The sequence below is a fragment of the Oncorhynchus mykiss genome, unplaced genomic scaffold, assembly GCF_013265735.2.
Source record: "Oncorhynchus mykiss isolate Arlee unplaced genomic scaffold, USDA_OmykA_1.1 un_scaffold_182, whole genome shotgun sequence".
NCBI lineage: Eukaryota > Metazoa > Chordata > Actinopteri > Salmoniformes > Salmonidae > Oncorhynchus > Oncorhynchus mykiss.
The window spans coordinates 630019-702107 of NW_023493672.1; the positions used below are offsets into that span (position 1 = coordinate 630019).

General features: G+C 46.0%; 3 protein-coding genes and 1 long non-coding RNA gene across 4 annotated transcripts in view; 3 read left to right on the forward strand and 1 right to left on the reverse strand.

Moving 5' to 3' along the window:
- The first annotated feature begins 11113 nt into the window (after positions 1-11113).
- Positions 11114-24686, forward strand: LOC118947671 (keratin, type II cytoskeletal 1-like). Its single transcript, XM_036972591.1, has 5 exons — positions 11114-11438; positions 13680-13991; positions 19075-19186; positions 21096-21188; positions 24417-24686. The coding sequence occupies exons 1-5, from the start codon at positions 11246-11248 to the stop codon at positions 24580-24582; spliced, it is 876 nt and encodes a 291-aa protein (XP_036828486.1). The 5' UTR covers positions 11114-11245; the 3' UTR covers positions 24583-24686.
- A 2045-nt stretch (positions 24687-26731) lies between these two features.
- LOC110514819 (5,6-dihydroxyindole-2-carboxylic acid oxidase) lies at positions 26732-44381 on the forward strand. The gene is made up of 9 exons (XM_036972592.1): positions 26732-26859; positions 31228-31586; positions 32341-32449; positions 33915-34128; positions 34745-34949; positions 38701-38868; positions 43182-43361; positions 43493-43639; positions 44122-44381. The coding sequence occupies exons 1-9, from the start codon at positions 26846-26848 to the stop codon at positions 44319-44321; spliced, it is 1596 nt and encodes a 531-aa protein (XP_036828487.1). The 5' UTR covers positions 26732-26845; the 3' UTR covers positions 44322-44381.
- Positions 44382-48418: 4037 nt separating this feature from the next.
- LOC118936626 lies at positions 48419-57009 on the forward strand. The gene is made up of 3 exons (XR_005041871.1): positions 48419-49150; positions 55008-55267; positions 55337-57009. It is a non-coding gene; the product is annotated as an uncharacterized LOC118936626 (long non-coding RNA).
- A 7764-nt stretch (positions 57010-64773) lies between these two features.
- Positions 64774-72089, reverse strand: part of LOC110517917 (multiple PDZ domain protein) — a 124521-nt gene continuing 117205 nt past the window's right edge. Inside the window, exons 38-40 of the mRNA XM_036972588.1 lie at positions 70004-70101; positions 68204-68327; positions 64774-66107 (exon numbers count right to left, since the gene is read on the reverse strand). Of these exons, the coding sequence (XP_036828483.1) occupies positions 65961-66107; positions 68204-68327; positions 70004-70101 (369 nt within the window). The 3' untranslated portion in view covers positions 64774-65960. The remainder of the gene's footprint in view (positions 66108-68203; positions 68328-70003; positions 70102-72089) is intronic.

The window sequence follows — 72089 nt, forward strand, 5'->3', positions numbered from 1 at the left end:
AGCTAAGTATGATGTTAAAGAGTTTATGTATATCCAGTTGGAATTTGTTGTCTGTATATTTGATCATTTCATTGAGGATACCATCAACACCACAGGCCTTTTTGGGTTGGAGGGTTTTTATTTTGTCCTTTAACTCATTCAATGTAATTGGAGAATCCAGATGGTTCTGGTCGTCTTTAATAGTTGATTCTAAGATTTGTATTTGATCGTGTATATGTTTTTGCTGTTTGTTCTGTGTTATAGAGACAAAAAGATGGTTTATCCACACATCTCCGTTTTGAACAGATAACTTGTGTTGTTGTTTGTTTGGTGTGTTCCAATTTTCCCAGAAGTGTTAGATCACACAGATAACAACACACCCAATCGCACACACACACACACACACACACACACACACACACACACACACACACACACACACACACACACACACACACACACACACACACACACACACACACACACACACACACACACACACACACACACACACACACACACACCACACACACACACACACGCACACACACTTATTTGGGCTTAGGAGGCAGGTTTACATGCCAGCAGTTATCTAGTCAAGTAAACAACAAAGATAAATAGAAAGATTCCAATACACTCACTATCACTACAGCTATTATCACATCATAGGCTGAGTCCTATATAGTACACTGCTTTAGACCAGAGCCCTATATAGTACACAACTTTAGACCAGGGCCCTATATAGTGCACTACTTTAGACCAGGGCCCTATATAGTACACTACTTTAGACCAGGGCCCTAAATAGTACACTACTTTAGACCAGGTCTTAGGCTGAGTCTTATAGAGTACACTACTTTAGACCAGGGCCCTAAATAGTACACTACTTTAGACCAGGTCTTAGGCTGAGTCTTATAGAGTACACTACATTAGACCAGTTCCCTATATAGTCACTGTGGGCACGCACGCACACACACACACACACACACACACACACACACACACACACACACACACACACACACACACACACACACGCACACACACACACACACACACACACACACAATTCAAAAGACATCTCCAAATGGATATGATTGTTCTCTCAGTAAAAATAAGAATTGGGAATTGTTCCACTTCTTCATTCTGTCAAGCAGAAACAACATAAAGAGCGATCAACGGAACAGGGTGGTGCTGGGCCGGGAATACACTCTGTGGCGTGTGATATGTGTGTGATGTGTTTAGTGATCTGTGGGGTTTTGCAGGCAGCAGTCACAATACCACTTCGTGAACAGCAGTTGTTTGTGAGTCACAGAGGATGACAGTTTAGAGGTTTAGAATCGGAACGTGTTCAGAGGTTTAGAATCGGAACGTGTTCATAGGTTTAGAATCGGAACGTGTTCAGAATTCTCCCTCGGAACTGACGATCACAGTCATCGAGATTAGAACACACTCACATACACATGAGGATGGGTCAAATATACTGCACTAATACAGTGTACATTGTCAAAGGAAACGTATGGTTTTTCCTACTGAAGTGGGATTGTTGATCAAGTGTGTGTGTGTGTGTGTGTGTGTGTGTGTGTGTGTGTTCAGGCAGTGAGAAAACACTGAATAATTGGACTTTATTTACATCCTTATCAACAGCTTCTCTCCCTCTCCCCCACTCCCCCCTCTCTCTCTCTCTCTCTTTTCCCCCCACCTCTCTCTCCCTCACCCCTTCTCCATCTCTGTCTGTCTGTCTGTCTGTCTGTCTGTCTGTCTGTCTGTCTGTCTGTCTGTCTGTCTGTCTGTCTGTCTGTCTGTCTGTCTGTCTGTCTGTCTGTCTGTCTGTCTGTCTGTCTGTCTGTCTGTCTGTCTGTCTGTCTGTCTGTCTGTCTCTCTCTCTCTCTCTCTCTCTCTCTCTCTCTCTCTCTCTCTCTCTCTCTCTCTCTCTCTCTCTCTCTCTCTCTCTCTCTCTCTCTCTCTCTCTCTCTCTCTCTCTCCCCATCTCACCACGTTCCTTTGATACTAACCCCTCTCTAACTACGCATAAATTACTCTAAATACGAATAATAACGACGCATACATTAGTTCTGTTGTTGGTTGGTTGGTTGTTGTTGTTTGAGTCGGCAGGGAGGCTATGATCATGAGCATATGCAAATGATAAAAGAAGGTAACTCTGTGTAGTATATTTCACAAGTTTTCTTTGCCTATAATTTACCGCGGTGACCCAAAAAAAAGGATGTCCTAGATAGTCTGTTGGGGGCAAAATATTTATTTTAGAAAAAGATGAGAGAGTGCAGTTGGAGCTTCCTGTTGTGTGTGTTTGAGAGAGTTTGACAGAGAAAGGGAGTGAACGGGAGTGTGAGGGTTTTCTGTGTATTACCTTTGGTGTGTTGTTGTCTACGTTTCTCTCTACGTCCTCTGTGACATAAGACAGTCCTGCCACGTTGTACCAACACATAGCAATGCGTTTTATGATACTTGGCACACACACACAATTCAAATTTGAAAAATAAGACCAGTGGATATTTACAGGAGGAACACTGTAGTTGACTAACACACATCAGACAAACACAGGTCAGACATTAAGTACAGTTGATCCAACCGCAACAGATGTTGAAGGTGTTTTTCAGGAGGATGGCGCCATCTACTGGTTAAAAGTAGCAGTACCATCGGAGAGCTCTATCCGTACCATAGAGACACTATTATAGATACACCTCTCATCAGGGACTCTATCAGTACCATAGAGACACTATTATAGATACACCTCTCCTCAGGGACTCTATCAGTACCATAGAGACACTATTATAGATACACCTCTCCTCAGAGACTATCAGTACCATAGAGATACTATTATAGATACACCTCTCCTCAGGTACTCTATCAGTACCATAGAGGCACTATTATAGATACACCTCTCCTCAGGGACTCTATCAGTACCATAGATAAAATATTATAGATAAACCTCTACTTATGGACTCTATCAGTACCATAGAGACACTATTATAGATACACCTCTCCTCAGGGACTCTATCAGTACCATATATATATTATTATAGATAAACCTCTCCTCAGGGACTCTATCAGTACCATATATATATTATTATAGATAAACCTCTCCTCAGGGACTCTATCAGTACCATAGAGATACTATTATAGATAAACCTCTCCTCAGAGAGCTCTATCAGTACCATAGAGACACTATTATAGATACACCTCTCCTCAGGGACTCTATCAGTACCATATATATATTATTATAGATAAACCTCTCCTCAGGGACTCCATCAGTACCATAGATATATTATTATAGATAAACCTCTCCTCAGGGACTCCATCAGTACCATAGATATATTATTATAGATAAACCTCTCCTCAGGGACTCCATCAGTACCATAGATATATTATTATAGATAAACCTCTCCTCAGGGACTCCATCAGTACCATAGATATATTATTATAGATAAACCTCTCCTCAGGGACTCTATCAGTACCATAGAGGCACTATTATAGATACACCTCTCCTCAGGGACTCTATCAGTACCATAGATATATTATTATAGATAAACCTCTCCTCAGGGACTCCATCAGTACCATAGATATATTATTATAGATAAACCTCTCCTCAGGGACTCCATCAGTACCATAGATATATTATTATAGATAAACCTCTCCTCAGGGACTCCATCAGTACCATAGATATATTATTATAGATAAACCTCTCCTCAGGGACTCTATCAGTACCATAGAGGCACTATTATAGATACACCTCTCCTCAGGGACTCTATCAGTACCATAGATATATTATTATAGATAAACCTCTCCTCAGGTACTCTATCAGTACCATAGATATATTACTATAGATAAACCTCTCCTCAGGTACTCTATCAGTACCATAGAGGCACTATTATAGATACAACTCTCCTCAGGGACTCTATCAGTACCATAGATATATTACTATAGATAAACCTCTCCTCAGGTACTCTATCAGTACCATAAAGGCACTATTATAGATACATCTCTCCTCAGGGACTCTATCAGTACCATAGAGGCACTATTATAGATACACCTCTCCTCAGGGACTCTATCAGTACCATAGATAAAATATTATAGATACACCTCTCATCAGGGACTCTATCAGTACCATATAGATACTATTATAGATACATCTCTCCTCATGGACTCTATCAGTACCATAGATATAATATTATAGATAAACCTCTCCCCAGGGACTCCATCAGTACCATAGATATATTATTATAGATAAACCTCTCCTCAGGGACTCCATCAGTACCATAGAGATATTATTATAGATAAACCTCTCCTCAGGGACTCCATCAGTACCATAGAGATATTATTATAGATAAACCTCTCCTCAGAGAGCTCCATCAGTACCATAGATATATTATTATAGATAAACCTCTCCTCAGGGACTCCATCAGTACCATAGAGATATTATTATAGATAAACCTCTCCTCAGGGACTCCATCAGTACCATAGAGATATTATTATAGATAAACCTCTCCTCAGAGAGCTCTATCAGTACCATAGAGATACTATTATAGATACACCTCTCCTCAGGGACTCTATCAGTACCATAGAGATACTATTATAGATACACCTTTCCTCAGAGAGCTATATCAGTACCATAGAGATACTATTATAGATACACCTCTCCTCAGGGACTCTATCAGTACCATAGAGATACTATTATAGATACACCTTTCCTCAGAGAGCTATATCAGTACCATATAGATACTATTATAGATACACCTTTCCTCAGAGAGCTATATCAGTACCATAGAGATACTATTATAGATAAACCTCTCCTCAGGAACTCTATCAGTACCATAGATATATTATTATAGATAAACCTCTCCTCAGGGACTCTATCAGTACCATAGATATATAATTATAGATAAACCTCGCCTCAGGGACTCTATCAGTACCATAGATACAGTGGGGTTAAAAAGTATTTAGTCAGTCACCAATTGTGCAAGTTCTCCCACTTAAAAAGATGAGAGAGGCCTGTAATTTTCATCATAGGTACACTTCAACTATGACATACAAAATGATGGAAAAAAATCCAGAAAATCACATTGTAGGATTTTTAATGAATTTCTTTGCAAACTGTTTTCATTCTAGCAGGCCTATCTCTACGTCTAGGCAACTGTCTATTCTAGCAGCTCTGTCTCTATGTCTAGGCAACTGATTCCATTCTAGCAGCCCCATTTCTATGTCTAGGCAACTGATTCCATTCTAGCAGCCCTATTTCTATGTCTAGGCAACTGAATCCATTCTAGCAAACCTATTTCTATGTCTAGGCAACTGTGTCCATTCTAGCAGCCCTATCTCTACGTCTAGACAACTGTTTTCATTCTAGCAGGCCCATCCCTATGTCTAGGCAACTGTCTATTCTAGCAGCTCTATCTCTATGTCTAGGAAACTGAATCCATTCTAGCAGCCCTATAGCTATGTCAAGGAAACTGTGTCCATTCTAGCAGCCCTATCTCTACATTTAGGCAACTGTTTCCGTTCTAGCAACCCTATATCTACGTCTAGGAAACTGTTTCCATTCTAGCAGCTCTATCTCTATGTCTAGGCAACTGTTTCCATTCTAGCAGCTCTATCTCTACGTCTAGGCGACTGTTTTCATTCTACCAGCCCTATCTCTACGTCTAGGCAACTGATTCCATTCTAGCAGCCCTATCTCTACATTCAGGCCTGCCTTTCTCACCTCCTACCCCACAGCCGGCACACATACCTATAAAGATGAGAGACTATGAATTCTACCAAATCTATCTCTATATTCAGGCCTACCCCCCTACCCCACCTATAAGAGACTGTCCATTCTACCAACTCTATCTCTACATTCAGGCCTACCCCCCTACCCCACCTATAAGAGACTGTCCATTCTACCAACTCTATCTCTACATTCAGGCCTACCCCCCTACCCCACCTATAAGAGACTGTCCATTCTACCAACTCTATCTCTACACCTTTGCTTGCTGTAGCCTCTCGTATGCAGCCATGATGGTTTAAGGGGACTGTGTCCAATCTACCTGCCCTATCTCTACGTTCAGGCCTACTGTAGCCTCTCTAACTCACACCAGTCCTATCTCTACGTTCAGGGCCTACTGTAGCCTCTCTAACTCACAGCAGTCCTATCTCTACTGTAGCCTCTCTAACTCACAGCAGTCCTATCTCTACGTTCAGGGCCTACTGTAGCCTCTCTAACTCACAGCAGTCCTATCTCTACGTTCAGGCCTACTGTAGCCTCTCTAACTCCCAGCAGTCCTATCTCTACTGTAGCCTCTCTAACTCACAGCAGTCCTATCTCTACGTTCAGGGCCTACTGTAGCCTCTCTAACTCACAGCAGTCCTATCTCTACGTTCAGGCCTACTGTAGCCTCTCTAACTCCCAGCAGTCCTATCTCTACTGTAGCCTCTCTAACTCACAGCAGTCCTATCTCTACGTTCAGGGCCTACTGTAGCCTCTCTAACTCACAGCAGTCCTATCTCTACGTTCAGGCCTACTGTAGCCTCTCTAACTCCCAGCAGTCCTATCTCTACTGCAGCCTCTCTAACTCACAGCAGTCCTATCTCTACTGTAGCCTCTCTAACTCACAGCAGTCCTATCTCTACGTTCAGGCCTACTGTAGCCTCTCTAACTCACAGCAGTCCTATCTCTACGTTCAGGGCCTACTGTAGCCTCTCTAACTCACAGCAGTCCTATCTCTACGTTCAGGCCTACTGTAGCCTCTCTAACTCACAGCAGTCCTATCTCTACTGTAGCCTCTCTAACTCACAGCAGTCCTATCTCTACGTTCAGGCCTACTGTAGCCTCTCTAACTCACAGCAGTCCTATCTCTACGTTCAGGGCCTACTGTAGCCTCTCTAACTCACAGCAGTCCTACAGTATCTCTACTGCAGCCTCTCTAACTCACAGCAGTCCTATCTCTACGTTCAGGCCTACTGTAGCCTCTCTAACTCACAGCAGTCCTATCTCTACTGTAGCCTCTCTAACTCACAGCAGTCCTATCTCTACGTTCAGGCCTACTGTAGCCTCTCTAACTCACAGCAGTCCTATCTCTACGTTCAGGCCTACTGTAGCCTCTCTAACTCACAGCAGTCCTATCTCTATGTTCAGGCCTACTGCAGCCTCTCTAACTCACAACAGCAGCCCTATCTCTACGTTCAGGCCTACTGTAGCCTCTCTAACTCACAGCAGTCCTATCTCTACGTTCAGGCCTACTGTAGCCTCCCTAACTCACAGCAGTCCTATCTCTACGTTCAGGGCCTACTGTAGCCTCTCTAACTTCCAGCAGTCCTATCTCTACTGTAGCCTCTCTAACTCCCAGCAGTCCTATCTCTACTGTAGCCTCCCTACCTCACACCAGTCCTATCTCTACTGTAGCCTCCCTACCTCACACCAGTCCTATCTCTACTGTAGCCTCTCTAACTCACAGCAGTCCTATCTCTACGTTCAGGGCCTACTGTAGCCTCTCTAACTCACAGCAGTCCTATCTCTACGTTCAGGGCCTACTGTAGCCTCTCTAACTCACACCAGTCCTATCTCTACGTTCAGGCCTACTGTAGCCTCTCTAACTCACAGCAGTCCTATCTCTACGTTCAGGGCCTACTGTAGCCTCTCTAACTCACAGCAGTCCTATCTCTACGTTCAGGCCTACTGTAGCCTCTCTAACTCAAAGCAGTCCTATCTCTACTGTAGCCTCTCTAACTCACAGCAGTCCTATCTCTACGTTCAGGCCTACTGTAGCCTCTCTAACTCACAGCAGTCCTACAGTATCTCTACTGTAGCCTCCCTAACTCCCAGCAGTCCTATCTCTACTGTAGCCTCCCTACCTCACACCAGTCCTATCTCTACTGTAGCCTCTCTAACTCACACCAGTCCTATCTCTACTGTAGCCTCTCTAACTCCCAGCAGTCCTATCTCTACTGTAGCCTGTCTAACTCACAGCAGTCCTATCTCTACTGTAGCCTCTCTAACTCACAACAGTCCTATCTCTACTGTAGCCTCCCTAACTCCCAGCAGTCCTATCTCTACTGTAGCCTCCCTACCTCACACCAGTCCTATCTCTACTGTAGCCTCTCTAACTCACAACAGTCCTATCTCTACTGTAGCCTCTCTAACTCACAGCAGTCCTATCTCTACTGCAGCCTCTCTAACTCCCAGCAGTCCTATCTCTATGTTCAGGCCTACTGTAGCCTCTCTAACTCACAGCAGTCCTATCTCTACTGTAGCCTCTCTAACTCACAACAGTCCTATCTCTACTGTAGCCTCTCTAACTCACACCAGTCCTATCTCTACTGTATCCTCTCTAACTCACAGCAGTCCTATCTCTACTGTAGCCTCTCTAACTCACAGCAGTCCTATCTCTACTGTAGCCTCTCTAACTCACAGCAGTCCTATCTCTACTGTAGCCTCTCTAACTCACAGCAGTCCTATCTCTACTGTAGCCTCCCTGACCCTCCACAGTGTAACTCACAGTAGTCCTATAATTAGAGTAGGGTTCATGATCTGTGTGCTAAGAACCCCACCAGCATTTCACGCCAGCATGACACTTTTCCCCCTTCCACAGAGAAAGAGCGAGAGAGACGCACAGATGCATACGAGCACACACACACACACGGACACACACAGATACACACACACACACACACAGATGCAGGCACACACACACTCACATGGACGAAAACACACACACACACACACACACACACACACACACACACACACACACACACACACACACACACACACACACAGGTAACGGGACGTCCAGGGGTATAGATGATATGTAACATGGTGTTGTCTGTTCTCTCATCTGTCTGACGTCACATGATGACATCACCCAACCTGGGCCTGCACGTCTTACTATCTGATTGCCCAGGGCTGTCAGCTCAACACGTTCTGTTGGACAAACAGACACACTGACTGGACGAGGAGAAAGAGAGGCAGCGGGGACTGTGATTGGAGTTTAGTTTTGGGGTGTTTCTGTGAGTTTTGTTTTGACAAAATGGCTTCCAGTTTTCTGAAAGGATTGATTGTTGTTGTTGTTGTTGTTGTTGTTTACCTGATACGTCAATGCAAGTCTCAAGGTAAGATGGATTGGGGTCCCCTTGGGAATGTTGTGAGAATTATAGTGAGAATTTTATGAGAATGTTTGTGCTCTTATGTACTGGCCATCCCTCATAGCCTGGTTCCTCTCTAGGTTTCTTCCTAGGTTTTGGCCTTTCTAGGGAGTTTTTCCTAGCCACCGTGCTTCTACACCTGCATTGCTTGCTGTTTGGGGTTTTAGGCTGGGTTTCTGTACAGCACTTTGAGATATCAGCTGATGTAAGAAGGGCTATATAAATAAATTTGATTTGATTTGATTTGACTAGTGGTTGAGCTGGGTTGGACCCTGGGTCTTTGTTGGCTTGGGAGAGAAATGCCAACAGTAAAATATAAATAGTAGTAGTTGACTAGCTAGTACAAAGTATCGTGTTGCCTGACTCTCGCCAGTCTCTCTGCTGGAAAAGGCTGGGTTGGTATAAATCTACTATTTTGGTTTATTGTCTTTCAAACAAGTAAGGAACATTTATAAAATGTTATATTGTTTAGATAAATCACATTGCGTTTATGATGGGGTGTTTCGTTTGGAGAGGACTTAAAAGCAAACAAAATGTGGGTTAATATCACCACATCACAGTCCATGGACCACACACTGATGGGCCACAACTAAGCACCATTAGTTATTACTATGAATAATTAATTACAGTTAGATAACATCACAATAAAGACACAGTAGAAAAACAAGAGGCACAGTAGAGAAACAAGAGACAGTAGAAAACAAGAGATACAATAGAAACACAAGAGACAGTAGAAAACAAGAGAGACAGTAGACAAACAAGGGTGGCTACTTTGAAGAATATAACATATTGTTTGATTTGTTTAACACTTTTTTGGTTACTACATGAATCCATGTGTTATTTCATAGTTTTGATGTCTTCACTATTATTCTACAATGTAGAACATAGTCCAAATAAATAAAAACCTTTGAATGAGTCGGTGTGTCCAAACATTTGACTGGTTCTGTATATTATAAAATACATTTCTACATGTAAAATATGTGTGTATTTCCCCTATGCAGACCTGTCAACGTCCACCTTGCCCTCTATGGAAGTAACCCTCCAAGAGGCACCAGAGATTCCTCCGGAACCAGAGCAGGAGGAGGTGCTCCCGGAGGGTGCTACGCCCAGCCTGAAGGAGGTGGAGGACGCCGTGCAGGAGGCCTCGGAGCTGGCCGAGGAGCCGGGGGTCGAGGAGGTGCTGAAGGAGCTGGTAGAGAGGGTGGTGGAGGCCGCTATGGGAGAAGTGCTGAAGGAGGTACAAGGGGAGGGGAAGGAGGAGCTGGTTGAAGTAGAGGATGGAGTGGAGGAGGAGTTTGGAGGAGGAGGAGGACGGGAGCAGGAGGTGGTGGAGGTAGAGGAGGAAGGAGAGGTGGAGGAGCAAGGAGAACAGGAGGATGCCTTGACTGAAGTGGTGGAAGAGGAGGTGGAGGTTGGAGGAGAAGGGGAGGCCACTGAAGCTGTGTCTGTAGAGGAGGAGGTGGGGAGAGAGGAGGTGCTGGGAGAGACAGCAGCTGAGTCTGAGGAGGAGAGTATAGCAGAGGAGGTGAAAGATCAACTAGTGGAGGCCCCTGTTTTTCCCCTCACTGAGGGAAAGGTTGTGCAGGATACTACCTTCCTAGAAAAGGAGGAGGAGGAAACTACCCTCCCAGAAGAAGAGGAGGAGGAGAAGGGAGGAAGAGAGGTAGACGTAGAGGAGACGGAGGGAGAGGAGGAGGAGGCGGCGGGAGAGGAGGAGGCGATAGAGGAGAAATTAGCAACCGAAATGGTGGAGGAGGACGAGGTGCAGACAGAGCAGGAGACTGTGACTGAGGAGGCTGGAGGAGAGAAGGAGCGAGAGGGGGAGGTGGAGGTGGAAGATGAGGGAGGTGAGGGGTTAGGTGGGGAGGTGGGGGTGGAAGACTATGAGGAAATGAATACTACTCAGTCGGTAGTGGGGGAGCCAGTTGAAGAGGAGGGAGGGAAGGAGGAGGTGGTGGTGGTGGTGGGAGGAGAGGGGGAGGAGGGAAGGATGGAGGAAAGTGTGGTGGTTGTGGAGGAGGAAGAGGCTGGAGCTGAAGTAGTGATTGGGGACGCAGGGGGTGAGGCGATAGGGGGAGAGGAGGAAAGGGATGGAGAGAGTGTGGAAGAGGAAGAGAGAGATGAAGGAGTGATGATAGGAGCTGCAGACCAGCTTGGAGGTGAAGCAGGAGGAGGAGAAGGAGGAGGAGGTGAAACAGGAGGAGAAGAAGGAGGAGGAGGTGCAGCAAGAGGAGGAGAAGGAGGAGGAGGTGCAGCAGGAGGAGGAGAAGGAGGAGAGGCCGTTGAAGAGGAGACACCAGAAACCAGTCAAGCAGAGAACCAAGGTAAACTGAAGTGGAACATGAAAAACAAAAGAAAAATGTATTGATTAGATAAGTGTTCAACCCCCGGAGTCAATACCTGTTAGAATCACCTTGGGCAGCCATTACAGCTGGAAGTCTCTGGAAAAGTTTCTAAGAGATTTACACACCTGGATTGTGCCCATTATTCTTTCCAAACTTCTTCAAGTTCTGTCTTATTGGTTGTTGATCATTGTTAGACAACCATTTTTCAGGTCTTTCCATAGATTTTCATGTAGATTTCAGTCAAAACTGTAACTCGGCCGCTCATGAACATTCACAGTCTTCTTCGTAATCGACTCCAGTGTAGATTTGGCCTTCATCTCCCAGTGCCACGCCCTGACCTTAGTATTCTTTGTTTTCTTTATTGTTTTGGTTAGGTCAGGGTGTGACATGGGTGATGTATGTGTTTTTGTCTAGGGGTTTTGTATGTCTATGGGTGTTTACTAGTCTAGGTGTTTTGTATGTCTATGGTTGCCTAGATTGGTTCTCAATCAGAGGCAGCTGTTTATCGTTGTCTCTGATTGGGAACCATATTTAGGCAGCCATATTCCTTGGGTAATTCGTGGGTCATTGTCTATGTGTTAGTTGCCTGTGTCAGCACTATATTTAGCTTCATGTTTCTTTTTGTAGTTTGTTTAAGTGTTTCTTTGTCTTCATTAAAATAAGATGTGTTCATCTCACGCTGCGCCTTGGTTTCCTCCATTCAACGAACGTGACACCCTGTTGGAAAGCAGACTGATCCAGGTTTTCTTCTAGGATTTTGCCTGTTTAGCTCCATTCCGTTTCTTTTTTTTATCCCAAAAAACTCCCCAGTACTTAACGATTACAAGCATACCCATAACATGATGCAGCCAACACTATTCTTGAAAATATGGAGAGTGGTACTTAGCAATGTATTGGATTTGACCCAAACATAACACTTTGTATTTAGGATAAAAGTGAATTGCTTTGCCACATTCTTTGCAGTATTACTTTAGTGCCTTGTTGCAATGATTGGTATTCTGTTTCAGAATGATTTGTATTCTGTTTTAGAATTATTTGTATTCTGTTTCAGAATTATTTGTATTCTGTTTTAGAATTATTTGTATTCTGTTTTAGAATTATTTGTATTCTGTTTTAGAATTATTTGTATTCTGTTTTAGAATTATTTGTATTCTGTTTTAGAATTATTTGTATTCTGTTTTAGAATTATTTGTATTCTGTTTTAGAATTATTTGTATTCTGTTTTAGAATTATTTGTATTCTGTTTTAGAATTATTTGCATTCTGTTTCAGAATTATTTGTATTCTGTTTTAGAATTATTTGTATTCTGTTTTAGAATTATTTGTATTCTGTTTTAGAATTATTTGTATTCTGTTTTAGAATTATTTGCATTCTGTTTCAGAATTATTTGTATTCTGTTTTAGAATTATTTGTATTCTGTTTTAGAATTATTTGCATTCTGTTTTAGAATTATTTGTATTCTGTTTTAGAATTATTTGCATTCTGTTTTAGAATTATTTGCATTCTGTTTTAGAATTATTTGTATTCTGTTATTATTATTTGCTTCCTTCTTTTCCCTCTGTCATGTATGTTGGTACTGTGGAATAACTACAATGTTGTTGATCCATTCTTAGTTTTCTCCCATCACAGCCATTAAACTCTGTAACTGTAACTAAAATCACCATTGGCCTCATGGTGAAATCCCTGAGCAGTTTCCCTCCTCTCCGGCAACTGAGTTAGGAAGGATGCCTGTATCTTTGTAGTGACTGGGTGTATTGATACACCATTCAAAGTGTAATTAATAACTTCAACATGCTCAAAGGGATGTTCAATGCTTTTGACCAATTTACCAACATGTGCCCTTTGTGAGGCATTGGAAAACCTCCCTGGACTTTGTGTTTGAACCTGTGTTTGAAATTCACTGCTTGACTGAGGGATCGTATGTGTTGGTTACAGAGACAATGTAATCATTCATAAGGCACTGAATTTTCTGACTGAGATTACTCCACACACACACACACACCACACACACACACACACACACACACACACACACACACACACACACACACACACACACACACACACACACACACACACACACACACACACACACACACACACACACACACGTTAGCCCCTACATTCCATAGGTCCACTCTATAGTTCCCCTACCCTAGGCTTTGGGCCCTTCTCACTCTCATTCACACATGTGTGCCAAATATCTGACCCCTCCTCTAGAAGTGCTGCTGGACCCAGTTGAAGGCTCCATGAGATCCATACCAGGGAAGTCTCGGGACCCCGCTAGCCCACTCAGCCCCCACCGTCCTCGGGGAGAGACGGAGAGCAACACCATGGGAGGGGAGGAGATCCTGGAGGGTGTGGATCTGGAGTCGAACGACGCCAACAAGATCATCACGTTTCAGGACAACCTTTTGAACTTTGACCCTGATGAGGTCATTTCTACTCTGGATAACTTTGTGGAGGACATTTCTGCCAGGGCCAATGAGGAGGAGTCAGGAGAGACCAATAAGGTGGTGGAGGTCACTACAGGTACTGACAACTCAGGGAACTGTATCCTGTATTATAACTACAGACAACAGGGAACTGTATCCTGTATTATAACTACTGACAACAGGGAACTGTATCCTGTATTATAACTACAGACAACAGGTAACTAACTGTATTATAGCAATAAGGCAGATCTGTGGTTTCTGGTGTATAGTGCCAATATACCACAGCTAAGGGCTGTATTTATCACGCTGGTTTAAATGTGTCGGGAGACAGGCGCAGGAATGCGTAATAGGGGGTTTAATTTCCCAAATTACAGCGTGCAGTGCGACGGCACGGGACCGAAAACCAAACAAAAACGTAAACAAAACACAGGGTTGAATCCCAAACAAAAGAGCGAGGAGTACCTCGAATAAATAAGACAATGATTAACACCACGGGACGAGACCCGTAATCACCTGCACAAAATACGTGGCACGAAATCCCAAACAACACAGCTACTCACACGAACCAACGGACAATGTAACAATAATCGACATGACAACGGTAAACCAATGGCACACTTTGGTTTACCACACTAGTGTAACAGGAGATAGACTAGTGTCCTGTCCAGGGGGTGTCCCGGTACATCAAGCTGTCTCCCTATAGAAACAGGAGATAGACTAGTGTCCTGTCCAGGGGGTGTCCTGTACATCAAGCTGTCTCACTACTGAAACAGGAGATAGACTAGTGTCCTGTCCAGGGGGTGTCCTGGTAAATCAAGCTGTCTCACTACTGTAACAGGAGATAGACTAGTGTCCTGTCCCGGGGGTGTCCTGGTACATCAAGCTGTCTCCCTACAGAAACAGGAGATATACTAGTGTCCTGTCCAGGGGGTGTCCTGTTACATCAAGCTGTCTCACACTACATAAACAGGAGATAGACTAGTGTCCTGTCCAGGGGGTGTCCTGGTACATCAAGCTGTCTCACACTACACTACAGAAACAGGAGATAGACTAGTGTCCTGTCCAGGGGGTGTCCTGGTACATCAAGCTGTCTCACACTACTGTAACAGGAGATAGACTAGTTTCCTGGTACATCAAGCTGTCTCACACTACTGTAACAGGATATAGACTAGTGTCCTATCCAGGGGGTGTCCTGGTACATCAAGCTGTCTCACACTACTGTAACAGGAGATAGACTAGTGTCCTGTCCAGGGGGTGTCCTGTACATCAAGCTGTCTCACACTACAGAAACAGGAGATAGACTAGTGTCCTGTCCAGGGGGTGTCCTGTACATCAAGCTGTCTCACTACAGAAACAGAAGATAGACTAGTGTCCTGGTACATCAAGCTGTCTCCCTACAGAAACAGGAGATAGACTAGTGTCCTGTCCAGGGGGTGTCCTGGTACATCAAGCTGTCTCACTACTGTAACAGGAGATAGACTAGTGTCCTGTCCAGGGGGTGTCCTGGTACATCAATCTGTCTCCCTACAGAAACAGGAGATAGACTAGTGTCCTGTCCAGGGGGTGTCCTGGTACATCAATCTGTCTCCCTATAGAAACAGGATATAGACTAGTGTCCTGTCCAGGGGGTGTCCTGTTACATCAAGCTGTCTCCCTACAGAAACAGGAGATAGACTAGTGTCCTGTCCAGGGGGTGTCCTGGTACATCAAGCTGCCTCACTACAGAAACAGGAGATAGACTAGTGTCCTGTCCAGGGGGTGTCCTGGTACATCAAGCTGTCTCACTACTGTAACAGGAGATAGACTAGTGTCCTGTCCAGGGGGTGTCCTGGTACATCAAGCTGTCTCACTACTGTAACAGGAGATAGACTAGTGTCCTGTCCCGGGGGTGTCCTGGTACATCAAGCTGTCTCCCCACAGAAACAGGAGATATACTAGTGTCCTGTCCAGGGGGTGTCCTGTTACATCAAGCTGTCTCACACTACAGAAACAGGAGATAGACTAGTGTCCTGTCCAGGGGGTGTCCTGGTACATCAAGCTGTCTCACACTACACTACAGAAACAGGAGATAGACTAGTGTCCTGTCCAGGGGGTGTCCTGGTACATCAAGCTGTCTCCCTACAGAAACAGGATATAGACTAGTTTCCTGGTACATCAAGCTGTCTCACACTACTGTAACAGGAGATAGACTAGTGTCCTGTCCAGGGGGTGTCCTGGTACATCAAGCTGTCTCACACTACTGTAACAGGAGATAGACTAGTGTCCTGTCCAGGGGGTGTCCTGTACATCAAGCTGTCTCACACTACAGAAACAGGAGATAGACTAGTTTCCTGTCCAGGGGGTGTCCTGTACATCAAGCTGTCTCACTACAGAAACAGAAGATAGACTAGTGTCCTGGTACATCAAGCTGTCTCCCTACAGAAACAGGAGATAGACTAGTGTCCTGTCCAGGGGGTGTCCTGGTACATCAATCTGTCTCCCTACAGAAACAGGAGATAGACTAGTGTCCTGTCCAGGGGGTGTCCTGGTACATCAATCTGTCTCCCTATAGAAACAGGATATAGACTAGTGTCCTGTCCAGGGTGTGTCCTGTTACATCAAGCTGTCTCCCTACAGAAACAGGAGATAGACTAGTGTCCTGTCCAGGGGGTGTCCTGGTACATCAAGCTGCCTCACTACAGAAACAGGAGATAGACTAGTGTCCTGTCCAGGGGGTGTCCTGGTACATCAAGCTGTCTCACTACTGTAACAGGAGATAGACTAGTGTCCTGTCCAGGGGGTGTCCTGGTACATCAAGCTGTCTCACTACTGTAACAGGAGATAGACTAGTGTCCTGTCCCGGGGGTGTCCTGGTACATCAAGCTGTCTCCCCACAGAAACAGGAGATATACTAGTGTCCTGTCCAGGGGGTGTCCTGTTACATCAAGCTGTCTCACACTACAGAAACAGGAGATAGACTAGTGTCCTGTCCAGGGGGTGTCCTGGTACATCAAGCTGTCTCACACTACACTACAGAAACAGGAGATAGACTAGTGTCCTGTCCAGGGGGTGTCCTGGTACATCAAGCTGTCTCCCTACAGAAACAGGATATAGACTAGTTTCCTGGTACATCAAGCTGTCTCACACTACTGTAACAGGAGATAGACTAGTGTCCTGTCCAGGGGGTGTCCTGGTACATCAAGCTGTCTCACACTACTGTAACAGGAGATAGACTAGTGTCCTGTCCAGGGGGTGTCCTGTACATCAAGCTGTCTCACACTACAGAAACAGGAGATAGACTAGTTTCCTGTCCAGGGGGTGTCCTGTACATCAAGCTGTCTCACTACAGAAACAGAAGATAGACTAGTGTCCTGGTACATCAAGCTGTCTCCCTACAGAAACAGGAGATAGACTAGTGTCCTGTCCAGGGGGTGTCCTGGTACATCAAGCTGTCTCACTACTGTAACAGGAGATAGACTAGTGTCCTGTCCAGGGGGTGTCCTGGTACATCAATCTGTCTCCCTACAGAAACAGGAGATAGACTAGTGTCCTGTCCAGGGGGTGTCCTGGTACATCAATCTGTCTCCCTATAGAAACAGGATATAGACTAGTGTCCTGTCCAGGGTGTGTCCTGTTACATCAAGCTGTCTCCCTACAGAAACAGGAGATAGACTAGTGTCCTGTCCAGGGGGTGTCCTGGTACATCAAGCTGCCTCACTACAGAAACAGGAGATAGACTAGTGTCCTGTCCAGGGGGTGTCCTGGTACATCAAGCTGTCTCACTACTGTAACAGGAGATAGACTAGTGTCCTGTCCAGGGGGTGTTCTGGTACATCAAGCTGTCTCACTACTGTAACAGGAGATAGACTAGTGTCCTGTCCCGGGGGTGTCCTGGTACATCAAGCTGTCTCCCTACAGAAACAGGAGATATACTAGTGTCCTGTCCAGGGGGTGTCCTGTTACATCAAGCTGTCTCACACTACAGAAACAGGAGATAGACTAGTGTCCTGTCCAGGGGGTGTCCTGGTACATCAAGCTGTCTCACACTACACTACAGAAACAGGAGATAGACTAGTGTCCTGTCCAGGGGGTGTCCTGGTACATCAAGCTGTCTCACACTACTGTAACAAGAGATAGACTAGTGTCCTGTCCAGGGGGTGTCCTGGTACATCAAGCTGTCTCACACTACTGTAACAGGAGATAGACTAGTGTCCTGTCCAGGGGGTGTCCTGGTACATCAAGCTGTCTCCCTACAGAAACAGGATATAGACTAGTTTCCTGGTACATCAAGCTGTCTCACACTACTGTAACAGGAGATAGACTAGTGTCCTGTCCAGGGGGTGTCCTGGTACATCAAGCTGTCTCACACTACTGTAACAGGAGATAGACTAGTGTCCTGTCCAGGGGGTGTCCTGTACATCAAGCTGTCTCACACTACAGAAACAGGAGATAGACTAGTTTCCTGTCCAGGGGGTGTCCTGTACATCAAGCTGTCTCCCTACAGAAACAGGAGATAGACTAGTGTCCTGTCCAGGGGGTGTCCTGGTACATCAAGCTGTCTCACACTACAGAAATAGAAGATAGTAGTAGTCTGTGAAGGACCTCTGCGTTACTCTGGACCCTGATCTCTCTTTTGACAAACATAGCAAAAATATTTCAAGAGCAGCTTTTTCCCATCTACACAACACTGTAAAAATCTGATGCTTGGAAGCTTGTACGATTGGAGCCATGTCTGATGCTGTGTTAATGTACCTCTCTCTCCTCTCTTCTCCTCTCCTCCTCTCATCCCCTGTTCAGAATCAGGCCTGGAAGCTTGTACGATTAGAGCCATGTCTGATGCTGTGTTAACGTACCTCTCTCTCCTCTCTTCTCCTCTCCTCCTCTCATTTCCTGTTCAGAATCAGGTCTGGAAGATTGTACGATTAGAGCCATCTCTGCTGCTGTGTTAACGTACCTCTCTCTCCTCTCTTCTCCTCTCCTCCTCTCATCTCCTTTTCAGAATCAGGTCTGGAAGCCTGGAAGATAAGAGCCATCTCTGCTGCTGTGTTAATGTACCTCTCTCTCCTCTATTCTCCTCTCCTCCTCTCATCTCCTGTTCAGAATCAGGTCTGGAAGCCTGGAAGATAAGAGCCATCTCTGCTGCTGTGTTAATGTACCTCTCTCTCCTCTATTCTCCTCTCCTCCTCTAATCTCCTGTTCAGAATCAGGCCTGGAAGCCTGGAAGATAGGAGCCATCTCTGCTGCTGTGTTTCTGGTGCTGGAGACCATCGTCATCATTGTCTACGTCCTCAAGTGTCGTGACAAAACTAACAGGTGGGTCTGTAGGTAGAAACCAAACTAACAGGTGGGTCTGTAGGTAGAGATGGAACTAACAGGTAGAAACCAAACTAACAGGTGGGTCTGTAGGTAGAAACCAAACTAACAGGTGGGTCTGTAGGTAGAAACCAAACTAACAGGTGGGTCTGTAGGTAGAGATCAATCTAACAGGTGGGTCTGTAGGTAGAAACCAAACTAACAGGTGAGTCTGTAGATAGAGATGAAACTAACAGGTAGGTCTGTAGGTAGAAACCAAACTAAGAGGTGGGTCTGTAGGTAGAAACCAAACTAACAGGTGGGTCTGTAAATAGAAACCAAACTAACAGGTGGGTCTGTAGGTAGAAACCAAACTAACAGGTGGGTATGTAGGTAGAAACCAAACTAACAGGTGGGTCTGTAGGTAGAGATGAAACTAACAGGTGGGTCTGTAGGTAGAAACCAAACTAACAGGTGGGTCTGTAGGTAGAAACCAAACTAAGAGGTGGGTCTGTAGGTAGAAACCAAACTAACAGGTGGGTCTGTAGGTAGAAACCAAACTAACAGGTGGGTCTGTAGGTAGAAACCAAACTAACAGGTGGGTCTGTAGGTAGAAACCAAACTAACAGGTAGGTCTGTAGGTAGAAACCAAACTAACAGGTGGGTCTGTAGGTAGAAACCAAACTAACAGGTGGGTATGTAGGTAGAAACCAAACTAACAGGTGGGTATGTAGGTAGAAACCAAACTAACAGGTGGGTCTGTAGGTAGAAACCAAACTAACAGGTGGGTCTGTAGGTAGAAACCAAACTAACAGGTAGGTCTGTAGGTAGAGATGAAACTAACTGGTCGGTCTGTAGGTAGAAACCAAACTAACAGGTGGGTCTGTAGGTAGAAACCAAACTAACAGGTGGGTATGTAGGTAGAAACCAAACTAACAGGTGGGTCTGTAGGTAGAGATGAAACTAACAGGTGGGTCTGTAGGTAGAAACCAAACTAACAGGTGGGTCTGTAGGTAGAAACCAAACTAACAGGTGGGTCTGTAGGTACAAACCAAACTGACAGGTGGGTCTGTAGGTCGAAACCAAACTAATAGGTTGGTCTGTAGGTAGGAACCAAACTAACAGGTGGGTCCTGTAGGTAGAAACCAAACTAACAGGTGGGTCTGTAGGTAGAAACCAAACTAACAGGTGGGTCTGTAGGTAGAAACCAAACTAACAGGTGGGTCTGTAGGTACTGTACTAAGCCTGGAACAAGAGGTAGAGATGAGGGACTAGTAAAGAATGGGAAATACATTAAACATGCTACCTTAGAACTATGAAATATACCCATTCTGGAACACCTTAACATTCTACCTTAGAACTATGAAATATACCCATTCTGGAACACCTTAACATTCTACCTTAGAACTATGAAATATACCCATTCTGGAACACCTTAACGTTCTACATTAGAACTATGAAATATACCCATTCTGGAACACCTTAACATTCTACCTTAGAACTATGAAATATACCCATTCTGGAACACCTTAACATTCTACCTTAGAACTATGAAATATACCCATTCTGGAACACCTTAACGTTCTACCTTAGAACTATGAAATATACCCATTCTGGAACACCTTAACGTTCTACCTTAGAACTATGAAATATACCCATTCTGGAACACCTTAACATTCTACCTTAGAACTGTGAAATATACCCATTCTGGAACACAATAACATTCTACCTTAGAACTGTGAAATATACACATTCTGGAACACCTTAACGTTCTACATTAGAACTGTGAAATATACCCATTCTGGAACATCTTCTTTAAATGTCTTCTCTTTCTTGGAGATTGAGGTTATAGTTAAAATGAGGGTTGATGTTTCTGTAAAGTGTCTGGTTAGGATGCAGGGTTGATGTGTGAAACTGCGTCTCTGTGTAGCAGCCCAGCCCCAGCCAGGCTGTGTGAGGAGGGGACACGTACAGCACTGTGTAATGAAGAGACTCTACCAGCCGGAGATGGACAATGCCAACAGTGAGTCCTGAAGCTACATTACCTTAACATTATCCAGGCTGTGTCACATCCGGCCGTGATTGGGAGTCCCATATGACGGTACACAATTGGCCCAGCATCGTCCAGGTTTGGCCGGGGTAGGCCGTCATTGTAAATAATAATTTGTTCCTGACTTGCCTAGTTCAATAAAGGTTAAACAAAATAAAAAATAACTCCTGTATTTTAATTACTTACCAATTACTTACCAATTACTTACCAATTACTTACCAATTACTTACCAATTACTTACCAATTACTTACCAATTACTTGGTTACTGAACACAACCCAGGTGTCCATGTCCAAACTGTGATCAACCCCCATTAACCCTTTAACCGTCGAAACAGATATCCCACCTTAAATTCCTATTTGCTAACGACGCAAAATAAATTACTTCCAATACTTCTTCTTCTTCTTCTCTTTTTACAACAATGTTTACTTTGGAAATGACAGAGCTCTACCAGGCGGTGTGAGAACTCTGAAAGAGGCTCCTATCAGCAATGCAGTATAAAGAATGTCGATTTACATAGCATTTTTTTTTTTTTACTCATCTCAAGAATTGTGCATGCAACTACATTACCCATGATTCTTTGCTTAACATTTTGCGGTTTATCAGAGTAAAGAATAAGGTTGTTTTGCTGCCAACAAAAACCTGCAGTCTGTCTTTTACTCAATACAGATATGTTGGTTTCCTAACCTGGTCCTGAAGAGGTACAGGGAGTGCAGGCTTTAGTTCCAACCCTGCACTGAAGACCACCCGATTCAACCAGTCCTCAAGCTAACAATGAGCTGAATCAAGAGTGTTAGTGTTGGGCTGTAACAAAAGCCTGCACAGCCCTGTAGCTCTTCAGAACCAGCGTTTATGACCACCGCCCAACAACAACAACAACAACAACAACAACAACATAGTGAGGTGCAGAATACAACAGGTTTAGACTTCACTGTGAAATACTTACTGACAAGCCCTTAACCAACAAATGCACAGTTTAAAAAAGTAACAACTCAATATTAGGAAGGTGTTCTTAAGGTTTTTGTAAACTCAGTGAATATCAGTGTACATTTTATCTATTACCTGTGTGTCTCAGCATGGTTTCCTGCCTCTGAGTCTGAGTTTGGGCAAAGTCTGTTCTTGGTCTGTTGATCTGTAGTCAGTGCCCAGGAGGGTCACATGACATGAGTTAGTTTGTCCAGCTGAAGCCAGAGTATTATACTGCCTTACTACAGACCTCAGTCCAGCTGAAGCCAGAGTATTATACTGCCTTACTGCAGACCTCAGTCCAGCTGAAGCCAGAGTATTATACTGCCTTACTACATACCTCAGTCCAGCTGAAGCCAGAGTATTATACTGCCTTACTGCAGACCTCAATCCAGCTGAAGCCAGAGTATTATACTGCCTTACTACATACCTCAGTCCAGCTGAAGCCAGAGTATTATACTGCCTTACTACAGACCTCAGTCCAGCTGAAGCCAGAGTATTATACTGCCTTACTACAGACCTCAGTCCAGCTGAAGCCAGAGTATTATACTGCCTTACTGCAGACCTCAATCCAGCTGAAGCCAGAGTATTATACTGCCTTACTGCAGACCTCAGTCCAGCTGAAGCCAGAGTATTATACTGCCTTACTGCAGACCTCAGTCCAGCTGAAGCCAGAGTATTATACTGCCTTACTGCAGACCTCAGTCCAGCTGAAGCCAGAGTATTATACTGCCTTACCTCAGTCCAGCTGAAGCCAGAGTATTATACTGCCTTACCTCAGTCCAGCTGAAACCAGAGTATTATACTGCCTTACCTCAGTCCAGCTGAAGCCAGAGTACCATACTGCCTTACTGCAGACCTCAGTCCAGCTGAAGCCAGAGTATTATACTGCCTTACCTCAGTCCAGCTGAAGCCAGAGTATTATACTGCCTTACTACAGACCTCAGTCCAGCTGAAGCCAGAGTATTATACTGCCTTACTACAGACCTCAGTCCAGCTGAAACCAGAGTATTATACTGCCTTACTACATACCTCAGTCCAGCTGAAGCCAGAGTATTATACTGCCTTACTACATACCTCAGTCCAGCAGAAGCCAGAGTATTATACTGCCTTACTTCAGACCTCAGTCCAGCTGAAGCCAGAGTATTATACTGCCTTACTACAGACCTCAGTCCAGCTGAAGCCAGAGTATTATACTGCCTTCCTACAGACCTCAGTCCAGCTGAAGCCAGAGTATTATACTGCCTTACCACAGACCTCAGTCCAGCTGAAGCCAGAGTATTATACTGCCTTCCTACAGACCTCAGTCCAGCTGAAGCCAGAGTATTATACTGCCTTACTGCAGACCTCAGTCCAGCTGAAACCACAGTATTATACTGCCTTACTACAGACCTCAGTCCAGCTAAAACCATAGTATTATACTGCCTTACTGTTGACCTCAGTCCAGCTGAAGCCAGAGTATTATACTGCCTTACCTCAGTCCAGCTGAAGCCAGAGTATTATACTGCCTTACTGCAGACCTCAATCCAGCTGAAGCCAGAGTATTATACTGCCTTACTGCAGACCTCAGTCCAGCTGAAGCCAGAGTATTATACTGCCTTACTGCAGACCTCAGTCCAGCTGAAACCAGAGTATTATACTGCCTTACTACAGACCTCAGTCCAGCTGAAGTCAGAGTATTATACTGCCTTACTGCAGACCTCAGTCCAGCTGAAGCCAGAGTATTATACTGCCTTACTGCAGACCTCAGTCCAGCTGAAGCCAGAGTATTATACTGCCTTACTACAGACCTCAGTCCAGCTGAAGCCAGAGTAGTATACTGCCTTACTGCAGACCTCAGTCCAGCTGAAGCCAGAGTATTATACTGCCTTACTGCAGACCTAATCCACATCAAGGAAAGTACACTAAGAAAGAAGGTTAGAGATTTGGAAAAAGTAGTCTCTTTCTGTCATTTTCTCTCTCTCCCTCTTTCTATATTTTTCTCTTTCTCCTTCTCCCTCACTTTTTCTCTCTGATCCTCCCCCTTCCTTCCCCTTCCTTGTACCCCCTCTCCTCTCTCTCTCTCTTCTCTCTCCCCTCTCTCCTCCTCTTTACCCCTCTCTCCTCCTCTTTCCCCCTCTCTCCTCCTCTTTCCCCATCTCTCCCCTCTCTCCCAGTCCTTCTCTCTCTGTATTTTCTACCCTGCTTATCTCTCCTATTGTTTCTTTAACCCATTCTACTTCCTTCTCTCCTCTAGAATTGCTGTTCTGGACCCGTGGGACCTGGACCCCTCTCTAACCCAACAGCAGCTGCAGCAGGAGGAGGAGGAGGTAGAAATTACGGATCTACAGCTCACCTCCATGGAGGACCTGACCAACAGACCAGTAGATCTGTCACATGATGTCCAGACTTCAGTTCTATAGATCTACACAGTCAGCTGACACTCCTTCCCCCTGTTCCTCCCTTCTCTCCCTCCCCTGTTCCTGTGTCCCTCTCCCCCCGTTCCTGTGTCCCTCTCCCCCCCTTCTCTCCCTCCCCTGTTCCTGTGTCCCTCTCCCCTTCTCTCCCTCCCCTGTTCCTGTGTCCCTCTTCCCTTCTCTCCCTCCCCTGTTCCTGTGTCCCTCTCCCCTTCTCTCCCTCCCCTGTTCCTGTGTCCCTCTCCCCTTCTCTCCCTCCCCTGTTCCTGTGTCCCTCTCCCCTTCTCTCCCTCCCCTGTTCCTGTGTCCCTCTCCCCCAACCCCCCTGCCCCTGTTCCTGTGTCCCTCTCCCCTTCTCTCCCTCCCCTGTTCCTGTGTCCCTCTCTCCCCCTTCTCTCCCTCCCCTGTTCATGTGTCCCTCTCCCCCCCTTCTCTAATCCAGAACAAATTGAAGAAAGCGTACAGTATTATATAGAGCCCTTATTGCATGGAACTTCCTCCCATCTCATATCGCTGAAATAAACAACAAACCTGGTTTCAGAAAACAGATAAAGCAACATCTCGTGGCACAACGCCTCTCCCATATTTGACCTAGATAGTTTGTGTATCGATATGTAGAGTGTATTGATATGTAGTGTGTATTGTTAAATATATTTATTTAAATGGATGTATTTCTGTCCTTCAGCTGTTCTTGTCTATTGATGTTCTTTATTATGTCATGTTTCCTGTTTTGTGTGGAACGCCAGGAAGAGTATCTGCTGCTTTAGAAACAGCTCATGGGGATCCTAATCAACCCCAGGAAGAGTATCTGCTACTATAGAAACAGATAATGATCCTAATAAACCCCAGGAATAGTAGCTGCTGCTATAGAAACAGATAATGATCCTAATAAACCCCAGGAAGACTATCTGCTGCTATAGAAACAGATAATGATCCTAATAAACCCCAGGAAGAGTAGCTGCTGCTATAGAAACAGATAATGATCCTAATAAACCCCAGGAAGAGTAGCTGCTGCTATAGAAACAGATAATGATCCTAATAAACCCCAGGAAGAGTAGCTGCTACTATAGAAACAGATAATGATCCTAATAAACCCCAGGAATAGTAGCTGCTGCTTTAGAAACAGATAATGATCCTAATAAACCCCAGGAAGACTATCTGCTGCTATAGAAACAGATAATGATCCTAATAAACCCCAGGAAGACTATCTGCTGCTTTAGAAACAGATAATGATCCTAATAAACCCCAGGAATAGTAGCTGCTGCTATAGAAACAGATAATGATCCTAATAAACCCCAGGAAGAGTAGCTGCTGCTATAGAAACAGATAATGATCCTAATAAACCCCAGGAAGACTATCTGCTGCTATAGAAACAGATAATGATCCTAATAAACCCCAGGAAGAGTAGCTGCTGCTATAGAAACAGATAATGATCCTAATAAACCCCAGGAAGAGTAGCTGCTGCTTTAGAAACAGATAATGATCCTAATAAACCCCAGGAAGACTATCTGCTGCTTTAGAAACAGATAATGATCCTAATAAACCCCAGGAAGAGTAGCTGCTGCTTTAGAAACAGATAATGATCCTAATAAACCCCAGGAAGAGTAGCTGCTGCTTTAGAAACAGCTCATGGGGATCCTAATCAAATACCACAATACCAAACTACAACCTTCTGATGGCCATTTTGTTGATTGACGTGTGCACAATAAAATCATCTTCAAAGGTATGGGCCATCCTGTGGTATTTCCTCAGGGTGTGTGTGTGGGTTCCATGGTAGTAGGATCTCAGTATGGGCCATCCTGTGGTATTTCCTCAGGGTGTGTGTGTGGGTTCCATGGTAGTAGGATCTCAGTATGGGCTGTCCTGTGGTATTTCCTCAGGGTGTGTGTGTGTGGGTTCCATGGTAGTAGGATCTCAGTATGGGCCGTCCTGTGGTATTTCCTCAGGGTGTGTGTGTGTGGGTTCCATGGTAGTAGGATCTCAGTATGGGCCGTCCTGTGGTATTTCCTCAGGGTGTGTGTGTGTGGGTTCCATGGTAGTAGGATCTCGGGTTTGTGTGTGAGTGAACTCCCAGATTGGCCTCCAGCTGGGTTGGGTTGAATCACGAGGCGAGGTGTGGTGTGTGTGTGTGTGTGTGGGGGGCTCAGGGAGGAAAGGCCTAGTCATGCGGCAGAGTGTGTGTGTGTGTGAGCAGTAGGCTATATGAGAGAGAAGGGGCCAATGGGCCGTCCCTAGTGGGTGATCAGTTGGACTGAGACAGAGGAACAGCATGCACTACCACAGGTAGGATACAGCAACAAGTAGGAGACAGCAACAGGTAGGAACCAGCAACAGGTTGGAGACAGCAACGGGTAGGAAACAGCAACGGGTAGGAAACAACAACGGGTAGGAACCAGCAACGGGTAGGAACCAGCAACGGGTAGGAAACAGCAACGGGTAGGAAACAGCAACAGGTAGGAGACAACAACAGGTAGGAGACAACAACAGGTAGGAAACAGCAACATGTAGGAACCAGCAACAGGTAGGAAACAGCAACAGGTAGGAGACAGCAACAGGTAGGAAACAGCAACAGGTAGGAAACAGCAACAGGTAGGAAACAGCAACAGGTAGGAAACAGCAACAGGTAGGAAACAGCAACAGGTTAGTTGTTAATTCATTCATCTATTTAACTAATTTATTGACTTACCATCATTAGTTTTGTATGATCTGTATATTTGTATCGTATTGATGTCACTACGATACAGGGGCGGCAGGTAGCCTAGTAGCCTAGTGGTTAGAGGGGTGGCAGGTAGCCTAGTGGTTAGAGGGGTGGCAGGTAGCCTAGTGGTTAGAGGGGTGGCAGGTAGCCTAGTGGTTAGAGGGGCGGCAGGTAGCCTAGTAGCCTAGTGGTTAGAGGGGCGGCAGGTAGCCTAGTAGCCTAGTGGTTAGAGGGGCGGCAGGTAGCCTAGTAGCCTAGTGGTTAGAGTGTTGGACTAGTAACCAGAAGGTTGCTACATCAAATCCCCGAGCTGACTAGGTAAAAACCGGTCGTTCTGCCCCTGAACAAGGCAGTTAACCCACTGTTCCTAGTCCGTGTGTTCTTTACTAACTTGCCTAAATAACTAATGAAACACAGCGACAGGTTTGATAAGGAATTATATATTGATATTTATTTTATGGGTCTATAGATATTTAAATTGTCTGGTATTATATGGGAGAACAACAGATTGCTTGTTTATTTATAGTAAGCTACAAAGACAGTGGATTGAGTTTATGGGTGAAGGAGATTCTCCTTCGTCAGACAGCTGGACATTGTTTCCATTCAGTGAAACATCACTGAGAGAAACTGAGAATCTTATAGGCGGTGGGATTAAAAAAAAAAACTTTATTTAACAAATCAGTTAAGAACAAATTATTATTTACATTGACGGTTTACAACAGCATAACCCGGACGATGCTGGGCCAATTGTGCATCTCACTATGGGACTATTATACAGTCTGGATTTGAACCAGGGTGTCTGTAGTGACGCCTCTACTACTGAGATGCAGTGTCTTAGACCGCTGTGATACAGTCTGGATTTGAACCAGGGTCTGTAGTGACGCCTCTAGTACTGAGACGCAGTGTCTCAGACCGCTGTGATACAGTCTGGATTTGAACCAGGGTGTCTGTAGTGACGCCTCTAGTACTGAAATGCAGTGTCTCAGACCGCTGTGCCACTCGTGATAATCAGTTGCGGAACCAAGCTCACGTATGATTTGTCTCTCTGAGTTGGAGGAGAGATTTGTGTGTCGCACAACCACCCACAGAATCAAGACACAGCCGTCAATCTGTCTAATCCTCTCTGTTATCTAGTTGCTTTTTAACATGTCTATGTGATTGTGTGTTTTTTTTTGGGGGGGGGGGCGTGCGTATAAACAGGGTCCTTGCAAATCCTAGAACACTTTTGATAATTGTTCAGAAAGTAGAAGTTGTTTGTTGTCTTTGGCTCGATAAGTTATTCGGGGGGGGGGGGGGGGGGGGGGGAATTATTGGGAATCATAAAGGTAATTATAACAAAGGGAATGATTCATTTCAGAGATAAAAGAGATGTGCTGGAGCTGGCATACGTCTGGGCAAGAAAACATCTCCAATCCTTTGTGAAAATCTGATATCTGATGAGTGTGGAGTCTAGGCTGAGCTGGGCTTGGCACTCAATAATGCACCAGCCTTTAACTCTCTAACTACATCTCTCTCTCAGTTCAAATCAATTCAAGGGCTTTATTATCATGGGAAACATGTGTTAACATTGCCAAAGCAAGTGAGGTAGATAATATATAAAGTGAAACAAACAATACAAATTAACAGTAAACATTACACATACAGAAGTTTCAAAACAATAAAGACATTTCAAATGTCATATTATATATATATACCGTGTTGTAACGATGTGCAAAAGGTTAAAGTATAAAAGGGAAAATAAATAAACCTAAATATGGGTTGTATTTACAATGGTGTTTGTTCTTCACTGGTTGAACTTTTCTCGTGGCAACAGGTCACAAATCTTGCTGCTGTGATGGAACACTGTGGAATTTCACCCAGTAGATACAGTGGGGCAAAAAAGTATTTAGTCAGCCACCAATTGTGCAAGTTCTCCCACTTAAAAAGATGAGAGAGGCCTGTAATTTTCATCATAGGTACACTTCAACTATGACAGACAAAATGAGAAAAAAATCCAGAAAATCACATTGGGAAGTGCAGCTGAGTTTCCACCTCATTTTGTGGGCAGTGAGCACATAGCCTGTCTTCTCTTGAGAGCCATGTCTGCTTACGGCGGCCTTTCTCAATAGCAAGGCTATGCTCACTGAGTCTGTAAATAGTCAAAGCTTTCCTTAATTTTGGGTCAGTCACAGTGGTCAGGTATTCTGCCGCTGTGTACTCTCTGTGTAGGGCCAAATAGCATTCTAGTTGGCTCTGTTTTTTTGTAAATTCTTTCCAATGTGTCACGTAATTATCTTTTTGTTTTCTCATGATTTGGTTGGGTTTAATTGTGCTGCTGTCCTGGGGCTCTGTGAGGTGTGTTTGTGAACAGCGCCCCAGGACCAGCTTGCTTTGAGTCTCAGTTTCAGGGCGGCAGGTAGCCTAGTGGTTAGAGCGTTGAATTAATAACCGAAAGGTTGCAAGATCAAATCTCTGAGCTGACAATGTAAAAATCTGTTGTCCTGAACAGGCAGTTAACCAACTGTTCCTAGGCCAGTTAACCCACTGTTCCTAGGCCGTCATTGAAAATAAGAATTTGTTCTTAACTGACTTGCCTAGTTAAATAAATATATATATTTGGTGTTTGTCCCATTTTGTGAATTCTTGGTTGGTGAGCGGACCCCAGAACCCACAACCATAAAGGGCAATGGGTTCTATAACTGATTCAAGTATTTTTAGCCAGATCCCCCCCCCCCAAAAAAAAAACACTTGTTTGTGTACATGGATTTTATAATGTCGTATGTTTTACCCCCAACACCACTTTCCATCAATTTGTATAGCAGACCCTCATGCCAGATTGAGTCGAAGGCTTTTTTGAAATCAACAAAGCATGAGAAGACTTTGCCTTTGTTTTGTTTTGTTTGGTTGTCAATTAGGGTGTGCAGGGTGAATACATGGTCTGTTGTACGATAATTTGGTAAAAAGCCAATTTGACATTTGCTCAGTACATTGTTTTCACTGAGGAAATGTACGAGTCTGCTGTTAATGATAATGCAGAGGATTTTCCCAAGGTTGCTGTTGATGCATATCCCTGTTGACGCTCTCCTCTCTCTCTGCTCTCCTCTGTCTCTCACTTCCTCTCTCTCTCTCTCTCTGCTCTCCTCTGTCTCTCACTTCCTCTCTCTCTCTGCTCTGCTCTCCTCTGTCTCTCTCTCTCTCTGCTCTGCTCTCCTCTGTCTCTCACTTCCTCTCTCTCTCTCTCTCTCTCTCTCTGCTCTCCTCTGTCTCTCACTTCCTCTCTCTCTCTGCTCTGCTCTCCTCTGTCTCTCACTTCCTCTCTCTCTCTCTCTGCTCTGCTCTCCTTTGTCTCTCACTTCCTCTCTCTCTCTGCTCTCCTTTGTCTCTCACTTCCTCTCTCTCTCTGCTCTGCTCTCCTTTGTCTCTCACTTCCTCTCTCTCTCTCTCTCTCTCTCTCTGCTCTCCTCTGTCTCTCACTTCCTCTCTCTCTCTGCTCTGCTCTCCTCTGTCTCTCACTTCCTCTCTCTCTCTCTCTCTCTGCTCTCCTCTGTCTCTCACTTCCTCTCTCTCTCTGCTCTGCTCTCCTTTGTCTCTCACTTCCTCTCTCTCTCTCTCTGCTCTGCTCTCCTTTGTCTCTCACTTCCTCTCTCTCTCTGCTCTGCTCTCCTTTGTCTCTCACTTCCTCTCTCTCTCTGCTCTGCTCTCCTTTGTCTCTCACTTCCTCTCTCTCTCTCTCTCTCTGCTCTGCTCTCCTCGGTCTCTCACTTCCTCTCTCTCTCTCTCGCCATCTCTCAATTCAATTCAAGGGCTTGGAAACATATGTTGACATTGCCAAAGAAAGTGAAGAATATAATAAACAAAAGTGAAATAAACAAAACACATTTAGAGTAAACATTACACTAATAGAACAAAGACATTTCAAATGTCATATTACGTATATATACAGAGTTGTAATGATCTCTCTCTCCCTGCTCCAGTATGTGTTGGCTGGGTCTCCTGGTGGTGGTGGCTCTGACCCCGTGGACCCTGGCACAGTTCCCCAGAGAATGTGTCACCTCAGCGGGGCTACGGAACGGCCAGTGCTGCCCCTCTCCCACTGGAGCCCTGGACGACGAGTGTGGTTCTGCCACAGCGAGGGGTCAGTGTGTGTCCGTAGCTGCCGACAGCCACCGCCACGGGCCCCAGTACCCACATGACGGCCGGGACGACCGGGAACGCTGGCCGTTAAGGTTCTTTAACCGGACGTGCCGGTGTAAGGGGAGCTTTGCGGGGTATAACTGTGGCCGGTGCCGGTATGGACTCACTGGACCTAACTGTGATCAGAGGATATCTGTGGGTAAGAGAGAGGGAGGTGGATTTATCTGATTGGATATAGTCTCTTTCTTTACTCTCTTTCCTACTTCCTTTAAAATAAAATAAAATAGATAATAAATATATTTATTCTAGGTTTTCTTCATACATCCATGTATTTCTTTATCAGGGACCATCTACAGTTTCTAACGTACAATATTTGATGCATCTCCCTCCTTTATTTCCCTCCCTCTTCCCTTCCCCCTTTCACTCTCCCTTCCTTTCTCCTCCCTCCCCCCCATGCTTCTCTCCATGCTTCCCTCCCTCCATCCTCCCTGTTTCCCTCCCTCCCTCCCTCCATCCTCCCTCCCTCCCTGTTTCCATCCATCCATCCTCCCTCCCTCCCTCCATCCATCCTCCCTGCTTCCCTCCATCCTCCCTCCGTTCCTCCCTGCTTCCCTCCTTCCCTCCATCCTCCCTCCCTCCATACTCCCTCCCTGCTTCCCTCCATCCTCCCTCCCTGCTTCCCTCCATCCTCCCTCCCTCCATCCTCCCTCCCTCCCTCCCTCCTCCCTCCCTGCTTCCCTCCCTTCCTCCATCCCTCCATCCTCCCTCCCTCCCTCCATCCTCCCTGCCTCCCTCCATCCCTCCCTTCATCCTCCATCCTCCCTCCCTCCATCCTCCATCCGTTCCTCCTTCCCTGCTTCCCTCCCTCCCTCCATCCCTCTCTCCATCCTCCCTGCCTCCCTCCCTCCCTCTCTCCATCCTCCCTGCCTCCATCCCTCCCTTTCTCTCTCCAGTCAGGAGGAATGTGATGCAGATGAGTTCAGCAGAGAAGCAGGCGTTTGTGAACTCTCTGGACCAGGCCAAGAGGACCGTCCACCCTGACCTGGTCATCTGCACACGACGGTAACCAGTGCTGTGATCTTATCTTAATGATCGCAGATCGATTGCTTCGATCTGATTGTGCATCGGAACCAAATAACTGAAACTTCATCACCACTCATCTGTTTAGATCAAATATAATCTCATTCATTGGAGAACTGGAGGCTAGAGATTAGAGTTTTGGAGGCTGTAGGTTAGAGAATTGGAGACTAGAGAATAGAGGTTTGGAGGCTGTAGGTTAGAGAATTGGAGGCTAGAGAATAGAGGTTTGGAGGCTGTAGGTTAGAGAATTGGAGGCTAGAGAAAAGAGGTTTGGAGGCTGTAGGTTAGAGAATTGGAGGCTAGAGAATAGAGGTTTGGAGGCTGTAGGTTAGAGAATTGGAGGCTAGAGAATAGAGGTTTGGAGGCTGTAGGTTAGAGAATTGGAGGCTAGAGAATAGAGGTTTGGAGGCTGTAGGTTAGAGATTTGGAGGCTAGAGAATAGAGGTTTGGAGGCTGTAGGTTAGAGAATTGGAGGCTAGAGAATAGAGGTTTGGAGGCTGTAGGTTAGAGAATTGGAGGCTGTAGGTTAGAGTTTGGAGGCTATAGGTAAGAGAATTGGAGGCTAGAGGTAAGAGAATTGGAGGCTAGAGGTTAGAGAATTGTAGGCTGTAGGTTTGATAATTGGAGGCTATAGGTAAGAGAATTGGAGGCTAGAGGTAAGAGAATTGGAGGCTAGAGGTAAGAGAATTGGAGGCTAGAGGTAAGAGAATTGGAGGCTAGAGGTTAGAGAATTGGAGGCTAGAGGTTAGAGAATTGGAGGCTAGAGGTTAGAGAATTGTAGGCTGTAGGTTAGAGAATTGGAGGCTATAGGTAAGAGAATTGGAGGCTAGAGGTAAGAGAATTGGAGGCTAGAGGTAAGAGAATTGGAGGCTAGAGGTTAGAGAATTGGAGGCTGTAGGTTAGAGACTTGGAGGCTGTAGGTTAGAGAACTGGAGGCTGTAGGTTAGAGAATTGGAGGCTGTAGGTTAGAGACTTGGAGGCTGTAGGTTAGAGAATTGGAGGCTATAGGTAAGATAATTGGAGGCTAGAGTTAAGAGAATTGGAGGCTAGAGGTTAGAGAATTGGAGGCTGTAGCTTAGAGAATTGGAGGCTGGAGATTAGAGAATTGGAGGTTGTAGGTTAGAGATTGGAGGCTGTAGGTTAGATAATTGGAGGCTGTAGGTTAGAGAATTGGAGGCTGTAGGTTAGAGAATTGGAGGCTAGAGAATTGGAGGCAGAATTGGAGGCTGTAGGTTAGAGAATTGGAGGCTGTAGGTTAGAGAATTGGAGGCTAGAGGTTAGAGAATTGGAGACTGTAGGTTAGAGAATTGGAGGCTGTTGGTAAGAGATTGGAGGCTATAGAGGTTATAGATTTAGAGGCTAGAGGTTAGAGAATTGGGTGGGAGCTTGGTTCTGCATTAAACTCCACTTTGCCACATTGTCATTGATAAATCCTCATCCTCTACAGTTACCAGGAAGTGTACGGTCCGGACGGTAACACCCCTCAGTTTGACAACGTCACCATCTATAACTACTTTGTGTGGACCCACTACTACTCTGTCAGCAAGACCTACATGGGGGCGGGGCAGGCTAGCTTTGGGGGTGTGGACTTTTCTCACGAAGGCCCGGGATTCGTCACCTGGCACAGGTTCCACCTGCTGCAGCTGGAGAGAGATATGCAGGTGAGTGAGAGAAGGGGGTACGAAGTGTATGTGTGTGTGTGTGTGTGTGTGTGTGTGTGTGTGTGTGTGTGTGTGTGTGTGTGTGTGTGTGTGTGTGAGAGAGAAAAGAAAGAGAGTGTGTGTGCGTGTGTGTGTGTGTGTTCAATATTGTTGTATATTCAAACATTGTAAAACACTCTCTCGACCAATCAGAATTGAGTATCTCGCCACCCCCTCAATCTCTCCATCTCTCCAATCTCTCCATCTCTCCATTCCCTCAATCTCTCCATCTCTCCACCCCATTCATCCCTCCATCAATCCATTCCTCCATCTCTCCATCCCTCCCATCCTCTCCATCCCCTCAATCTCTCCATCCCTCCATCCTCTCAATCTCTCCATCTCTCCATCTCTCCATCTCACCATCCCCTCAATCTCTCCATCTCTCCCTCTCCATCTCTCCATCTCACCATCTCACCATCTCACCATCCCCTCAATCTCTCCATCTCTCCATCCCCTAAATCTCTCCATCTCTCCATCCCCTCCATCTCTCCATCTCACCATCTCACCATCCCCTCAATCTCTCCATCTCTCCATCCCCTCCATCTCTCCATCCCCTCCATCTCTCCATCCTCTCCAGGACATGTTGGGTGATGCCACCTTTGCCCTCCCCTACTGGAACTTTGCCATCGGCGGCAGTGAGTGTGAGGTGTGTACTGACGACCTCCTAGGAGCCAGGTCTGCCTTCGATATGAACAGCCTCAGCCCCAACTCTGTCTTCTCCCAGTGGAGGGTGATCTGTGAGAGTGTAGAGGACTACGACACTCTGGGAACCATCTGTAACAGTGAGCATGATATGTCCTAACACCTTGTAAACACTATGACACTCTGGGAACCATCTGTAACAGTGAGCATGATATGTCCTAACACCTTGTAAACACTACGACACTCTGGGAACCATCTGTAACAGTGAGCATGAGATGTCCTAACACCTTGTAAACACTATGACACTCTGGGAACCATCTGTAACAGTGAGCATGATATGTCCTAACACCTTGTAAACACTATGACACTCTGGGAACCATCTGTAACAGTGAGCATGATATGTCCCAACACCTTGTAAACACTACGACACTCTGGGAACCATCTGTAACAGTGAGCATGAGATGTCCTAACACCTTGTAAACACTATGACACTCTGGGAACCATCTGTAACAGTGAGCATGATATGCCCTAACACCTTGTAAACACTATGACACTCTGGGAACCATCTGTAACAGTGAGCATGATATGTCCCAACACCTTGTAAACACTACGACACTCTGGGAACCATCTGTAACAGTGAGCATGATATGTCCCAACACCTTGTAAACACTACGACACTCTGGGAACCATCTGTAACAGTGAGCATGATATGTCCCAACACCTTGTAAACACTACGACACTCTGGGAACCATCTGTAACAGTGAGCATGATATGTCCCAACACCTTGTAAACACTACGACACTCTGGGAACCATCTGTAACAGTGAGCATGATATGTCCCAACACCTTGTAAACACTACGACACTCTGGGAACCATCGGGAACAGTGATGACTAACCCTTTTTACTAACCCTGTGCTTGGTGACTGAGCATGCTTTTCTAGTCCAGCACTAGGCTAAATCTGAGGCAGGGAAACTGACAGTAACACACCCCAGACTGATCTAGGGCAGGGAAACTGACAGTAACACACCCCAGACTGATCTGATGCAGGGAAACTGACAGTAACACACCCCAGACTGATCTGGGCCAGGGAAACTGACAGTAACACACCCCAGACTGATCTGGGGTAGGGGAACTGACAGTAACACACCCCAGACTGATCTGGGCCAGGGAAACTGACAGTAACACACCCCAGACTGATCTGATGCAGGGAAACTGACAGTAACACACCCCAGACTGATCTGGGCCAGGGAAACCGACAGAAACACACCCCAGACTGATCTGGCCCAGGGAAACTGACAGAAACACACCCCAGACTGTGCCACTCTGGATAGAGGGAACCATCTGTAACAGTGATTTTGATTGGACCTGTTAGAAGTAGTGCTGACATGTGATTTCTCTGGGCTTTGGAAGGAATTATAACTAAGACACAATGAACAACAGGGTTCTGAAGGTCTGGACTAAGTAATCAGTAGTATAATCTACATTCACATGACTCCAGATTAGGAGATTAGTCTGGTTGGTATGTATAATCTGGGACAGATTACAACACTCACTTTCTCCCTACTTTCATCTCAGTAAATGTCCTACAATTTCCTAGAGATTCAAAATTGCATCGATTGGGGAGATTTTAGTTAGAATTGTGACCTGACAGAACATGAGAGGAGTGAGGGTGTGTGACCTGACAGAACATGAGGAGTGAGGGTGTGTGACCTGACAGAACATCAGAGGAGTGAGGGTGTGTGACCTGACAGAACACGAGGAGTGAAAGTGTGTGACCTGACAGAACATGAGGAGTGAGGGTGTGTGACCTGACAGAACATCAGAGGAGTGAGGGTGTGTGACCTGACAGAACATCAGAGGAGTGAGGGTGTGTGACCTGACAGAACATGAGGAGTGAGGGTGTGTGACCTGACAGAACATGAGAGGAGTGAGGGTGTGTGACCTGACAGAACATGAGAGGAGTGAGGGTGTGTGACCTGGCAGAACATGAGAGGAGTGAGGGTGTGACCTGACAGAACATCAGAGGAGTGAGGGTGTGTGACCTGACAGAACATGAGAGGAGTGAGGGTGTGTGACCTGACAGAACATGAGAGGAGTGAGGGTGTGTGACCTGACAGAACATGAGAGGAGGGAGGGTGTGTGACCTGCTCAGTGATATCTAGTAGCTTTCCAGTCTGTCTCCTAGCTGATCCTCTTTACCTCAGTACACAGGGAACAACACATTGTGGTCATGTGACTTCCTAATATGGGCACTATGAGGCTAAGGAGGAAGAAGTCTGACAGTCTACTGGTTCTCTTTAATCAATAGGAATTACACTCAAATGGACAGATAGACAGCACACAGCTATGCAATATCTCCTCGTGTGTGTGTGTGTGTGTGTGTGTGTGTGTGTGTGTGTGTGTGTGTGTGTGTGTGTGTGTGTGTGTGTGAGATTTTCCTGACCAGTGACCACATGACCTAACCAGTGAGAAAACTCAGAAAACGTCTTTATCTGAAATCATAACTAACCGTTGAATCCTTGATTTGATTCCTAAATTCCTTGCCTCCCTCTCAAAGCTCATTGGAGGAAAGTATCCAATCAAGGTCCTTCCCCTTTGAGCCCCTCCTCCAGTGACCTTTGAGAGGAAGGTGAGGAATAATTAAGGAATCAAGGACAGAAGGAATCAAGGACAGAAGGAATCAAGGACAGACGGAATCAAGGACAGGAGGAATCAAGGACAGGAGGAATCAAGGACAGAAGGAATCAAAGACAGGAGGAATCAAGGACAGAAGGAATCAAGGACAGGAAGAATCAAAGACAGGAGGAATCAAGGACAGAAGAAATCAAAGACAGGAGGAATCAAATACAGGAGGAATCAAGGACAGAAGGAATCAAGGACAGAAGGAATCAAGGACAGGAGGAATCAAAGACAGGCGGAATCAAAGACAGGAGGAATCAAGGACAGAAGGAATCAAAGACAGGAGGAATCAAAGACAGGAGGAATCAAGGACAGAAGGAATCAAGGACAGGAGGAATCAAGGACAGAAGGAATCAAGGACAGAAGGAATCAAGGACAGGAGGAATCAAGGGTTTAATAAAGGCTAGTTAAGCCTACGTTTTCAGACAGAGCCAAGGAGTTCCCTATTCCCACCTCCCTATTCCCTTTATAGTGCACTACTTCTGTCAACAGAAGTGTACTATAGAGGGAATGGTGCCCTTGGGTACCCATAGAGTTCTGTCAACAGAAGTGCACTACACTGTGAATAGTGAACCATTTGAGATTCATACATGTTAAATGTGGACGTTGACCATCTCTAAGTTAAGAGACTAGTCCAATACTTTTTGACATGTCAACCCTCTGTGCCCTATAAATTCAGAGACCTGTGACCCCTAACCCCTAACCCGTATTGATTCAGAGACCTGTGACGCCTAAAGCCTAACCTATGACCCCTATAGATTCAGAGACCTGTGACCCCTAAACCCTAACCTATGACCCTATAGATTCAGAGACCTGTGACCCCTAACCTATGATCCTATAGATTCAGAGACCTGGGACCCCAAACCCCTAAACTATGACTCTATAGATTCAGAAACCTGTGACCCATAACCTCTAACCTATTACTCTATAGATTCAGAGACCTGTGATCCCTAACCTATGACCCTTTAGATTCAGAGACCTGTGACCCCTAACCTATGACTATAGATTCAGACATGTGACCCCTAAACCCTAACCTATGACCCTATAGATTCAGAGACCTGTGACCCCTAACCTGTGACCCTGAAGATTCAGACATGTGACCCCGAAACCCCTAACCTATGACCCTATAGATTCAGAGACCTGTGACCCCTAACCTGTGACCCTATAGATTCAGATATGTGACCCCTAAACCCTTACCTATGACCCTATAGATTCAGAGACCAGTCCCATCAGGAGGAACCCAGCCGGTAACGTGGCGCGACCCATGGTGCAGAGGCTGCCTGAACCCCAGGATGTAGTGGACTGTCTGGACCTGAAAACCTTCGATACCCCACCTTACTACTCCACCTCTTCAGAGAGCTTCAGGAACACCGTAGAGGGTAAGGATTCAGGAACACCGTAGAGGGTGAGGATTCAGGAACACCGTAGAGGGTGAGGATTCAGGAACACCGTAGAGGGTGAGGATTCAGGAACACCGTAGAGGGTGAGGATTCAGGAACACCGTAGAGGGTGAGGATTCAGGAACACCGTAGAGGGTGAGGATTCAGGAACACCGTAGAGGGTGAGGATTCAGGAACACCGTAGAGGGTGAGGATTCAGGAACACCGTAGAGGGTGAGGATTCAGGAACACCGTAGAGGGTGACGATTCAGGAACACCGTAGAGGGTAAGGATTCAGGAACACCGTAGAGGGTGAGGATTCAGGAACACCGTAGAGGGTGACGATTCAGGAACACAGTAGAGGGTGAGGATTCAGGAACACCGTAGAGAGTGAGGATTCAGGAACACAGTAGAGGGTGAAGTTTCAGGAAACCGTAGAGGGTGAGGATTCAGGAACACCGTAGAGGGTGAGGATTCAGGAACACCGTAGAGCAGGGGTGTCAAAGTCAAATGGACGGAGGGCCAAATAAAAAAATCAGCTACAAGACGAGGGCCGGACTGTTCGAATGTTCATTGAAAAATTTTTAAATGACGCATATAGTCTAGTGAACCTAATTGAACCTACTGAAAACCTAACAAATATATTACAATATGATCAGATAAATAAAGCAATATTTTCTTATGGCTCTGTCAGTAATCTTTAATTTTCAACAGACACAAAAGACAAATTTCCTTTATATAAATATCCCCATAACATGAACATTAAATGAAAGAAACCGGTATTCAAGGCACCATCAGTAGACTATATTTTCTATTTTAGCAAAAGTGGGCTAAATTTACTTCAAAGAAAAAACAATAATAGCAATTTTCTATCATCCACTCAACTGAAATATTTTTAAAATATAATTGGATTGAAATACAAAAAAATAAAGTGCAAAAATCTATTAATCAAAAACAACACTTTGTTTAAGGAGAAGTAACATGCAGTGAAAACAAATATTAAATTTTAACTTTTAAACTTGAACTGAGTAAAAACTCTAAATATGTGATTGCACAGTAATGTTCACTTGTTTGAGGTTGAGGGTGATACTTGGTGGTGTCCCATCTTTTCCACAAGTTCATCAATGTTCGGGGTAAGGCTCTGAGCTGAAGAAATCCTCAGAATTGAGTGGAGGTGTTCAGCAGTAAGTCGACTTCTGTGTGATGTTTTGTTCAGGTTCATCAAAGAAAACAGTTGTTCACACAGGTATGTGCTGCCAAACATAGACAACGTTTGAGCAGCCTGGATGCGCAGCTGGGGCATTGTGCCGGGGAGGAAACGGGCGAACTCCGCAGCACCCACTGCCGCATATTTTGCCCTCAGTGCATCATTGCATTGGAGGTCAATCAACTCCATTTGGAGGTTTGGTGGTGAGCTTTCCACGTCAACAGCAAATGGGTTACCGAGCAGTTCCAACCTGCTTTTTTGTGCTTCAAAGTCAGCAAATCGGCGTCGAAAGTCAGCGGCAAGCATACCTATTTTATCAGCCAACTGTGTGCTCGGGAACGCACTGGTAGAGAGCTTCTCTTTCATGGTCTGGCAGCTGGGAAAGTGGCTCAAATTTTCTTTCCGCATCTGCGTCTCCCACAGAGTCAGTTTGGTTTTAAATGCCTTCACTGTACTGTACATATCAGAGATGACACGATCCCGACCCTGCAGCTGCAAGTTTATTGCATTCAGATGACTCGTAATGTCACACAGAAAAGCCATTTCACACAGAAACATTTCGTCTCGGAGTTGTGTTGTGTCTTTCCCTTTGCTGTCCAAGAACAGACAAATCTCCTCACGAAGCTCGAAACATCTTTGAAGCACCTTTCCCTGGCTTAGCCATCGCACCTCTGTGTGATAAGGCAAATCACCATGCTCCGTTTCTAACTCCGTCAGAAATGCCTTGAACTGGCGGTGATTCAAACCTTTGGCTCTGATAAAGTTAACTGTGCGCGTGATGATGCTCATTACATGCTCCATTTTCAAGGCTTTACCGCACAACGCTTCCTGGTGTATGATACAATGATAAGCTGTCAGCTCACCTGTCGCGTTTTCCTCTTGCATCTTTTCCCGTATCTTCGCCACCAGTCCGCTCCTGTGTCCACACATCGCAGGTGCTCCGTCGGTTGTCAAACCCACGAGTTTTTCCCAAGGCAGCTCCATCTCATTTACACATCTTGACACCTCTTCATACAAATCATGCCCCGTAGTTGTGCCATGCATAGGACGTAAAGCCAAAAACTCCTCTGTCACGCTTAGGTTGGAGTCCACTCCGCGGATGAAAATTGACAACTGGGCAATGTCAGAAATGTCGGTGCTCTCATCCACAGCCAAGGAATATGCAATAAAATCTTTTCCCTTTTTCACAAGCTGCTCTTTTAGATTGATGGACAACTGGTCTACTCTCTCGGCAATGGTGTTTCTGCTCAGACTCACATTTAAAAAGAGTTGCCTTTTTTCTGGGCAAACTTCGTCACAAACTTTAATCATGCAGTTTTTGATGAAATCCCCCTCCGTAAATGGCCGGGCTGATTTAGCGATCTCTTCTGCCAAAATAAAACTGGCCTTGACAGCAGCCTGGCCTTGTGATTTGGCTTTTTTGAACAGAGCCTGTCGAGATTTGAGGCCTCGTTTTAATTCCTCTGCCTTTTGTAGCCTTTGTTCCATGTCCATATTCTTGTTTTTGTCCGCGTGTTTCGTTTCATAATGTCGTCTCAGATTATACTCTTTCAGTACCGCCACACTTTCTCCACACAGAAGACACACAGGTTTTCCAGCTACCTTCGTGAACATATACTCCGACTCCCACCTTGTTTGAAACCCCCGGTTCTCAGTATCCACCTTCCGTTTTGCCATTTTTGATGGGTATCTGAAAGTTAATTTTACTGTGATGCTGACGACTGCTGTGCCAATAAATATTGAAATGAAGCAGCCTACTGCTCGGTGCGTCACCTTTGCATTGTGGGAAATGTAGTATTGGTGCGTGTAAAAGATCTGCGGGCTGCCGGCTTGCTGCGGGCCGGTTCTAATAATAAATCAAGATCATCCCAGGGGCCGTAAAAAACCTTCTTGCGGGCCGGATGTGGCCCGCGGGCCTTGACTCTGACATATGTGCCGTAGAGGGTGAGGTTTCAGGAACACCGTAGAGGGTGAGGATTCAGGAACAGTGTAGAGGGTGAGGATTCAGGAGAGGGTGATTCAGGAACACCGTAGAGGGTGAGGATTCAGGAACACCGTAGAGGGTGAGGTTTCAGGAACACCGTAGAGGGTGAGGATTCAGGAACACCGTAGAGGGTGAGGATTCAGGAACACCGTAGATGGTGAGGATTCAGGAACACCGTAGAGGGTGAGGATTCAGGAACACCGTAGAGGGTGAGGATTCAGGAACAGTGTAGAGGGTGAGGATTCAGGAACACCGTAGAGGGTGAGGTTTCAGGAACACCGTAGAGGGTGAGGATTCAGGAACACCGTAGAGGGTGAGGATTCAGGAACACCGTAGAGGGTGAGGATTCAGGAACACCGTAGAGGGTGAGGATTCAGGAACACCGTAGAGGGTGAGGATTCAGGAACAGTGTAGAGGGTGAGGATTCAGGAACACCGTAGAGGGTGAGGATTCAGGAACACCGTAGAGGGTGAGGATTCAGGAACACCATAGAGGGTGAGGATTCAGGAACACTGTAGAGGGTGAGGATTCAGGAACACCGTAGAGGGTGAGGATTCAGGAACACCATAGAGGGTGAGGATTCAGGAACACTGTAGAGGGTGAGGATTCAGGAACACCGTAGAGGGTGAGGATTCAGGAACACCGACTTAAAGTTACACGTGTATACATTTTGCGTATGTTGGCGCTGGGAATTGAACCCACTATCCTGACCCACACGTAACCCTCCTCTACTCTGCCTCCAGAGGACACATACCTCCACCCCAAACCTCCTAACCCTCCTCTCTCTCCTCCCTCTCTCTCTCTCTTCTCTTCTCTCTCTCTCTCTCCTCTCCCTCCTCTCCCTCCTCTCCTCTCCTCTCCTCTCCTCTCTCCTCTCCTCTCCTCTCTTCTCTCCTCTCCTCTCCTCTCCCTCCTCTCTTCCCTCTCTCCTCCCTCTCTCTCTCTTCTCTTCTCTCTCTCTCTCTCTTTCTCTCCTCTCCCTCCTCTCCTCTCCTCTCCTCTCTTCTCTCCTCTCCTCTCCCTCCTCTCTTCTCTCTCTCCTACCTCTCTCTCTCCTCTCCGTCTCCTCTCCTCTCTCCTCTCCTCTCTCTCTCTCCTCCCCCTCTCCTCTCCTCCCTCCAGGCTACAGTGCCCCTCAGGGTGGCTATGACCCAGTGGTGCGCAGCCTCCATAACCTGGCTCACCTGTTCCTCAACGGGACGGGCGGGCAGACACACCTGTCCCCTAACGACCCCATCTTTGTCCTGCTCCACACCTTCACTGACGCCATCTTTGATGAGTGGCTGAGCCGACACGCCCCAGGTATAGTATGTCACAACTGCAGCCAATCACAGAACACAAACAATTCAGTCAAACAGACCAATGGGGAAAGCGTCTGCAGTCCAACACCCAGCCACTGCCAGCTCTCGGCTAAGGTTCATGTCGTCCCCCAGGGGAGGCAGTGTACCCGGAGGAGAATACTCCTATTGGTCACAACAGACAGTTCAACATGGTTCCCTTCTGGCCACCCGTCACCAACGCTGAGATGTTCGTCACAGCCCCCGAGAACCTGGGATACACCTACGAGGTCACATGGCCCAGTGAGTCACACAGACAGACAGACAGACAGACAGACAGACAGACAGACAGACAGACAGACAGAACATAGGTCACACAGCACAGTGAGTCATACACAGAGACTGTATGACCTTTGAACTCTATGATTATATTCCAAATGCCCCCCTATTCCCTATATAGTGAACTACTAGTGACCAGGGCCCTATTCCCTATATAGTGCACTACTAGTGACCAGAGCCCTATTCCCTATATAGTGCACTACTAGTGACCAGAGCCCTATTCCCAATATAGTGCACTACTTTAGACCAGGGCCCTATTCCCTATATAGTGTGGACTACTCACGGAATAGGAAACCATTTGGGACGTAGCTGTAGTCTAATTGTTAACTCTAATATTGATAACCCTAGCGCAGGGATAGAGCAAAAACCTGCACATCCAGCTGTTCTCATATATATGTATTTTATTTAGCCAACTGTTGCTTTCCCTCTCTTACCCCCCCGTACAGCTCGCCCCTACACGCTGTCTGAGATCATCACCATAGCGATCGTCGCCGCGGTGCTGGTGGCTGCGGTGGTGTCGGGGGTCATCGCGTGTGCCATGCGTGCTCGCTACTTCCGCTCGGCTGAGGGACTGGAGCCGTTGCTAGGGGAGACCTTCCGTCGCTACTCAGACAGACGGCCGGACAACAGCCAGTCTGTCGTGTAGAGATCATGTGTCTCCACCGGCACCCTATTCCCTATATAGTGAACTACTAGTGACCAGAGCCCTATATAGTGCACTACTTTAGACCAGAGCCCTATTCCCTATATAGTGCACTACTAGTGACCAGAGCCCTATTCTCTATATATAGTGCACTACTAGTGACCAGAGCCCTATTCCCTATATAGTGCACTACTTTAGACCAGGGCCCTATTCCCTATATAGTGAACTACTAGTGACCAGAGCCCTATTCCCTATATAGTGAACTACTAGTGACCAGAGCCCTATTCCCTATATAGTGCACTACTTTAGACCAGAGCCCTATTCCCTATATAGTGAACTACTAGTGACCAGAGCCCTATTCCCTATATAGTGAACTACTAGTGAACAGAGCCCTATTCCCTATATAGTGCACTACTTTAGACCAGAGCCCTATTCCCTATATAGTGCACTACTTCTGACCAGAGCCCTATTCCCTATGTAGTGCACTACTTTAGACCAGGGACCTATTCCCGATATAGTGCACTACTAGTGACCAGAGCCCTATTCCCTATGTAGTGCACTACTTTAGACCAGAACCCTATTCCCTATGTAGTGCACTACTTCTGACCAGGGCACTATTCCCTATGTAGTGCACTACTTCTGACCAGGGCCCTATTCCCTATGTAGTGCACTACTTTAGACCAGGGACCTATTCCCTATATAGTGCACTACTAGTGACCAGAGCCCTATTCCCTATGTAGTGCACTACTAGTGACCAGGGACCTATTCCCTATATAGTACACTACTTTAGACCAGAACCCTATTCCCTATGTAGTGCACTACTTCTGAGTAGGGCCCTATTCCCTATGTAGTGCACTACTTTAGACCAGGGACCTATTCCCTATGTAGTGCACTACTTCTGACCAGGGACCTATTCCCTATGTAGTGCACTACTTTAGACCAGGGCCCTATTCCCTATGTAGTGCACTACTTTAGACCAGGGCCCTATTCCCTATGTAGTGCACTACTTCTGACCAGGGCCCTATTCCCTATGTAGTGCACTACTTTAGACCAGGGACCATAGCCTATATAATATTTTTTTATTTAACCTTTATTTAACTAGGCAAGTCAGTTAAGAACAAATTATTAATTACAATCACGGCCTACTGGGGAACAGTGGAGTTAACTGACTTGTTCAGGGGCAGAACGACAGATTTTTACCTTGTCAGCTCGGGGATTCGATCTTGGGGTTACTGGCCCAACACTCTAACCACTAGGCTAATGCACTACTTTAGCATACTGGCCCAACACTCTAACCACTAGGCTAATGCACTACTTTAGCATACTGGCCCAACACTCTAACCACTAGGCTAAAGCACTACTTTAGCATACTGGCCCAACACTCTAACCACTAGGCTAAAGCACTACTTTAGCATACTGGCCCAACACTCTAACCACTAAGCTAGTGCACTACTTTAGCATACTGGCCCAACACTCTAACCACTAGGCTAGTGCACTACTTTAGCATACTGGCCCAACACTCTAACCACTAGGCTAAAGCACTACTTTAGCATACTGGCCCAACACTCTAACCACTAGGCTAAAGCACTACTTTAGCATACTGGCCCAACACTCTAACCACTAGGCTAGTGCACTACTTTAGCATACTGGCCCAACACTCTAACCACTAGGCTAGTGCACTACTTTAGCATACTGGCCCAACACTCTAACCACTAGGCTAGTGCACTACTTTAGCATACTGGCCCAACACTCTAACCACTAGGCTAGTGCACTACTTTAGCATACTGGCCCAACACTCTAACCACTAGGCTAAAGCACTACTTTAGCATACTGGCCCAACACTCTAACCACTAGGCTAAAGCACTACTTTAGCATACTGGCCCAACACTCTAACCACTAGGCTAGTGCACTACTTTAGCATACTGGCCCAACACTCTAACCACTAGGCTAGTGCACTACTTTAGCATACTGGCCCAACACTCTAACCACTAGGCTAGTGCACTACTTTAGCATACTGGCCCAACACTCTAACCACTAGGCTAGTGCACTACTTTAGCATACTGGCCCAACACTCTAACCACTAGGCTAATGCACTACTTTAGCATACTGGCCCAACACTAACCACTAGGCTAGTGCACTATTTAGCATACGATCCCTGGTCAACAGTAGTGCACTATAGAGGGAATGGTGCCCTTGGGTACCCATAGAGTTCTGGTTAAAAGTAGTGCACTATATTTAGGTTAGGGTGCTATTAAACCAGAACCCTGTCTATAGTTTATGCTGTTTGTATTCCTTCTCCCATCTCTAATAAAGTTGTACTGGTTTTGAAAATCTGTGTCCCGAGCCGCTTGGTCTGTGTTTTCATAACATTCACTACCAATTGGCCCGTTTCCACGGAGACTGAGACCCTGAGGGGTTTTGTGGATACGGGCCTCTGGTTTAGTAAACCTGGTCCAGCGCCTTTTATCCCAGTACTGTAGTCAGCAGTTCCTTCATAACAGTGTATGGGGCGCCCTCTGGTGGAGAAAATACTGTCCTGCACTTCACTGCACCACCCATCAGACAGACATACTGTCCTACGCTTCACAGCACCACCCATCAGACAGGCATACTGTCCTACGCTTCACAACACCACCCATCAGACAGGCATTGTAGCTGCTAGTGTGAACCCAAGGCACCACCCATCAGACAGACATTGTAGCTGCTAGTCTGAACCCAAGGCACCACCCATCAGACAGGCATTGTAGCTGCTAGTCTGAACCCAAGGCACCAACCATCAGACAGGCATTGTAGCTGCTAGTCTGAACCCAAGGCACCACCAATCAGACAGGCATTGTAGCTGCTAGTCTGAACCCAAGGCACCACCCATCAGACAGACATTGTAGCTGCTAGTCTGAACCCAAGGCACCACCCATCAGACAGACATTGTAGCTGCTAGTGTGAACCCAAGGCACCACCCATCAGACAGACATTGTAGCTGCTAGTGTGAACCCAAGGCACCACCCATCAGACAGGCATTGTAGCTGCTAGTGTGAACCCAAGGCACCACCCATCAGACAGGCATTGTAGCTGCTAGTGTGAACCCAAGGCACCACATTAACATGCTTTAGGTGACAGTAATGGAAGGAAAACAATTCAAATGAAAATAGGTCGCCTGCTAATAAGAAAACTAATATTTTCCGATTGCCAGTGACGATGTGGACCGTAGCCAGTAGGTCTGAAATCACTTACGCATTTAGTTTAGAAAAATGCCAATTCTCCTCTTTTGACAACCTGCTCACGGACTAAAACATTCCCGTCTTAATATAACCTGTCAATTTACAACTTGTAAATGTGTTTTCTTAGGCTACTCTACGTAACATCGCTATTTAGGACTTCCTCGAGCCCAATAGGCTACAATGATTCTATAGTGACAGTCCAACGTGCGTTTAGGTTTTTATAGTTGTTCAGCATTTGTCACCGTTTCCACATCCTACAATTCAGTAGGAAAACACATATACTTGTTATTAACATATATTTATTGGGACCATATGTTTGCAAAACTCGTGTTTTGTTTTTTTTTTTGTTTAGCGCGATCTAACAAACAGTTCAAACTCATGACTATTTCCTGGTTCTGATCAACTGTTTTCCTCCCGCTCAGCCCATAGAGAATGATAGAGGCCTCTAGTAGCCAATAGGCCTGTATTAGCATAGGCAGCGCCATTGAGGGCTTCCACCATTTTAATGTAGACAACTGGGTGGGACTTTCAACTTCATTGGCTGATCCCTCCTCGTGACCCTGTTGGAGTCATGTCCAACCGAGTCATCGGGAAGGATCAGCCAATTGTGAATAATAAAATGGACTACTTTAAAATTAGAGAAAGCCTCAATAGCGTTGCCCATGCTGTCACATATGCCTTAATAGCAGAGATACAAAGACGAGTCCTCTATCTATCTCTATGATTCAGCCAAAGAAGGTCGCATGCCACAAGTGCGCACTGTTATTGATTGGTGTGACGCCATTGGGGAAGTCAACTTTTGCCCAATATTCAATTATGTTTATTATTATAATTATTATTGTGTATATTGATATGATATGAATGCTGAAAGGGTCCTAAATCTTACTATAATGTATGCCGATTGTGTAAAATTGAGCAGCGTGACACCTTGTTTAAGCACAATGGTGTTGAGCAGGGTGACTCACATTACAGTCAAGTCAGTCAAGTGTTCACTCACAGTTGAACACCCACCCCTCGAGCTTTGTGTCAGTCTATGCTTCGTTCCCACAGTTATAGGGCTGGCTGGCTGGCTGAATTACGTAACATGAATTCCTATGGTTGCCACTGGCCGTCTGGAATTCCTCATATGGAAATGCATCTCCTCCTCTCCCACATTTAATGTGTGTTAATGCATTGTCTAAGTTCGACGATAAACGCATTTCAAAAGTACGTTCAAGTCAGCTGGCGTCGAGAGGGAATCGAATGGTATGACTCTTGTCTGTATCTTTCCATTGGTCGCAGCCAGATCTCTGACGCGTTTATTACGCGTGGCCTGGAACGGCACAACTTTGCGTAACAGTAGTCTATGACGTTATATTACCGTGGACTATTATCAGGTGAAGAAGAGTGTGTATTTCCTATGTAATGGATGTTACCATCGGAACGGATCTGAGCGAGATAGAGAGAAAGATGGGTCGGGAGATTCCAGAGAGTCTGTTTCCTTTTGCCCCAGATGGAAGGATGATGAAAGACAATACACATGGTAGAGACGAGTGGGACTGGCCTGGCCATGTCGAAGACATGCCCTCCACCCAGAGTCTGCAGAGCAACATGCGACTCCTAAGACAAGAAATGGTAAGCATTTTATTTCACCTTTATTGTGTCTTAAGTGTCTATCCAAGTCCTGTAGAGTGTTTATCCAAGTCCTGTAGAGTGTCTATCCAAGTCCTGTAGAGTGTCTATCCAAGTCCTGTAGAGTGTCTATCCAAGTCCTGTAGAGTGTTTATCCAAGTCCTGTAGAGTGTTTATCCAAGTCCTGTAGAGTGTCTATCCAAGTCCTGTAGAGTGTTTATCCAAGGCCTGTAGAGTGTTTATCCAAGGCCTGTAGAGTGTCTATCCAAGTCCTGTAGAGTGTTTACTTGTCTATCCAAGTCCTGTAGAGTGTCTATCCAAGTCCTGTAGAGTGTCTATCCAAGTCCTGTAGAGTGTCTATCCAGGTCCTGTAGAGTGTTTATCCAAGTCCTGTAGAGTGTCTATCCAAGTCCTGTAGAGTGTTTATCCAAGTCCTGTAGAGTGTCTATCCAAGTCCTGTAGAGTGTCTATCCAAGTCCTGTAGAGTGTCTATCCAAGTCCTGTAGAGTGTCTATCCAAGTCCTGTAGAGTGTCTATCCAAGTCCTGTAGAGTGTCTATCCAAGTCCTGTAGAGTGTCTATCCAAGTCCTGTAGAGTGTCTATCCAAGTCCTGTAGAGTGTCTATCCAAGTCCTGTAGAGTGTCTATCCAAGTCCTGTAGAGTGTCTATCCAAGTCCTGTAGAGTGTCTATCCAAGTCCTGTAGAGTGTCTATCCAAGTCCTGTAGAGTGTCTATCCAAGTCCTGTAGAGTAGAGTAGTAGAGTGTTTACAGGCTTTATTGTCATAAGAACAAAAACATGTCATGAGGACAGTTGGTTTTAAAGACGTTAATTACTGTCCTCATAATTGTATTATTTTAAATAGTCAAATGTTAGTAAGAAGTTACATTAATGGGCTATAATACCGTTTAGCCTTTACACGTTTAGAGAGAGAAAATAGGCCATTGGAATGGAATAAGTGGGAGGGGAGGAAAATCAGGTGTTAAAATCTGTTCTCGTTCAAGATCACACCTGCCCTAACTCATGTTTGTCCTGTCCTCTCCTAACAACACAGTCACACCTGCCCTAACTCATGTTTGTCCTGTTCTCTCCTAACAACACAGTCACACCTGCCCTAACACCTGTTAGTCCTGTCCTCTCCTAACAACACAGTCACACCTGCCCTAACTCATGTTTGTCCTGTTCTCTCCTAACAACACAGTCACACCTGCCCTAACTCATGTTAGTCCTGTCCTCTCCTAACAACACAGTCACACCTGCCCTAACACCTGTTAGTCCGGTCCTCTCCTAACAACAGTCACACCTGCCCTAACTCATGTTAGTCCTGTCCTCTCCTAACAACACAGTCACACCTGCCCTAACTCATGTTAGTCCTGTCCTCTCCTAACAACACAGTCACACCTGTTAGTCCTGTCCTCTCCTAACAACACAGTCACACCTGCCCTAACTCATGTTAGTCCTGTTCTCTCCTAACAACACAGTCACACCTGCCCTAACTCATGTTAGTCCTGTTCTCTCCTAACAACACAGTCACACCTGCCCTAACTCATGTTAGTCCTGTTCTCTCCTAACAACACAGTCACACCTGCCCTAACACATGTTAGTCCTGTCCTCTCCTAACAACACAGTCACACCTGCCCTAACACCTGTTAGTCCGGTCCTCTCCTAACAACAGTCACACCTGCCCTAACTCATGTTTGTCCTGTTCTCTCCTAACAACACAGTCACACCTGCCCTAACTCATGTTAGTCCTGTCCTCTCCTAACAACAGTCACACCTGCCCTAACTCATGTTAGTCCTGTCCTCTCCTAACAACACAGTCACACCTGCCCTAACTCATGTTAGTCCTGTTCTCTCCTAACAACACAGTCACACCTGCCCTAACTCATGTTTGTCCTGTTCTCTCCTAACAACACAGTCACACCTGCCCTAACTCATGTTAGTCCTGTTCTCTCCTAACAACACAGTCACACCTGCCCTAACTCATGTTAGTCCTGTCCTCTCCTAACAACACAGTCACACCTGCCCTAACTCATGTTAGTCCTGTCCTCTCCTAACAACACAGTCACACCTGCCCTAACTCATGTTAGTCCTGTCCTCTCCTAACAACACAGTCACACCTGCCCTAACTCATGTTAGTCCTGTCCTCTCCTAACAACACAGTCACACCTGCCCTAACTCATGTTAGTCCTGTTCTCTCCTAACAACACAGTCACACCTGCCCTAACTCATGTTAGTCCTGTTCTCTCCTAACAACACAGTCACACCTGCCCTAACTCATGTTAGTCCTGTCCTCTCCTAACAACACAGTCACACCTGCCCTAACTCATGTTAGTCCTGTCCTCTCCTAACAACACAGTCACACCTGCCCTAACTCATGTTAGTCCTGTCCTCTCCTAACAACACAGTCACACCTGCCCTAACTCATGTTAGTCCTGTCCTCTCCTAACAACACAGTCACACCTGTTAGTCCGGTCCTCTCCTAACAACACAGTCACACCTGCCCTAACTCATGTTAGTCCTGTCCTCTCCTAACAACACAGTCACACCTGCCCTAACTCCTGTTAGTCCTGTCCTCTCCTAACAACACAGTCACACCTGTTAGTCCTGTCCTCTCCTAACAACACAGTCACACCTGCCCTAACTCATGTTAGTCCTGTCCTCTCCTAACAACACAGTCACACCTGCCCTAACTCCTGTTAGTCCTGTCCTCTCCTAACAACACAGTCACACCTGTTAGTCCTGTCCTCTCCTAACAACACAGTCACACCTGCCCTAACTCATGTTAGTCCTGTCCTCTCCTAACAACACAGTCACACCTGCCCTAACTCCTGTTAGTCCTGTCCTCTCCTAACAACACAGTCACACCTGTTAGTCCGGTCCTCTCCTAACAACACAGTCACACCTGCCCTAACTCATGTTTGTCCTGTCCTCTCCTAACAACACAGTCACACCTGCCCTAACTCCTGTTAGTCCTGTTCTCTCCTAACAACACAGTCACACCTGTTAGTCCTGTCCTCTCCTAACAACACAGTCACACCTGTTAGTCCTGTCCTCTCCTAACAACACAGTCACACCTGTTAGTCCTGTTCTCTCCTAACAACACAGTCACACCTGCCCTAACTCATGTCATTCCTGTTCTCTCCTAACAACACAGTCACACCTGCCCTAACTCATGTCATTCCTGTTCTCTCCTAACAACACAGTCACACCTGCCCTAACTCATGTCATTCCTGTTCTCTCCTAACAACACAGTCACACCTGCCCTAACTCATGTCATTCCTGTTCTCTCCTAACAACACAGTCACACCTGTTAGTCCTGTTCTCTCCTAACACAGTCACACCTGTTAGTCCTGTCCTCTCCTAACAACACAGTCACACCTGTTAGTCCTGTCCTCTCCTAACAACACAGTCACACCTGCCCTAACTCATGTTTGTCCTGTCCTCTCCTAACAACACAGTCACACCTGCCCTAACTCATGTTTGTCCTGTTCTCTCCTAACAACACAGTCACACCTGTTAGTCCGGTCCTCTCCTAACAACACAGTCACACCTGCCCTAACTCATGTTAGTCCTGTCCTCTCCTAACAACACAGTCACACCTGCCCTAACTCATGTTAGTCCTGTCCTCTCCTAACAACACAGTCACACCTGCCCTAACTCATGTTAGTCCTGTTCTCTCCTAACAACACAGTCACACCTGCCCTAACTCATGTTAGTCCTGTCCTCTCCTAACAACACAGTCACACCTGCCCTAACTCATGTTAGTCCTGTTCTCTCCTAACAACACAGTCACACCTGCCCTAACTCATGTTTGTCCTGTCCTCTCCTAACAACACAGTCACACCTGCCCTAACTCATGTTAGTCCTGTCCTCTCCTAACAACACAGTCACACCTGCCCTAACTCATGTTAGTCCTGTCCTCTCCTAACAACACAGTCACACCTGCCCTAACTCATGTTAGTCCTGTTCTCTCCTAACAACACAGTCACACCTGCCCTAACTCATGTTTGTCCTGTCCTCTCCTAACAACACAGTCACACCTGTTAGTCCGGTCCTCTCCTAACAACACAGTCACACCTGTTAGTCCGGTCCTCTCCTAACAACACAGTCACACCTGCCCTAACTCATGTTAGTCCTGTCCTCTCCTAACAACACAGTCACACCTGTTAGTCCTGTCCTCTCCTAACAACACAGTCACACCTGCCCTAACTCATGTTTGTCCTGTTCTCTCCTAACAACACAGTCACACCTGCCCTAACTCATGTTAGTCCTGTCCTCTCCTAACAACACAGTCACACCTGCCCTAACTCATGTTAGTCCTGTTCTCTCCTAACAACACAGTCACACCTGCCCTAACTCATGTTAGTCCTGTCCTCTCCTAACAACACAGTCACACCTGCCCTAACTCATGTTAGTCCTGTTCTCTCCTAACAACACAGTCACACCTGCCCTAACTCATGTTAGTCCTGTCCTCTCCTAACAACACAGTCACACCTGCCCTAACTCATGTTTGTCCTGTCCTCTCCTAACAACACAGTCACACCTGCCCTAACTCATGTTTGTCCTGTTCTCTCCTAACAACACAGTCACACCTGCCCTAACTCATGTTAGTCCTGTTCTCTCCTAACAACACAGTCACACCTGCCCTAACTCATGTTAGTCCTGTTCTCTCCTAACAACACAGTCACACCTGCCCTAACTCATGTTAGTCCTGTCCTCTCCTAACAACACAGTCACACCTGCCCTAACTCATGTTAGTCCTGTCCTCTCCTAACAACACAGTCACACCTGCCCTAACTCATGTTAGTCCTGTTCTCTCCTAACAACACAGTCACACCTGCCCTAACTCATGTTAGTCCTGTTCTCTCCTAACAACACAGTCACACCTGCCCTAACTCATGTTAGTCCTGTCCTCTCCTAACAACACAGTCACACCTGCCCTAACTCATGTTAGTCCTGTCCTCTCCTAACAACACAGTCACACCTGCCCTAACTCATGTTAGTCCTGTTCTCTCCTAACAACACAGTCACACCTGCCCTAACTCATGTTAGTCCTGTTCTCTCCTAACAACACAGTCACACCTGCCCTAACTCATGTTAGTCCTGTCCTCTCCTAACAACACAGTCACACCTGCCCTAACTCATGTTAGTCCTGTCCTCTCCTAACAACAGTCACACCTGCCCTAACTCATGTTAGTCCTGTTCTCTCCTAACAACACAGTCACACCTGCCCTAACTCATGTTAGTCCTGTTCTCTCCTAACAACACAGTCACACCTGCCCTAACTCATGTTAGTCCTGTTCTCTCCTAACAACACAGTCACACCTGCCCTAACTCATGTTAGTCCTGTCCTCTCCTAACAACACAGTCACACCTGCCCTAACTCATGTTAGTCCTGTTCTCTCCTAACAACACAGTCACACCTGCCCTAACTCATGTTAGTCCTGTTCTCTCCTAACAACACAGTCACACCTGCCCTAACTCATGTTAGTCCTGTTCTCTCCTAACAACACAGTCACACCTGCCCTAACTCATGTTAGTCCTGTTCTCTCCTAACAACACAGTCACACCTGCCCTAACTCATGTTAGTCCTGTTCTCTCCTAACAACACAGTCACACCTGCCCTAACTCATGTTTGTCCTGTCCTCTCCTAACAACACAGTCACACCTGCCCTAACTCATGTTAGTCCTGTTCTCTCCTAACAACACAGTCACACCTGCCCTAACTCATGTTAGTCCTGTTCTCTCCTAACAACACAGTCACACCTGCCCTAACTCATGTTTGTCCTGTTCTCTCCTAACAACACAGTCACACCTGCCCTAACTCATGTTTGTCCTGTCCTCTCCTAACAACGCAGTCACACCTGCGGGGCATGGACGTCCGTCTGATGTGCCAGCTCCTGTCGATCAACGACGGCATCGAGGCGACGCGCTGGGACCTGGAGGTGTAGCTGAGGTTGGGGATGGCAGCGGGTGGCTAGCCAGGAGAGAGCGTCCTGTCTCTCGACCAGGCTACACCCCGACGAAGCAGCGTGTCCAGTCTGCACTAGGGGAGAGATGGGGTTTTGATGTGATGTCTGTGGGGAGTTATCTGGGTAGCTTGGAGGATGACCCAGTGGTGATACCGGTCCTCTCTCGCCCGCTGACCGGGTAGTTGGAGAAGGAGGCTTGGAGGGAAGACCCAGAGGTGATACCGGCCCTCTCTCGCCCGCTGACCGGGTAGTTGGAGAAGGAGGCTTGGAGGGAAAGTTAACCCTGTGTGTGGGTCCTGGAAAACTACTGTGCATATCCAGACTATTATTGCAGACCAGCTCTAACAAACCTGATTCAGCTATACTGGCCTAAAATCAAGGTATGATGATTAGTTAAATCAGGTGTGTTGGGCTGCCTGGAACAAAAGCATGCTCACATTGTAACCTACCTGTACTGTGCCTGTCCAGGAACACTGTATCCTGAGGGTTTGAGAGGACAACGTTAGTGGGAGAGAGTCGAGGAACACTGTATCCTGAGGGTTTGAGGACAACGTTAGTGGGAGAGAGTCCAGGAACACTGTATCCTGAGGGTTTGAGGACAACGTTAGTGGGAGAGAGTCTAGGAACACTGTATCCTGAGGGTTTGAGGACAACGTTAGTGGGTGAGAGTCCAGGAACACTGTATCCTGAGGGTTTGAGAGGACAACGTTAGTGGGAGAGAGTCTAGGAACACTGTATCCTGAGGGTTTGAGAGGACAACGTTAGTGGGAGAGAGTCTAGGAACACTGTATCCTGAGGGTTTGAGGACAACGTTAGTGGGTGAGAGTCCAGGAACACTGTATCCTGAGGGTTTGAGGACAACGGTAGTGGGTGAGAGTCCAGGAACACTGTATCCTGAGGGTTTGAGGACAACGTTAGTGGGTGAGAGTCCAGGAACACTGTATCCTGAGGGTTTGAGAGGACAACGTTAGTGGGAGAGAGTCTAGGAACACTGTATCCTGAGGGTTTGAGAGGACAACGTTAGTGGGAGAGAGTCTAGGAACACTGTATCCTGAGGGTTTGAGGACAACGTTAGTGGGAGAGAGTCCAGGAACACTGTATCCTGAGGGTTTGAGGACAACGTTAGTGGGAGAGAGTCTAGGAACACTGTATCCTGAGGGTTTGAGAGGACAACGTTAGTGGGAGAGAGTCCAGGAACACTGTATCCTGAGGGTTTGAGGACAACGTTAGTGGGAGAGAGTCCAGAAACAGTGTGAGAGCGAAATTACAAGATGATGTTATGATACTGTTGTTGCATCAAATGGTTGTTTTTCTGGAATAGAATAGAGGTTTTTGAACAATCTTATCTGTGGTCTTCTGAGTTGGGTCCTGGGGGAGATAAGGTCTGAGACAGGATGTGTGGGGTAGTGTCTGGAACCTTAGTACGTCCCCTCTGATGTTGCACCTATCCTGGGATACTGTATGACCCAGAGGCTCACTCCCCTCAGTCAGCCCGTCTAGGCGTGTGGTCACGGACATGGGTTTTACTTGAGATGGGGGTATCTGGAGCTGACAATTGATTTATGCCATAGATTGTGTTGCTGTACTATGAGGTACCAGGGACAAGATCTTAGGGGGCTAATTCTGTACAATAAGAACCGTCTTCATAGCAAATGCTATCTGGCTGGGTGATACTCCTTTCTCATGTATCAAGTCTCACCACCTTGTGACCCGTTCCACACATCTGTTGTTTGTCATGTAGACTAAGGGGGTGTATCTTTACTATAAAAAGGTGTCTGTCGGGGCTCTCAACGAGTCATCTAAAGGTGGTTCGTCGACCAGCTTCATTATTGCAATCGTTGTTATTAATACGTTTTGAATAAAGTAAAGATCCTGATTGGTAAATTGACCTTGTCTCTCCTCGTTATTGATTAGAATTTCCACGACAACCACTGTATCAAGAGGGTTTCAGAGGAGAACGTTAGAGGGAGACATTCCACAGTCCTCTGTAGGCATGACACACACACACACAGAAACACACACACATTTAGATTCACATAGATTCACTTCATGAATAACATGGTCTTGTCTACCGGTAGTACCTCTGTCCCCCCCTAGGCATGGGACCTCATAAATTTAACAGAGGGGGAGAGGAATTTGAACCTGGCTCTATCCAATTCCCCTGGATCAGGTTTCTCCCTCTTTCTTAACGAGAGAGAAGAATGAGATCATGTTAACACATCATCCTTTCATCCTCTAGTAACCCACATATGGCCTTTAGATGAATCCATCAACTTTTAAAGGAGAGAGAGGGGGAGAACAGAGAAAGAGGGGGAAGCTAGAAGGGGGAGAAAGTTGGACAGAGAGAGAAAGAGAGTGGGAGAGGGGGGAGAACAGAGAAAGAGGGGGGAGAACAGAGAAAGAGGGGGGAGGAAGTTGGACAGAGAGAGAAAGAGTGGGAGAGGGGAGAACAGAGAAAGAGGGGGGAGAAAGGTGGACAGAGAGAGAAAGAGTGGGAGAGGGGGAGACCAGAGAAAGAGGGGAGAGGAAGTTGGACAGAGAGAGAAAGAGAGTGGGAGAGGGGAGAACAGAGAAAGAGGGGGGAGAAAGGTGGACAGAAAGGGAGAGGGGGAGAACAGAGAAAGCGGGGGAGCTAGAAGGGGGAGAAAGGTGGACAGAGATGGAGAGGGGGTGAGTGAGAGAGAGAGAAATGTATTGTACCATACAATTCCCTCAAGGCATTAAAGATTTAGGGGGTTTACATTTCTAAAATATTTAACAAGAACAAGGTATTCTGTTTCATTTAAAAACTGCATAACATTTTGTAAAAGCTAAATATTTCAGGCCTTCCACCCCCCAAACCTTTAACCATGTGATGTTTAGATCAATGGCAGTGGAGGCTGTTGAGGGGAGGACTGCTCATCATAATGGCTGGAACGGAGTGACATCAAACACATGGTAACCATGGAAACCAATGGGTTTGATTGATTTGATACCATTCCACCATTCTGCCCCAGCCATTACCACGAACCCGTCCTCCCCAATTACGGTAACACCAACCTCCTGTGGTTTAGAGTGTTCCTACTGTACACCAACCTCCTGTGGTTTAGAGTGTTCCTACTGTACACCAACCTCCTGTGGTTTAGAGTGTTCCTACTGTACATAACCTCCTGTGGTTTAGAGTGTTCCTACTGTACACCAACCTCCTGTGGTTTAGAGTGTTCCTACTGTACACCAACCTCCTGTGGTTTAGAGTGTTCCTACTGTACATAACCTCCTGTAGTTTAGAGTGCTCCTACTATACACCAACCTCCTGTGGTTTAGTGTTCCTACTGTACATAACCTCCTGTAGTTTAGAGTGTTCCTACTGTACATAACCTCCTGTGGTTTAGAGTGGTCCTACTGTACATAACCTCCTGTAGTTTAGTGTGTTCCTACTGTACATAACCTCCTGTAGTTTAGTGTTCCTACTGTACATAACCTCATGTGGTTTAGTGTTCCTACTGTACATAACCTCCTGTAGTTTAGAGTGCTCCTACTATACACCAACCTCCTGTGGTTTAGAGTGTTCCTACTGTACACCAACCTCCTGTGGTTTAGAGTGTTCCTACTGTACACCAACCTCCTGTAGTTTAGTGTTCCTACTGTATGTAACCTCCTGTAGTTTAGTGTTCCTACTGTACATAACCTCCTGTAGTTTAGAGTGTTCCTACTGTACATAACCTCCTGTGGTTTAGTGTTCCTACTGTACATAAACTCCTGTGGTTTAGTGTTCCTACTGTACATAACCTCCTGTAGTTTAGTGTTCATACTGTACATAACCTCCTGTAGTTTAGAGTGTTCCTACTGTACATAACCTCCTGTGGTTTAGTGTCCCTACTGTACATAACCTCCTGTAGTTTAGTGTTCATACTGTACATAACCTCCAGTAGTTTAGAGTGTTCCTACTGTACATAACCTCCTGTAGTTTAGTGCTCCTACTGTACATAACCTCCTATAGTTTAGTGTTCATACTGTACATAACCTCCTGTAGTTTAGTGTTCCTACTGTATGTAACCTCCTGTAGTTTAGTGTTCATACTGTACATATATCCACTTGTAGTTTAGAGTGTTCCTACTGTACATAACCTCCTGTGGTTTAGAGTGTTCCTACTGTACACCAACCTCCTGTAGTTTAGTGTTCCTACTGTACATAACCTCCTGTAGTTTAGTGTTCCTCCTGTACATAACCTCCTGTAGTTTAGAGTGGTCCTACTGTACATAACCTCCTGTAGTTTAGTGTTCATACTGTACATAACCTCCTGTGGTTTAGAGTGTTCCTACTGTACATAACCTCCTGTGGTTTAGTGTTCCTACTGTACATAACCTCCTGTAGTTTAGTGTTCATACTGTACATAACCTCCTGTAGTTTAGTGTTCCTACTGTACATAACCTGTGGTTTAGTGTCCCTACTGTACATAACCTCCTGTGGTTTAGTGTCCCTACTGTACATAACCTCCTGTAGTTTAGTGTGTTCCTACTGTACATAACCTCCTGTAGTTTAGTGTTCATACTGTACATAACCTCCTGTAGTTTAGAGTGTTCCTACTGTACATAACCTCCTGTAGTTTAGTGCTCCTACTGTACATAACCTCCTATAGTTTAGTGTTCATACTGTACATAACCTCCTGTAGGTAAGAGTGTTCCTACTGTACATAACCTCCTGTAGTTTAGAGTGTTCCTACTGTACACCAACCTCCTGTGGTTTAGAGTGTTCCTACTGTACACCAACCTCCTGTAGTTTAGTGTTCCTACTGTATGTAACCTCCTGTAGTTTAGTGTTCCTACTGTACATAACCTCCTGTAGTTTAGAGTGTTCCTACTGTACATAACCTCCTGTGGTTTAGTGTTCCTACTGTACATAACCTCCTGTGGTTTAGTGTTCCTACTGTACATAACCTCCTGTAGTTTAGTGTTCATACTGTACATAACCTCCTGTAGTTTAGAGTGTTCCTACTGTACATAACCTCCTGTGGTTTAGTGTCCCTACTGTACATAACCTCCTGTAGTTTAGTGTTCATACTGTACATAACCTCCTGTAGTTTAGAGTGTTCCTACTGTACATAACCTCCTGTAGTTTAGTGCTCCTACTGTACATAACCTCCTATAGTTTAGTGTTCATACTGTACATAACCTCCTGTAGTTTAGTGTTCATACTGTACATATATCCACTTGTAGTTTAGAGTGTTCCTACTGTACATAACCTCCTGTGGTTTAGAGTGTTCCTACTGTACACCAACCTCCTGTAGTTTAGTGTTCCTACTGTACATAACCTCCTGTAGTTTAGTGTTCCTACTGTACATAACCTCCTGTAGTTTAGAGTGTTCCTACTGTACATAACCTCCTGTAGTTTAGTGTTCATACTGTACATAACCTCCTGTGGTTTAGAGTGTTCCTACTGTACATAACCTCCTGTGGTTTAGTGTTCCTACTGTACATAACCTCCTGTAGTTTAGTGTTCATACTGTACATAACCTCCTGTAGTTTAGAGTGTTCCTACTGTACATAACCTGTGGTTTAGTGTCCCTACTGTACATAACCTCCTGTGGTTTAGTGTCCCTACTGTACATAACCTCCTGTAGTTTAGTGTGTTCCTACTGTACATAACCTCCTGTAGTTTAGTGTTCATACTGTACATAACCTCCTGTAGTTTAGAGTGTTCCTACTGTACATAACCTCCTGTAGTTTAGTGCTCCTACTGTACATAACCTCCTATAGTTTAGTGTTCATACTGTACATAACCTCCTGTAGTTTAGAGTGTTCCTACTGTACATAACCTCCTGTAGTTTAGTGTGTTCCTACTGTACATAACCTCCTGTAGTTTAGTGTTCATACTGTACATAACCTCCTGTAGTTTAGTGTTCCTACTGTCCCTCACCTCCTGTGAACATGTTTTCTGTGAGCAGTGTGTTTAATTGGTAATGCAGTCCCTCAAAAGGCCAAGGGTGCGTCCCAAATTAAACCCCATTCCCTACATACAGCTCCTTCAGAAAGGATTCCACCATCAGGACCGTAGTTAACCAGCCCATCCCATTCATTCACACATTATGGGATGTGTCCCAAATGAAACCCTATTCCCTACATCAACCATCAGGACCGTAGTTAACCAGGCCATCCCATTCATTCACACATTATGGGTTGTGCAGTGAGCTGATAGCTCCAGTCTGCTGTGAGATACAGAGCCTTCAGAGAGTATTCATACCTCTTTGATTTATTCCACATTTTGTTGTGTTACAGCCTGAATTCAAAATGGATTATTTTTTTTAAAAAATATCTCACCCATCTACACGCAATACCGCATAATAACAAAAGGAAACATGTTTTTAGAAATTATTGCAAATGTATTGAACGTGAAATTCAGAAATATCTCATTTACATAAGTAGTCACACCCCTTTTGTTTTGACGCTCCAAACGGAGCTCAGCTACTTCCTGTTTCCTTTCATCATCCTTGACATGTCACTACAATTTGATTGGAGTCCACCTGTGGCCAATTCAATTGTTTGGACGTGATTTAGAAAGAAACACACCTGTCTATATAAGGTTCCACAGTTGACAGTGCATGTCAGAAACTATACCATGAAATCCAAGGAACTGTCCATAGATATCTGAGATAGAATTTTGATGAGGCATATATCTGGGGAAGGGTATAAAACCATTGCTAAAGTGTTGAACATTTCCAAGAGCACAATGGTCTCCATCATTGGGATATTGAAAAAAAAATATGGAACTACCCAGACTCTGCCTAGAGCTGACTGTGCTACTAGACTAAGCAACGGGGCAAGAAGGACCTTCAGGGAGGTGACCAAGAACTCAATGACCATTCTGACAGAAATACAGAGTTCCTTGGGTGAGATGGGAGAACCTGCCAGAAGGACAACAGTCTCTACAGCACTTCACCAATCTGGGCTTCATGGGAGAATGGCCAGATGGAAGCCACTCCTGAAAAGGCACATGACAGCACGCCTAGAGATGGCATGAAGACACATGAAAGACTGAGAGAATAAGGCAAAATATTCTGTGTTCTAATGAGACAAACATGTTAATCGTTGGCCTGAAATGCAAAGCGCTATGTCCGCAGAAAACCAGGCACGGGTCATCACCCTTAAAACACCATCCCCACCGTGAAGCATGGTGGTGGCGGCAGCATCATGTTATGGGGATGCTGTTCAGCAACAGGGACTGGTAAGGATAGAGGGAACAACGAATGGAGCCAAATACAGGCAAATCCTTGATGAGAACCTGCTTCAGAGTTTCAAACGATCTTAGACTGGGGGGGGGGGATTTTACGTCCCAACTGGACAATCACCCCAAGCATACAGCCAAAGCAACGCCGGAATGGTTTGTGTAGCCTGCCACTTCGCGGCTGAGCCGTTGTTGCTCCTAGACGTTTCCACTTCACAGTAACAGCACTTACAGTTGACCGAGGCAGCTCTTAGCGGGGCACAAATTTGACGAACTGACTTGTGTACAGATGACATATGGAGTAACATACGGAATACAGGTATCACCTTCTCCTATACAAACACTCCTCTGAAAGGTTCTAGAACCTAAAAAGGTTCTAGCAGGGAAGAACTGACTTGTCTACAAGATGACATATGGAGTAACATACGGAATACAGGTATCACCTTCTCCTATACAAACACTCCTCTGAAAGGTTCTGAAAGGTTCTCCTCTGAAGAACTGACTTGTCTACAGATGACATATGGAGTAACATACGGAATACAGGTATCACTTTCTCCTATACAAACACTCCTCTGAAAGGTTCTAGAACCTAAAAGGTTCTAGAACCTAAAAGGTTCTAGCAGGGAAGAACTGAAAAACTATTGGCAAAGAGGTTCCTACAGAGAATATATAAAACACAACGAATAGATAAATAAAGTAAATAACTATTGCATTGCAGAAATTAGATACTGACAAGTCGTTGTCATCTATTCTATACCGATGCAAAACAGACCATCGCCCATCATTGGTTGGTTGATTCGTCGATTCTTTGGTTGATTCATCATTGATTGGTTGATTCGTCGATTCTTTGGTTGATTCGTCAATTCTTTGGTTGTACTGATCTATTCACGTAGACGGGTTGGTTGTTTAGCAACAAAACCGACGCGTGCACAACTATGGGGCAAAACAGACTAAGTTGCCTTAGCGTGTTGTAAACTATATTTTTTTATTGAAAACATAAATACATTTACACAATGAGCAATTGTTGTCACAAAAAACATCCTTGCAGTTGTTGGTTAGCTAGCTAGATGATGTTTTGCTATATTAGCACAAACGTGAAATGAGTCATAACAAAACATGGTATCAACAACAAGATAGAACGAGTGGAAACGAGCCACCTGCGATTCCCCACGTGGCGGCTTGTTGTCATTGTTGCTAGGGTATCGGACCGTTCAGAATCATAACACCACGTGACCTTCTGCCTCATCGATGCACGCGGCACCTTGTCATCCAGCCTGTATATAGCATTAGTAACAGCTGTAGCTATAGTAAGCTGGCAGTATATCAGTAAACTACAATACATGAAGTAGTCAGTATTAGCAGCCGAAGAGCTTAAAATACCAATATTCTATCTATACTGTAGAAAATTCATCTCGTAAAACTTGAATAGTTTCTTTCTAAATGACATTCATATTAAATAATAAAACAAAAGTACAGGTTAGTAGGCCTTCCTACAGGCAACATATAAAACAGAATAAATAAATGATTACAACAACAGTCACATTAATAACATTCATGAACATGATAGAGAGAGAGAGAGAGAGAGAGAGAGAGAGAGAGAGAGAGAGAGAGAGAGAGAGAGAGAGAGAGAGAGAGAGAGAGAGAGAGAGAGAGAGAGAGAGAGAGAGAGAGAGAGAGAGACAGGGAGAGAGAGAGAGAGAGAGAGAGAGAGAGAGAGAGAGAGAGAGAGAGAGACAGAGGGACAGAGAGAGAGAGAGACAGAGGGACAGAGAGAGAGAGAGAGAGAGAGACAGAGGGACAGAGAGAGAGAGAGACAGAGGGACAGAGAGAGAGAGAGACAGAGGGACAGAGAGAGAGAGAGACAGAGGGACAGAGAGAGAGAGAGAGAGAGAGACAGAGGGACAGAGAGAGACAGGGAGAGAGAGAGAGAGAGAGAGAGAGAGAGACAGAGAGAGAGAGAGAGAGAGAGAGAGAGAGAGAGAGAGAGAGAGAGAGACAGAGGGACAGAGAGAGAGAGAGACAGAGGGACAGAGAGAGAGAGAGAGAGAGAGAGAGAGAGACAGAGGGACAGAGAGAGAGAGAGACAGAGGGACAGAGAGAGAGAGAGAGAGAGAGAGACAGAGGGACAGAGAGAGAGAGAGACAGAGGGACAGAGAGAGAGAGAGACAGAGGGACAGAGAGAGAGAGAGACAGAGGGACAGAGAGAGAGAGAGAGAGAGAGACAGAGGGACAGAGAGAGACAGGGAGAGAGAGAGAGAGAGAGAGAGAGAGAGACAGAGAGAGAGAGAGAGAGAGAGAGAGAGAGAGAGAGAGAGAGACAGAGGGACAGAGGGACAGAGAGAGAGAGAGACAGAGGGACAGAGAGAGAGAGAGAGAGAGAGAGAGACAGAGGGACAGAGAGAGAGAGAGAGAGAGAGAGAGAGAGAGAGAGAGAGAGAGACAGAGGGACAGAGAGAGAGAGAGACAGAGGGACAGAGAGACAGAGAGAGAGAAAGGCTCCCATTTTGAATTCTTAATTAGAATGTAAATTCTACACCTAAACGCCAATATGAAAGATTGGCGAAGAGTCTTGGCATCTATTGCCACATTTGTTCTTGCGTCATTAGAGTGTGTTAGTTAGTGATGTGAGTCGTCAGTGGTCTGGTATGATGAGGTGCATTTAGAAGGAGACACAGTGATGTGAGTAGTCAGTAGTCTGGTATGATGAGGTGCATTTAGAAAGAGACACAGTGATGTGAGTAGTCAGTAGTCTGGTATGACGAGTTCCATATTGAAGGAGACAGTGATGTGAGTAGTCAGTAGTCTGGTATGATGAGGTGCATTTAGAAAGAGACAGTGATGTGAGTAGTCAGTAGTCTGGTATGATGAGGTGCATTTAGAAGGAGACACAGTGATGTGAGTAGTCAGTAGTCTGGTATGACGAGTTCCATATTGAAGGAGACAGTGATGTGAGTAGTCAGTAGTCTGGTATGATGAGGTGCATTTAGAAAGAGACAGTGATGTGAGTAGTCAGTAGTCTGGTATGATGAGGTGCATTTAGAAGGAGACAGTGATGTGAGTAGTCAGTAGTCTGGTATGATGAGGTGCATTTAGAAGGAGACACAGTGATGTGAGTAGTCAGTAGTATGGTATGATGAGGTGCATTTAGAAGGAGACAGTGATGTGAGTAGTCAGTAGTATGGTATGATGAGGTGCATTTAGAAGGAGACACAGTGATGTGAGTAGTCAGTAGTCTGGTATGATGAGGTGCATTTAGAAGGAGACAGTGATGTGAGTAGTCAGTAGTCTGGTATGATGAGGTCCATATTGATGTACACAGACACATAGACATGCATTACAGGGTTCATAGTTTTGTTACAATGAGAACCAGTTACATCTAGGAGGACATATAGAAGACATTCTTCTGTGAGAATCTTCACCTCCTTCTAGAGATAAACAGGGTCGTGTTCATTACACGCGCACACACACCGTAGCAAAACGTTTTGCAACAGAACACATAAATGAATGTTCCTTATTGAAAAAAAAAGTTCAGACAGTCCCTCCCTGTTTTGTCTGTTTCCTGATGAACACAACCCTGATGTAGTCTGCTGATGACATCATCAAAGGGCGACAGACGGTTGGTTGTGTGAGGACTGACACTCAGGAGAGTACGGTGAGGACTACAGTTCCCTTGGTCCTCTTCAGTATGGCGACGGCGCCGGCGTGGGTGACCCCCTCCAGACTGTGACCGTTCACAGCGATGATCTGATCCCCGCGCTGCAGCCGGCCGTCCTCAATCGCTGCTCCCTGGAGAGAGACAGATGCAGAGGGAGAGACAGATGCAGAGGGAGAGACAGATGCAGAGGGAGAGACAGATGCAGAGGGAGAGGGAGATGCAGAGGGAGAGACAGATGCAGAGGGAGAGACAGATGCAGAGGGAGAGACAGATGCAGAGGGAGAGACAGATGCAGAGGGAGAGACAGAGGGACAGATGCAGAGGGAGAGACAGATGCAGAGACAGAGGGACAGATGCAGAGGGAGAGACAGAGGGACAGATGCAGAGGGAGAGACAGATGCAGAGACAGAGGGACAGATGCAGAGGGAGAGACAGATGCAGAGGGAGAGACAGATGCAGAGGGAGAGACAGATGCAGAGGGAGAGACAGATGCAGAGGGAGAGACAGATGCAGAGGGAGTACAGATGCAGAGGGAGCGACAGATGCAGAGGGAGAGACTTTCTACTGGTTGTTGAGTTTCTACTGGTTGTTGAGTTTCTACTGGTTGTTGAGTTTCTACTGGTTGTTGACTTTCTACTGGTTGTTGAGTTTCTACTGGTTGTTGAGTTTCTACTGGTTGTTGAGTTTCTACTGGTTGTTGAGTTTCTACTGGTTGTTGAGTTTCTACTGGTAGTTGTAAGAAACAAGGAATTTACAGTAGAATGATAGGTATATTGAATTGACATTGAGGACTAAAATAATGTGTTACCTTAGAGGCCTGTGTTACCTTTCTAAATGAAATAGAGGCCTGTGTTACCTTTCTAAATGAAATAGACAGTTACCTTTCTAAATCAAATAGAGGACTGTCTTACCTTTCTAAATGAAATAGAGGCCTGTCTTACCTTTCTAAATGAAATAGAGGCCTGTCTTACCTTTCTAAATGAAATAGACAGTTACCTTTCTAAATGAAATAGACAGTTATCTTTCTAAAATGAAATAGAGGCCTGTGTTACCTTTCTAAATGAAATAGAGGCCTGTGTTACCTTTCTAAATGAAATAGACAGTTACCTTTCTAAATCAAATAGAGGACTGTCTTACCTTTCTAAATGAAATAGAGGCCTGTCTTACCTTTCTAAATGAAATAGAGGCCTGTCTTACCTTTCTAAATGAAATAGACAGTTACCTTTCTAAATGAAATAGACAGTTATCTTTCTAAAATGAAATAGAGGCCTGTGTTACCTTTCTAAATGAAAGAGAGGCCTGTGTTACCTTTCTAAATGAAATAGAGGTCTGTGTTACCTTTCTAAATGAAATAGAGGCCTGTGTTACCTTTCTAAATGAAATAGACAGTTACCTTTCTAAATCAAATAGAGGCCTGTCTTACCTTTCTAAATGAAATAGAGGCCTGTCTTACCTTTCTAAATGAAATAGACAGTTACCTTTCTAAATGAAATAGAGGCCTGTGTTACCTTTCTAAATGAAATCGACAGTTACCTTTCTAAATGAAATCGACAGTTACCTTTCTAAATGAAATAGAGGCCTGTGTTACCTTTCTAAATGAAATAGAGGCCTGTGTTACCTTTCTAAATGAAATAGAGGCCTGTGTTACCTTTATAAATGAAATAGAGGTCTGTGTTACCTTTCTAAATGAAATCGACAGTTACCTTTCTAAATGAAATAGAGGCCTGTCTTACCTTTCTAAATGAAATAGACAGTTACCTTTCTAAATGAAATAGAGGCCTGTGTTACCTTTATAAATGAAATAGAGGCCTGTGTTACCTTTCTAAATGAAATAGAGGCCTGTGTTACCTTTCTAAATGAAATAGAGGCCTGTGTTACCTTTATAAATGAAATAGAGGCCTGTGTTACCTTTCTAAATGAAATCGACAGTTACCTTTCTAAATGAAATAGAGGCCTGTTGTTCCCTTTCTAAATTAAATAGAGGCCTGTTGTTCCCTTTATAAATGAAATAGAGGCCTGTGTTACCTTTCTAAATGAAATCGACAGTTACCTTTCTAAATGAAATAGAGGCCTGTTGTTCCCTTTCTAAATGAAATAGAGGCCTGTGTTACCTTTCTAAATGAAATAGAGGTCTGTGTTCCCTTTCTAAATTAAATAGAGTCCTGTTGTTTCCTTTCTAAATGAAATAGAGGCCTGCGTTCCCGTTCTAAATGAAATAGACAGTTACCTTTCCGAAGACAGTTTTGACGTAGATGGGCAGGTCTCCGTGGGGACTGCTGAACCCTCCTACTATACTGAAGCCTAGACCCAGAGCTCCTCTGTCCAGACTGATGGTTCTATAAAACGGGGGACTGTGGGAGATATAACAACAACAACAACAACAACATGTCAGATTTGCGGTTCTCTATGGCAACGGCTCATACCAAACATTTTGCAGTTGTGAAAAGTGTTAAACAAACTGTCTGCCATGTGACCATTTTTTATAACAGCATTGATTAAATAAGTGTTAAAATATTGCTGTACGGTGGCCCCGAGGGACAAAATAGTTGAGAATCAATGTGTTATGGAGCTAAACATTTATAAACAGCAGTACATAACCACCTCATGTTGTTGTGAAGGGTAGCTGATCCTGTGGAGAGGATACCTACATCCCCCTCTCCCTGTCCTCAGCCTCCTCTCCCTGACCCTGTCCTCAGCCTCCTCTACCTACTCTCCCTGGCCCTGTCCTCAGCCTCCTCTACCTACATCCCCCTGGCCCTGACCCTGTCCTCAGCCTCCTCTACCTACATCCCCCTCTCCCTGTCCTCAGCCTCCTCTCCCTGACCCTGTCCTCAGCCTCCTCTACCTACATCCCCCTGGCCCTGACCCTGTCCTCAGCCTCCTCTACCTACTCTCCCTGGCCCTGTCCTCAGCCTCCTCTACCTACATCCCCCTCTCCCTGTCCTCAGCCGCCTCTCCCTGACCCTGTCCTCAGCCTCCTCTACCTACATCCCCCTGGCCCTGACCCTGTCCTCAGCCTCCTCTACCTACATCCCCCTGGCCCTGACCCTGTCCTCAGCCTCGTCTACCTACTCTCCCTCTCCCTGTCCTTAGCCTCCTCAACCTGCTCTTCCTCTCCCTGTCCTCTGCCTCCTCCCCCTCTTCCTCTCCCTGTCCTCAGCCTCCTCTACCTACACCCTCCTCTCCCTGTCCATGGCCTCAGCCTCCTCTTCCTCTCCCTGTCCTCAGCCTCCTCTACCTACATCCTCCTCTCCCTGTCCCTGGCCTCAGCCTCCTCTATCTCTCCCTGTCCTCAGCCTTCTCTACCTACATCTCCCTTTCCCTGTCCTCAGCCTCCTCCCCCTCTTCCTCTCCCTGTCCTCAGCCTCCTCTACCTACATCCTCTTCTCCCTGTCCCTGACCTCAGCCTCCTCTATCTCTCCCTGTCCTCAGCCCCCTCTACCTACATCTCCCTCTCCCTGTCCTCAGCCTCCTCCCCCTCTTCCTCTCCCTGTACTCAGCCTCCTCTACCTACTCTCCCTCTCCCTGTCCTCAGCCTCCTCTACCAAGTCTCCCTCTCCCTCTTCCTGTCCTCAGCTTCCTCTACCAACTCTCCCTCTCCCTGTCCTCAGCCTCCTCTACCTAGTCTCCCTCTCCCTCTCCCTGTCCTCAGGCTCCTCTACCGACTCTCCCTCTCCCTGTCCTCAGCCTCCTCTACCTACTCTCCCTCTCCCTCTCCCTGTCCTCAGGCTCCTCTACCGACTCTCCCTCTTCCTGTCCTCAGCCTCCTCTACCTACTCTCCCTCTCCCTGTCCTCAGGCTCCTCTACCGACTCTCCCTCTCCCTGTCCTCAGCCTCCTCTACCTACTCTCCCTCTCCCTCTCCTTGTCCTCAGGCTCCTCTACCGACTCTCCCTCTTCCTGTCCTCCGCTTCCTCTACCGACTCTCCCTCTCCCTGTCCTCAGCCTCCTCCCCCTCTCCCTCTCCCTGTCCTCAGCCTCCTCTACCTTCTCCCTCTTTATAACATGCGATAGCAGCAGAGTCCTACCTCATGTTGTTGTGTAGGGATCCTGTGGAGGGGAGTCCTACATCCCTCTGACCCTGTCCTCCTCCACAGTCCTCATCCACCGACCCTGTAGTCAGCACCTGAAGAACAACGAGACGTTATTAATCCATATTGAAACGGTGTCTTCTGCTGTACCCCATTTAACACCATACTGTACCACCATACCCAACCCCCCTGAAACACACATATAGACATTGGGTTGGAGAGAGACTGGAGCACTGGACAACCACAGTGCAGAGACTGGTGGGCAGTGGACAACCACAGTGTAGAGACTGGAGCACTGGACAACCACAGTGCAGAGACTGGTGGGCAGTGGACAACCACAGTGTAGAGACTGGAGCACTGGACAACCACAGTGCAGAGACTGGAGCAGTAGACAACCACAGTGCAGAGACTGGTGAGCAGTGGACAACCACAGTGCAGAGACTGGAGTAGTAGACAACCACAGTGCAGAGACTGGAGCAGTAGACAACCACAGTGCAGAGACTGGTGAGCAGTGGACAACCACAGTGCAGAGACTGGAGTAGTGGACAACCACAGTGCAGAGACTGGAGCAGTAGACAACCACAGTGCAGAGACTGGAGCACTGGACAACCACAGTGTAGAGACTAGAGTAGTGGACAACCACAGTGTAGAGACTGGTGGGCACTGGACAACCACAGTGCAGAGACTGGTGAGCAGTAGACAACCACAGTGCAGAGACTGGTGGGCACTGGACAACCACAGTGCAGAGACTGGTGAGCAGTAGACAACCACAGTGCAGAGACTGGTGGGCACTGGACAACCACAGTGCAGAGACTGGTGAGCAGTAGACAACCACAGTGCAGAGACTGGTGGGCAGTGGACAACCACAGTGCAGAGACTGGAGCAGTAGACAACCACAGTGTAGAGACTGGAGCAGTAGACAACCACAGTGCAGAGACTGGAGCAGTGGACAACCACAGTGCAGAGACTGGAGCACTGGACAACCACAGTGTAGAGACTGGAGCAGTAGACAACCACAGTGCAGAGACTGGAGCACTGGACAACCACAGTGCAGAGACTGGAGCACTGGACAACCACAGTGCAGAGACTGGAGCAGTAGACAACCACAGTGCAGAGACTGGTGAGCAGTGGACAACCACAGTGCAGAGACTGGAGTAGTAGACAACCACAGTGCAGAGACTGGAGTAGTAGACAACCACAGTGCAGAGACTGGTGGGCAGTGGACAACCACAGTGTAGAGACTGGAGCACTGGACAACCACAGTGTAGAGACTGGTGTAGTGGACAACCACAGTGCAGAGACTGGTGAGCAGTGGACAACCACAGTGCAGAGACTGGAGCAGTGGACAACCACAGTGCAGAGACTGGTGGGCACTGGACAACCACAGTGCAGAGACTGGTGGGCACTGGACAACCACAGTGCAGAGACTGGTGAGCAGTAGACAACCACAGTGCAGAGACTGGTGGGCAGTGGACAACCACAGTGCAGAGACTGGTGGGCACTGGACAACCACAGTGCAGAGACTGGTGGGCAGTGGACAACCACAGTGCAGAGACTGGTGGGCACTGGACAACCACAGTGCAGAGACTGGTGAGCAGTAGACAACCACAGTGCAGAGACTGGTGGGCAGTGGACAACCACAGTGTAGAGACTGGAGCACTGGACAACCACAGTGCAGAGACTGGTGGGCAGTGGACAACCACAGTGTAGAGACTGGAGCACTGGACAACCACAGTGCAGAGACTGGTGAGCAGTAGACAACCACAGTGCAGAGACTGGAGCAGTAGACAACCACAGTGCAGAGACTGGTGAGCAGTGGACAACCACAGTGCAGAGACTGGAGCAGTAGACAACCACAGTGCAGAGACTGGAGCACTGGACAACCACAGTGTAGAGACTGGAGCAGTAGACAACCACAGTGCAGAGACTGGAGCACTGGACAACCACAGTGCAGAGACTGGAGCACTGGACAACCACAGTGCAGAGACTGGAGCAGTAGACAACCACAGTGCAGAGACTGGTGAGCAGTGGACAACCACAGTGCAGAGACTGGAGTAGTAGACAACCACAGTGCAGAGACTGG

Bases quoted from the DNA above. Each gene is read 5' to 3' on its own strand.
- LOC118947671 (XM_036972591.1), top strand. From the start codon at position 11,246: ATGATAGGAGCTGCAGACCAGCTTGGAGGTGAAGCAGGAGGAGGAGAA. The intron at 13,992-19,074 runs GTACTGACAACT...TCTCCTGTTCAG, and splicing joins GGTGGTGGAGGTCACTACAG to AATCAGGCCTGGAAGCCTGG. The intron at 19,187-21,095 runs GTGGGTCTGTAG...GTCTCTGTGTAG, and splicing joins TGTCGTGACAAAACTAACAG to CAGCCCAGCCCCAGCCAGGC.
- LOC110514819 (XM_036972592.1), top strand. The intron at 31,587-32,340 runs GTAAGAGAGAGG...TTCTCTCTCCAG, and splicing joins TGATCAGAGGATATCTGTGG to TCAGGAGGAATGTGATGCAG. The intron at 43,640-44,121 runs GTGAGTCACACA...CCCCCCGTACAG, and splicing joins CTACGAGGTCACATGGCCCA to CTCGCCCCTACACGCTGTCT.